This window comes from Periophthalmus magnuspinnatus, chromosome 24 (genome assembly GCF_009829125.3).
Source record: "Periophthalmus magnuspinnatus isolate fPerMag1 chromosome 24, fPerMag1.2.pri, whole genome shotgun sequence".
In the NCBI taxonomy this organism is placed as follows: Eukaryota; Metazoa; Chordata; class Actinopteri; order Gobiiformes; family Gobiidae; genus Periophthalmus; species Periophthalmus magnuspinnatus.
This window is the reverse complement of record NC_047149.1, coordinates 20328058-20387591: the sequence shown is the minus strand read 5'-3', so window position 1 is coordinate 20387591 and position 59534 is coordinate 20328058. Positions and strand designations below refer to the sequence as shown.

At 39.2% G+C, this 59534-nt stretch overlaps 2 protein-coding genes across 2 annotated transcripts; both read left to right on the top strand.

The window, feature by feature from the left end:
• Window positions 1-9740: 9740 nt before the first annotated feature.
• Window positions 9741-17107, top strand: LOC117392683 (26S proteasome regulatory subunit 4). The gene is made up of 11 exons (XM_033990810.2): window positions 9741-9791; window positions 10278-10331; window positions 10625-10721; window positions 10856-10980; window positions 11394-11579; window positions 11988-12116; window positions 12653-12749; window positions 13431-13620; window positions 14719-14870; window positions 15210-15364; window positions 16810-17107. Exons 1-11 carry the CDS (start codon window positions 9789-9791, stop codon window positions 16942-16944), a joined length of 1323 nt encoding a protein of 440 aa, XP_033846701.1. The 5' UTR covers window positions 9741-9788; the 3' UTR covers window positions 16945-17107.
• A 5829-nt stretch (window positions 17108-22936) lies between these two features.
• On the top strand, window positions 22937-43364 carry LOC117392385 (calmodulin-1). The gene is made up of 6 exons (XM_033990437.2): window positions 22937-23107; window positions 29188-29218; window positions 31798-31941; window positions 39013-39119; window positions 39407-39542; window positions 42017-43364. Exons 1-6 carry the CDS (start codon window positions 23105-23107, stop codon window positions 42043-42045), a joined length of 450 nt encoding a protein of 149 aa, XP_033846328.1. The 5' UTR covers window positions 22937-23104; the 3' UTR covers window positions 42046-43364.
• Window positions 43365-59534: the final 16170 nt, after the last annotated feature.

Sequence of the window (59534 nt, the reverse complement as noted above, 5' to 3'; positions counted from 1 at the left end):
CATGACGAAAGACTTTATTTTATATTCTTTGGTTTATAATGAACAAAGAGTTTATTAAGAATGATACAGACTTACTAACTACGTAATTCAAACCTAATTAAGTCCCCTACTTTAATCACTTGATGGTAAATGGTCAAACTTTAATATTATAAGGTGGGTTAAGTGTCTTGCTGAAGGACACAACAACAGCATTCATCTGTAGGAGCTGGAGTCAGAGTGATCAGATCCACAATGATGTTTATGCCCACCAACCTTCAGATAAGTGGACAAACGCTCCACCAACTGAGATATTGTTGCCTAGCTACTGTCGTAAACCCCTTCATTTTAGTTACTAAAAATCAATCGTGATAAACTGCTCATTATGAATTAAGGCATGCTTTAATTAAGATATAATTGTAATTTCACCTCCCCCCCAGTCTCCCTTACAGCCTTGCAAAATCATAGGATGTCAACCCAGCAACAGTACAGTTTCTTAAGTTCATTTCGTACCAGTTTTATAGTTTTTGGTGATCTATATATGCAAATAAAACTCAATGTGACACAGAGTTTAATGTGTACAAACCATAGACTGTATCTGTAAAAGAGCATCGCTAACCTGCTAACCGCTGCATTCCAAACAGGAAGTGATCATGTGCGCGCTTCTGGCTCCAATTCACTTTCTATTGGAAAAACTGTCGCCTCCCTCTCAGTAACTACTGCTGTCGGGCTTGTAACTTTGGCTCAAAATGTTCGTATTAATCAGCGCTACATGATCCTGGCGGTTTTATTTCACTATTTTGTCTGTAAATCAAGATATGAACATAACAGACCAATGAGGCACCTTCTTTCCCTGACGTTTCTCCCAAAACACGTTTCTCTGGATAGGCTCTTTGGTTGCTATGATACTTGGAATTCGGCTCCAAATTCGCTCCTATAATTGCTAGCCTTGTTGCGTTTCGATCTGAACACTGTGGGTGACGTCGCACTCACTTAGTCCACGTCTTTATCCAGGCTATGGTACAAACTTCTTTAACCGCACAAGGTAGCGTATATGTTGCAGAGACAATGGATTTCCCCACCTGCTACAGTATTTTACTTTGAAATGATGCATAACCTTTAAATTAGGCCGCCCTCCATCTGAGAGTACGCAGATCCCTGTCACAGCATATACTTTCCACATTAAGACACAAGGAGAGGAGTGTCCTTCATGCATCTTTCATAAATATACTCTGTGCTGAACGTTCCGAGCACATCTGGACCGCCGTGCACGTTGTTCCGGAATGGCGAGGGCCTCAGTTTCCATGGTGATCGATAAAGTCCCCATTTTGATCCTCTCTCGGAGATTTAAAGACCGGAGCTTCTTCACACATGGATGAGGCTGCACTTCACACTTCTGCTCTCCCTCTGCAGAACGAGGATCATATGCTGCAGTTTCAGTGTCCTGTTCGTGCTCATTTGTAGCGATGCCTGAAAGACTTTTTTTTTCTTCTCTTCTGTCAATACGAGGTCTTTAGAAAGGTGTTAAATGTTGAAATATTGACAGTAAGATGCGAGGTTGAGTTGGATGTAGCAAGTGATCCAAGCTAAAAGGTCTGGAAATTGCATTCACACAGTTAATCAAAATTGGTACAAACCTGGGAACTAATGGTACATTTCATTCAAATGGTAACTAGTGCATTTTCCAACTCTGACTTGGGAGCTAGGAGATGATCAGAGCACCCCCATTTCACATGCAAGTTAAAATGAGACGTCAAAACTGTAACGTAATACCGCAAAAAGTCTATTTTGAGGTTTGCCAGCACATAAACAATATAAACATTTGATGCAGGCGATTAAAAACCCATTATTTAACATGTTTGAGCCATTCATATAGTGTTTACATTTCTTTAGCCTACGGTTTATCAAACACAAGTTGGAGTAATTGCAAAAATACATTTTCAGTACATGAACAGTCAATATATTGTAGCGTTCTGGTGTAAGGAAACACGGCAACTTTCTTCTGGTTGTTTATTTTCTGAACACAAGAGCTACTGTAGGCAATAACTCACGCCAAAACAAGAGCAACACAACAGTCGTCTCAACTCTCTAGAACCCGTCTCCAAAACAGACCAGTAAATGATGAATTAAACCTTGATATCAGCTTGTCGGCATTGCAACCAAGTGTCACATATAACAGCAGCAACAACACAAACAGTTACAAGAACAACAAACACACGCAAAATATCAGCTCATTACAAGATCAACACTGGTTATTTACTTCAAGTTCGTTATGAGAAGGTCACATGTCAAACTTATTGGAAATGACTAATTGAACGGTGCCATCAAAGATATTTTTCACATTACTGCTACTGTCAGACCATATGATCCTCTAATCTGCAAGATATTTATTCACCGAAGTGTAAATGCATGCGGTTTCATTTGCATAGCTGATTACATTGCTTCCTTGCATTTTAGCAGCTTGCAAATGTTTCAACACATTCCATAGAAAAGGCCTACAATTGTTCAAAAATCTAAAATAAAAATCTAAATTTGCATAGAGGTACTTTGGTTTGTCAATGGAACATGCAATTATTAGAACATCTACACTGCCACTCAAAAGTTTGGACATACCTACATTCTACTTTTCTACATTTTAAATACATACATACAGAAAACATCAAATATATGAATGAAATATGATGTATGGAATTATGTTGCAGAGGTAAATCACTAACTTGTTATTTTATATTCAAATCCCATTGCTTTATCGAAAAGTATTTTGTAGAGTTATTTAAGGTTTTTTTTTACTACATAAAATTAAAAAAAAATATATATATATAATTCAAAAGGCATTGAATGAGAGGGTGTGTCCAAACTTTTGACATCGTCTCATTAAATTTTTTTTTAAACTTACTTTCTACATTTTATAAACATACAGTGGACATCAAATATATGAAGTAAGATATTTCGAGTGGAAGTGGAAAGTGCTTTTTTTTTTTGTCTTGTCCATTCTATGATAAATTTAGAAATCATTTATTTGATGAAATGTTCACCCGATGCCCTGATATGTTCTGGTGTAATGACAAAAAGATAAAATGGTTGTTTCATTCTAATGTTTATGAGTTGGCATAATTTCTCTGTAAAACCCTGAAAAAGCGGCAAATGAGTTTGTTTAAATTAGTCCATTGGTATTTGTAACACACCTCTGGCATCTGGCCTATTAAATTTTGTTGTATTTTGTTAATGGTGTCTTATAAGCCCATTAAAGGACTCAGCATATTTGTATGCAAGACACAATAATAAAATAAATCCATTAATTCATTCTGTGTATATATATATATATATGTAGCAAAGAGAAAAGCTAAGCAAAAGGTAGATACTGTTTTTCTTTCCTCCATAATTGCGTAAATATTACTTCATATATTTGATGTCTTCTGTAGGTATATAAAATGTAGAACGTAGTAAACAAAGAAAATAAAACACTGAATGAGATGGTGTGTCCAAAATATTGACTGGTAGTGTACATATAATCAGACATTGCCAGATGAGAGATTCAGTCTATGGACACTCGAAATCCACTCCAACCTTTTATTTTTTTCCCCCCAATCATTCAAAACTGCCTATTGATGCTAAAGAAAAGACAGCTGAATTTCCCCTAACAACCTTTCCCATTCACAATTTATGGAGATAGGATAAAGAAGCTCCACTGAGATCAGGTTCAGTGAACATCCTCTTCCATCGCTACGAGTCTTTTCTCTGCATGACCTACCCCAGCCAAGAAAAGACAATGGCAGAACAAGCAGTCCTGCGCCGCACAAAGGCTGAGTGTGTTAGATATGTGTCACTATAGTATATACAGGTTATATACCCTCTGACACATGCAGGGTACAACAACATCTTATCCACAATGGACACATTTTAGTCATGTATACAAAAGTGGAAAGAGAAAACATGTAAAAAAAGGTAACGCCGTTTTAAATGTGGATTCATTTGGCACATTTTTTTAAAATTTTATTTATGAAAAAAAAGAAACAGTACAGTACAAAACATAACAGGCGGATAGAAATATGTAGAGGAGACAAAGAAACAGACAGTAAAATGATAATCCTGGTACAAAGAATAGGACAAGAAACAGAAATAAAATCAGATCAGAGCTTGGGGTGGGATGGGGGTTTACAATGAGCTAATGTTTTATTATTATTGAGCAGGTAAAATGAATGAATGAGTGAATATAGTTATGAAGACAAAACTAATTTTGACATTCAGTTTCAGGGTTGAGTCTCCATTCTCTTTTATTTATTTTTTTCCCTTTTCCTTTTTTTTCTTTCCCCTTCCTTCTTCTCTTCTTTTCCTTCCCCTTTCCTCTTTGCTCCCCCTCTCTTTATTTTCCCTTTTCCTTTTCTCTTTTCTCCTCATCTGGCCCATCTTTAAATACATCTTAAGCAGGACCTGGGTCAGGGATACGTGGCAGGAGAGTTAACTGCTAAGAATGTAGAGATGGTTTCCACGATGATCATCTGGACATCGTTTTTGTGATCATAAAAGCTATTTTCAGTTTGATTTTACCGACTTGAAATGAAATTGAACCATCAAATGGAAAATGAAAATGGATCTGGATGGGAACAAAGTGTCTTGATCGCAAAAACAGTATCCAGATGACCAATGTGGACACTCCTGGACAAATGAGGGATTACACCGTCTCACTGCTGAAAATATTCCACAGTAAGCGCACTTCCTTCTTCCAAAATGCACTTTAACTGTTACGCGCCAACATCAAAACCCACCTGAATCGAGCGAATAAACTTTTGATGCAAATTAAGGTTTCTAAACATGATATTTATGCGTTTTCACCTCCTGTTACTTATGAGAATCTTCAAAATGCGCATTAAAAATAAGATGGAAACGCAACAAGTGTAGCGTTAGACTTACCCAGCTCCATGAAGGCAAGGAGAGGACACCACCAGGTCATGTTATAGGTCAGATCTGTGGATAAGGCAAGCACACTAACAGTAAGAACATTTGTCATTCAATTTTTAGCGAAACAAAGCATCAACAGTCCCTAAAATGTAATAAATGCAAGAACATTCCAGGTAAAGTAATAGATTTTCCAGGGAGACAAGAGCGTTGCAGACTCCAGAAAGTTATTTAATACAGTTTTTAGCCAAATTGCAACTTAATTATGTAGAAAATGTCCCCCTCCCCAGTTATTTGAGCATCGGGATTCAAAGCACTGCTCACGGTGAAGCTCCTGAGACTTCCATATGACCGATTTGTGTTTGTATGTCAAAGTACACAAAGTTTTCTTTAATGTATGACTACAGGATCAACAAATTCATGAAACTGAATACTGTATGAGTACTGAATGCAAAATACAGTTACCAGTTTTGAGAATGTGTTATAAAAGGACTGGGTGCGATTGGAGGTATTTATTATTGTGAAATGATTTTTGGCAAACCAGAAACTGTGGTATTTTTTTCAGTCAGCACTGTGGCAAATGAATGTTAAGGATGAAAAATATGTTTGCGGCTTTGCTTCATCAAGTCCATTACCTTGTACAATGACAAAGAACTGAATAAAAGTCTATATATATATATATGAAGACTGGGCATTCGGTTTATGGTATTTGCAAGGACCCTATGGCATGGCTTTGAGTGAATGCATCACGGTTCATTGATACAGAGCTCTTACATATGTGCATATTTAATTATCCTTAGCAATTCTGCCATGTGAAGGACTGCGTTATTCAGAGACCACATATTTGCAGTAGAGATGTGTTTTGAAGTGAAAAAAGGCCAATAAATATTCAACACCAATTACATTTTTGAACGGTTCTCAAACTGTTGGTAACTCAGATAAATGTGCAACTGTCCAATAACTTTAACAGAAAAACTGGCCCAAGCTGACACAGGCTAAAAAGCTGCATTACCCAACTTTTCTCTTGTAAATACACATATTTAGTTTATCCCCCTATAAAGTGTATTGTAAAAGCAGTAAGAAAATCTGACTGTTGCATGCTGTCTGCGTCTAATTGTAAAATCGTTTATTGAGAGTAAACTTTTAGGAAAGAGCCGTGCGAGTTTCTAATTGATGCTTTGCGGGTAATGCTGTGCCTGTGTCCAACATCATCAGTGATTTACCAAGGATAGTCTGCGAAACTTTATAAATCCCTAAGATATTAAAACATTTCACTGAATCTTGTGTTTTAAATGTGCTATTTGGGTTTAAAACAACTGCATTATAGATATTAGTTACCTTGTAGTTGGTTAGCCTCCGTGATGCCTTTGTCTTTGGGGCTGTTGAGCTTTAAAGAAAGATTTAAATGCCTCTTTCACCAGGTTTAAACTAAAACTAAACTCAGACAACTTATGTACAACTGTCAAGATCCCAGTCTCCCTCGTGTTTTTGTACTGTTTTCCCCTTCTGTGTCAGAGCTGGAGCTGGGCGGAGACTCGGGCTCCTCCCATGCACACCTGCAACTAATGGATAATCAAGCTGCACCTGGGGAGGACAAAAGGAGCCAGGACTTGACACTTAGCACCAGATTGTCCACGTATCCACAGTGGTATAGCTCTGTTTGGCTCAGTTTCTTGTGTTTGCATTTTCCTACTTATTTCTAAGTTGGATGTTTTTGCTCCTCATCAGATCCTGCTCACTGGATCCGCTCAGCTCCTCTGTCTCCGACCCAGCTCTCCTCGACCGGTACGAACCTCACACCATCCAACCCAGCTCACCTCGTCTCTGAACCTGCTGCCCATGATCTACTCCTGGACTACTGCAAACAACCCCGCTCTCAACTATCTGATCAATCTACCTTCATTTGCATATTTAAAAACTGTAAAATGAACATTGTTAAACTGTTCCCTGAATTCTGTCTCTTTGTTCTCCCTATCAATCGTCAAGACAACAACTATGGAAATCCCAAACTATATTTTTGTCTTGAGATCAAACATTTAATGAAATTGTAAACCAACATGCACCTAAATGGAAAGATTTGAATGAAAAGCTGTAACAATCCTTGGTTCAACTTAGAAATTGGCAATTTTAAAACTGTAACAAGACTTTAATGAAATCCAAAATTCCCTCATAAATTTAACACCGTCTTTGAATGCAAATAAAACTAAGTATGTTTTTTTTTTTCCATTAACATTTAAGTAATGTGCACGCTGCTAATTTTTATACTCTAAATGGTACATTGATTGAGAGAGTTAACACCTAATTCTGATTTTATTACAGAAAGAAATGTTATATTCCAATAAATTACAGAAAAGGAATACAAGCACCTTTCTTTCCTTACTGCACTATGGGGATGTGGTACATTCAGACTTCAGCCTCTGCTTTGAAACGTCGGATCCATTATTTCACTCTAGCCTTCGTTTTATTACAGCTACATGCTGTACAAAAGTGGGTTGGCCATCACTGTCTATTAGAAGAGAACAGCACTGTATGAAATGTATCTATAAAAGGTCTGCAGTACTTCAAAAATTGCCAGAACACCTCACCTGCTTGTTACTCATTGATACCAGAGCATTTGACTGCAGAAAGCTAAGAACTAGCCGTACTAAAACTGAGACAGGAAAGAGGCTTTTATCTGTTTTGCTTCACACAAAAGGAATACACTTCAAGAAAAAGCTAAATTGGATATGCTGGTGACACAACTGCAATTTAATAATCTGGTAACAAACTTTGATACACACACCTCCACCTGTTTTTAATGTTTTATATGGACTTGTATGCTTATTTGTTTTGTTTGTTTTTCTTCTTGTATTGTATTTTAAACAGGGCGCCCATGAAAAAGACAGCCCAAGTGCTCTCATTGTGTTCCCCTCTATAAATAAAGATAAAGAAACCTTTGCCAGTATCCCTGATTAAAAACAACACTTCCCTTCTCTTTTTTTTTGTCTTACCACAAACATCAGCGTCTGCAATCAAAATATCGCACCAACAAAACCTTTTCATCATCTCCAAGTGAATTATACGAACTCTAAAAATAACTGTACCGAGCAGCGGCCTCCACTCTTTGCTATGGAGACAACTCTGGAGATGAGTCTGAGTTGCTTTGCCTGTGTTACTGCCTGCACAAATTAAAGGTGTACTATGTAACTTTTCTGGCAGGAGATGGGTCTGTCACCACGGAGATGTTATTGGTTTTGCCTGGAATATTCTACAGTGACATGCGGTGTTTTTCATTGCTCAGAAAATTGCTCAGATCTGACCTGTAACTGGGTAGTGTTTTCTGCAGTTATATAACCCTAATGCTCCGCTGTGGAACTTTCCAGGCAAAGCGCTAATATTTCCATGGAAACAATAAGCTGGCAGGCCATGAAGAGCTATGGAAATTTGTGTAAATGCAGAAAGCACAGTGAGTCTTTGTCATTCTGTCCGGGTTTGCCTCAGTGATATCGGCGCATTATAGTATCTCACTCTACATTCTAATGGAACAACCATGTAAGCTCCAACAAAAGGTAAACACATTCCACTTTATTCAACATGGCGAAGGTTATGATATTATGGTAAAAAGAGGGGAAAATGCAGAGTATTGAAGAATTTTTATAAAACAGCCAAAGAATTTTAAATCAGTAATAATAGAGTTGTTTTGCCAGTGCTGAACAGACAAGTGATATGCAGTGATGTTAGGAAACCTGTTATTGTAGTTAGGAATACACTGTTTAGTTTAGTTTTTTTCATAAATTCGAAATAAAAATGGGGAAAAAAAATAAATGTGTCAATGCAAAGTAGACAGATGGATATGATAAAAGCCTGTCTTGAGCTTTTTTACATGATATATTGAACTAAGACAGTAAAATTACATTCTTGCACGTTTGACAAATAAGCTATTTTAACTATAATCTGGTGGGATCTATGCCTCTCTTCCATCTTTTTATAATTACTTTTTAAATACTTCGATCATTCACCATGTATAGCATTTACATTTCTATCATACAATTGCAAATAAATAAGTAAGAGATGGATCATTTTAATTAAATATGTCTGAACTGCTAGAACTTGCAAACCCCCTTTTATAAACTGACTACTATCTTCCATGTCAGAATATATCTTGATATATATCTTTAAGTCTTTAATGCATTTCAGTTGTCAATAGGCTTATTTGTGAGCCACAGCAGCCCTCTGCTAATTACCTTAATGTCATAATTAGAATGGATGCAAATTATTGAAGTGATGTACATAATTATTTATCTGTCACATGAACGGCCGACTAATTAATTTGGTTTGATGAGCTCTGCGTGACATCCAGAATCAACACATACAGGAGAATGAAGGGAGGCCATTAATGCTGAAGGTAAGCCTATGGATAATTAGGGCATTCAAGGTTGCAAAAGGATTACTATACTATATACTATATACTATATACTATATACTATATACTATATACTATATACTATATACTATGTTGCTCAGGATATTTAAAATAAACATATGATTTTTTGTTCTTCCAAATTATTCATTTATTTGATTTCTGTGAATTAAGGTGATGATTTAATTGAGTAAAAATATTGAGCTATGGTTTGGCTTTAATTGCTGCTGTAATAATAACCTGATTTCTAGGCCTATTTATTTCAGTTAGTAAATCAATAGGTGGGTTTCAGAATGATGGAAAATGGTGTCCTCAAAGTCCTCAAAATGTCTCTTATAACAGGAAACTGAAACTCTCGAATACGCCATATTTATTTATTTATTTTTAGATTTCATTACTAAATCCATATAATATGACCACACTCCTGTCACCCATAGAGGGCGTTTTAACGACGCTGTCAGTTTGTCGTGCGGAGAATGCGTAACGCTCTGACGTCATAATCAAGCGACAAGCAACAATGGTAAGTGAGCAAGCAGTTTTCTTTGCGGGGGTTTTACTTTGAAATCAAGCTGTATAAACTATCCACATAGACATAAATTACTCTTTTAAATGGTATTAAAACGTTAATTCTAAGTGTTCAACTGAAAGGCGGTCTGATCAGATGGTTTAATTAGTAAAAATGCAGAATTATTCATCTGCTTGTGGCTAAGTGTTGAGCTACTATGCCGCTTCATTGCAACTATTATTTATCTATATGTATATCCTTATTCTGTTTAACGCTTTCTACCTGTACAATGTTTACAATGTTGTTTTGTTCTGAGAAATGCATAAAAATTAGCTTGGTTTTTGAAGCTGTCACGTTAAAGATGTTTAGAGCTAACTGCAAAGTCACGTCTGCTCTAGCCTCCACGTAAACAACGCTGCTGTTTTGTAAATCTGTACAAATTGAAAGATTAATGGCTGCACATTTCTGGGAAGTTTTATAGTCAACTGTTCTTTTATACAGGGACAAAGTCAGAGCGGAGGACACGGGCCAGGAGGAGGAAAGAAGGATGACAAGGTGAGGATGACACAGCGACAAGAAGATGCTAAATCAAATGTGTTTTGACATGGCATAATTACATGACATGATTAGGCTATTATGTTTTGATCAATTAGTATCTGCGTTATATTGTTTGCGAGCGAATAAGACTTCAATTCCACGGTTTGTTTTGTTAAATGTATCTACAGAATGTTGCAATTCAGTCTTTACAAACCATAGTACTTATCAAATACACAACAAATGTAACAGTGTAGTAGTTTTTCATTACAGACTGTAAATAATACGTATTTCCTGAACTTGTCTACTTGTAGGATAAGAAAAAGAAGTATGAACCCCCCATTCCCACAAGAGTTGGAAAGAAAAAGAAGAAGACCAAGGGACCAGATGCTGCCAGCAAACTACCACTTGGTAAGAAACCCAGCACAGAATACACTCAAGGTTTTATGGTGGTAGTACACGGCAGCCAATACACACATTTGTAGGCAGTTCTGGTCAATATTTAGAGATTGCATTTGTGTAAGTTGTTAATTTTTCCTCTCCAGTCACCCCTCATACTCAGTGCCGCCTGAAGCTGCTGAAACAGGAGCGGATCAAAGACTATCTGCTGATGGAGGAAGAGTTTATTAGGAACCAGGAGCAGATGAAGCCTCTAGAGGAAAAGCAGGAGGTCAGACCTTTATTCATATTGTTAAAGGTTCACTTTTGTCACACTTTTGGTTGTCTCCATTAAGATTTATTACTTTGCTTGGAATACTCCACAGTATAGCTTTTAACTCATCTGTCTAGTATTTATTTCATAATGACTGTTTCTATTATTCAAAAACGCCTGTAAACATTCATACATTTGACTCCCCCTCTCCACAAATCTGATCTTTAATTTTGCCTGCTGGCATTACCTACTTGTCTCAATGGAGATAGATAGGAGTTTTAAGCGACATTGTGGAATATTTCAGGCAAGCAATAACATCTCTGTGGAGGCAATCAGGTGGTGGACTTTCCACTAGAAAAGCTGCATACATCGTGCAGCTTTTTAAATTCACTCAGCAGACATTTAACGTTCAATCCTTGTTGCCATGGCAGGAGGAGAGGTCTAAAGTGGACGACCTGAGAGGCACCCCGATGTCTGTGGGCACTCTGGAGGAGATCATCGATGATAACCACGCCATTGTCTCCACCTCTGTCGGGTCAGAGCACTACGTCAGTATACTGTCGTTTGTGGACAAAGACCTTCTGGAGCCTGGCTGCTCTGTGCTGCTTAACCACAAGGTACGACAACGCCAACTTACAGACACTAAAAGTTATTAGCTGTGTTAAATCAAATTAAAATGTTATGAATCATATAATTGTACAGACAAAGCTACTGGTGTTTTGCCATGATACAATATTCAATGATTATCCTCCATAGTCCCCTGGAATATCAAATTGGCACATCAAAATTAGACTTTGTTGCTACAGTGGTTAGGAATGACTGCTTAAATATGAAATATAGTGAGGAAGTGTCATTTATGCTCCACAAATTCAAATAGATGAAATTATTCAAATAAAGTTAATTTGTGCCACCATAGTCTCAACTTACAATGTGAATGACAGTACTGACTCATTATTTGATGTATTTTGGGGTAATTATCATGGTCTGCTTGGTTAGTAACTGAACACTATTTTATGTTTCTATAGGTACATGCTGTCATTGGAGTCCTCATGGATGACACAGATCCTTTAGTGACAGTAATGAAAGTAGAAAAGGCTCCACAGGAAACATACGCAGACATCGGAGGACTTGACAACCAGATCCAGGAGATCAAGGTATGACACATTTAGCCTCAAATGATTACTTTTTCTGGGAAAAAGAAATATCTTCAAAAATCAAATATGAACATATATTCTAGAGAATGAGTGCCCCATGTTTTTCAAAACATACTTGACTTTTAAAAAAATCGTATTCCTCTTGGCGATACAACCTTTACATTTTTTTTTCAGGCAGTTGAGTGGCACAGTGATTTTGTTCATGGGACTACAACAGGGGTCGGTCATATTGACAAAAGCGAGCATCTCTATTTTTGTGGATTAACCCGAGTGACATTATTCAGAAAATACTGTTCTAAAACTTGCCCTTAAATTTCATTGAGGTTCAACTTTTGCACAAATATGTATGGAAAATTATTGACCACAACATTTGAAAATGCACTTATCAATTTATCTTTGAAAGGTTTACTTTGCAAGTTTGTTTTTATCGGCATTGTTTATATTTTGCATTTTCCCAAAATAATTGCCATAGTGATCTTTTTCCACTTCTGGCCAGTGAATTCTCGTTTCTTACAGTGTGTCTTTGTGTTCAACAGGAGTCAGTGGAGCTTCCTCTCACACATCCAGAATACTATGAAGAAATGGGCATCAAACCTCCCAAAGGAGTTATTCTGTACGGACCCCCGGGCACGGGTGAGTTTTACTCAGATTATAGAAGTAGATCTGTTTGTTAGTTAGAAGTATACGCACATTAAAACTGCTATTAAACAAAAGAAAGATGATACTGTTATTAACATCCGGGTGCATTTTATGGTGAAAAATGTGATGTTTGTGGTCACTGTTGAAAAACTCAGTTGTGGGTTTGATGAGTTGCCTCAGGGCTCCATTTGGTGGTATAAATGGATGCATTAGGCACTGCAATAAAACTCTTAAATGTCAGGCTAAATTATTTAGTACTGAAGTTTTCTTAAAGGCGGTGTACCCAATAGATTTTACCATCTTAAAAAAAATGTGAAAAACAGAGGTAGTTAACTTTTGACTGTTTTTTTGTGGTTCAGACTTAGTTCTCACTTTCTTTACACATTCCGAGCACTCTAATTATTCATCATCACAAGTTTATAAATGCTTTTCACAACTTTTAGGGTTCAATGTGAAGTTTGGGCTTTATGCTTTAAGCTTATCTAGAACAGGGCCATATAAGGCATAACACACTGCATTATTAGTAGTAGTATTATCACTAGTAGCATTACTTATGATACTGCTACTACTACTGATAATACTAATAATAATAATAATCAGATTGTGCATTGTTACTGGAAACCTGAAGCTTGGACAATGCACAATGATTTGAATCTGTACACTTTTGTGCTTTAGGTAAAACACTTCTGGCCAAGGCTGTAGCCAATCAGACGTCGGCCACCTTCCTGCGCGTAGTGGGCTCGGAGCTCATTCAGAAGTACCTGGGAGATGGACCCAAACTCGTACGCGAGCTGTTCCGGGTGGCAGAGGAGCACGCACCCTCCATCGTGTTCATTGACGAGATCGATGCTATCGGCACCAAGAGGTAGGCCTGTCTCACTGATTACTATATTGACGCATTGTACAATAAATAACAGATGGAACAATATCTGGGGGTTAATGTTTATCATGGGTACCTTTTTCTTTGTACTACCATGGAACCTTTAGTTATTTTTCTGTACTACAATAAGATTTGAGCTGTAGAGAAAATAAGATAAACCTTTATTTGTCCCACACATGCAATCAAAATCAAGATAACAATAAACATGAGGGTTGAAGAAATAGCTTCTATGATTCATTTTAGATGCAAACTAACTACTAAACTGTTTCACTCTGCTATTTATTTACTACAGCTCATGTTTTTAATGATACTGCACATTTAGAATAGTTTTTGGGAGATAATCCTGCTTTACTTATATTTCGTTTCAATATTCTTGTTGTTGTCGTCTTCTTGTTGCCTGATATTATTGCCCTTCTAAATGTGTCCTTGTGACAGACCCACTAAAAGGTTTGTGCAGGGTTTATTCAGAGCTCCGACCTGAGAGACCAATGTAGCACCTCAGACCTAAGCAGACAGGAGACTGGAGGAGAATGTGAGAAAGGAGGCGTTGAGTCTTTAGAGCTAAATATAGCAGCAGGTTACATTGGTTTGTTGAAATCAGTACAGTTTGCTCCAGGTGTAACTTTATCAAAGTGCCTATGGTCAAAGACACTGGACTTTTGTTAATACATGCAAGTTAAGAGAAAGAAGTGTAACATTTTCCTGTTCTTATGTTTTCATTTCAGAGATTTATTAGATTTGTGTGACAGATGCATTCTCTCATTTGTTCAGGAGGGGCCTTGATGGAAAAAGTTTCAGAAGTAGTCATCTGGACAAAGTTCTTTTCATTTTTTTAAATCAATAATCATTTAAATTGCCATCTGGTAGTTATTTTCAATCTGCGAAGGATTGTGTCAATGATTAACCTTGCGCGTTATAACAAAAATATTTCTAGACAGCTTTTGGTCTACGCCGCATGTAATTTAACTTGTATTATATGGTAGAATAGTAAGATGTCATTTCTCCTCTTGATGCCACTCACAGCTCGCCACTGCACTTGATTGTGTAGTATTATATTTGACATAAATATATGCATGTCTGCAGGTATGACTCAAACTCGGGCGGAGAGAGGGAGATCCAGAGGACCATGTTGGAGCTGCTGAATCAGCTGGATGGTTTCGACTCTCGGGGCGATGTGAAGGTCATCATGGCCACCAACAGGATCGAGACACTGGACCCGGCCCTCATCAGACCTGGTGGGTGTCAGACTGGGGAAATTCACTCTGAGAAGTTAAATAACAGTAATTTTTAGACCGTTTTAGGAGATGAGTGTCTGGATTTGCTTGCTGTGTCAATATTAATTTTGTTTTTGGCTCAGTAGAGATAATTATGCAGTCTGTCAATATTGTGCATGTTGGGATTCCAAAATTGCTAAAATAAGTTTTTACTTCAAAAACTGGTGGTAGCAGCCATCAGTAGGTAGGTATTTGATAACAATGTGGTTGTAGGAATAATAATAGCTGTTGAAGCTGTTAATTATAGACAAAGGCTATGTGGCTTCATCGTCTCTCCTCTCTCTCCTCTACTTTCCTCAGGGAGAATTGACCGTAAGATTGAGTTCCCATTGCCAGACGAAAAAACCAAAAGGCGAATTTTCCAGATTCACACGAGCCGCATGACGGTGGCTGACGATGTGACACTCGACGACCTCATATTGGCCAAGGATGACCTCTCGGGAGCCGACATTAAAGTGAGCCTCTTTTGATACTTTACAGCTGATGTCATAAACTTTCCCTGCGCGTGTGATACAAACTGCAGGCATGCTCTGTCTGAGGCTTTGTTAGACTTTTATCTGAGCTTTATTTTTACATCTGACCATAAAGAACTGACTTAGCTGGAACAGGTGAGCTGATTTTGTATTGTTAAAAAAGTCCCTCTTAAATAACACTACAGTCATAAGCTAGCTAGCATTAGCCATCAGTTAGTCATTCACGTTTTTGTTGAAAGTCAAACACCTAAACAGGACCACAAAAAACACATTTTCAGGAGCCTACAATCAATACATTTTGTATTTTTTCTTGAGTTTTTAGACTATCTTAAAACATTTTTGGTAGTGTTTGCAAATGTGTGCATTGTGTTCTCATAGTAACTGCTGAACATTCTGCCATACACATACATGTAGAACACCCCCCAGCGTGATGTAATTGCAAAGTATCAACTGCTGTCCAATAGTGATTATCAAACTTTTCACACCAAATACCACCTATTATTGGCTTTAACAGGCCTAGATTAGAGCTAAAGGTTGAAAATAAGACCATGGATAACGTACTTAAGGTAGTCTAAATAGTGCTTAAACCAAAAGAATGACAAAAATGAAATATATTTATCACTAAATAAAACGTACTCAAACTGCTCTGTGTACCACTAGTGTTGAATGTACCAGTTTGAGAAACGCTTTTGTAGAGGTTAATACTCTGCAGTCTGCCTCTCCGGCTCCAGCCCTGTATCGATCTAAGAGTCCTGCTGTCTGGCACAGAGTCAGATCTTAATGTGGATCAGCACCAACAAAACAAACCTGAGAAAGCAATCAAGATGAAGTTAAGAACAGAACAGACGCAGGACCACAAATCCCAACTGATCACATGTACTGTATGAGGACGCAGGTCTTTGTTCACGCATTAATAGCAAAAGGACATGTAATCTTCACAGTAATATTGTAGCCATAGTGTAAGTGTACTTATTTCATTTTAATCTGAAAAAGGTGAAGAGAAAATCTATTCAGAAATCAAAGTTCAAACGTACTGTGGGACTTCACTAGAAAAGGAAATGTGGAGTGGCAGAAACTAGGATCTTTAGGCTGATCTGGGCCTTCTTACCAGTAATGTATCTACATGAACTTGCTCAATAACTGACCTCTGCTGCCCTCATGTGGTAGATGTGTAGCAGCACAGCTTAGTATTACCTAATTATAAGTTGTATCTGGCAACACAGACTTAACAGGAGGGAGCTTTTGCAATAATTAAAGGGAATTATAATGAGCAATTTTAAGCAGAATTGCAGCTACCATGATTTTTTTTAAGCTAGTCTGTTGGTTACACTGGCTGCAAATTTAGTTCATAACAAATGCTAAATCATAACTACAAAACTTGGTACTTTTGATCCAGATTCCTAATACCCTTATGTTTATTTCTCCAGGCCATCTGCACAGAAGCCGGTCTCATGGCTTTACGTGAACGCCGCATGAAAGTCACCAACGAAGACTTCAAAAAATCGAAAGAGAACGTTTTGTACAAGAAACAGGAAGGCACACCAGAGGGGCTCTACCTCTAGATGCCCCCTGTCCCACGCCCACCCCCCTTACTGTTGGTTGAAAGGAGCGGACAGCACCTAACTCAGCTGTCTTCAGAAAATTTTGATATATTTTGTGCATGTCATGTCCAGCCCATTGTTACCTTGAGTGTTTAAAATAGGTAATAAATTCTCAATATAATCACTTTCTTAGTTTTGTTGGCTTATTAATAATGTAATAGGCACCTATATAGAGTAGAGTAGAAAAAGAATTAAAATAAGAATGCTTTACTTGTACTTTTACTTGAATATCAAAATCATGATTGCTACATTTATCACAAAAGAGCTTTGTCTTGGATACATGAGCTGCCACACACAAAAAACACATACCTACAAGACAAACATGAAATATTACAAATGGGAGATGTATTAGAAAGTTAAGAAAAAGTGCTAGTGATATTTAAATTTTGAAAATCAAGTTTACTAAAAATAATTTGAAAATATGGAAATAAAACAAAACAGAATCTTTCAAACCAGGGCATTCAGTGATGTGACACGTTCCAGCACAATCTGGATGGATTGTTATAATATCGTCTCTTGTCATCAAGATAATCCCCCAAAAACAGGATATTTCTCAGCTCTCTTCCGCATGGCATAGATTCAGACGACAGAGATATATTTTAGTTTAAAATCCCAGCTCCATACACTTAATATGTGGCAGCTCAGCCATCCATGTTACCACAGAGAATCACCAGAACTCAGATCATTTACCGTGTTGTGGTAAACATGGTCTTACAGCCATATGCTTCATTATTTATTAAAGGTCATTACCAGAGCGTTACATAAAGAACCACAGTGACACAATAATACTGCATTAGTCTGGACTCAAAGTCAAATTGAATGTATTATTAATACTCTCTCCAACCCCTCGCCATCACACAACATCACACGCCATCATACAACATCACACAACATCACACAACATCACACAACATCACACAACATCACACACCATCACAGACCATCACACACCATCACACACCATCACACAACATCACACAACATCACACAACATCACACACCATCACACAACATCACAGACCATCATACACCATCACAGACCATCACACACCATCACACAACATCACACAACATCACACAACATCATACACCATCACACACATATACAAACTGGACAAAGCGTCTTATCCAAGAACACAAGGAGAAACAAAAATACACTGGTCAACATTTTGAATACACACTTATCAAGAGTGTACTGTACTGTACCAAAGGTTTGTGTTCCTTCACTGGAAAAAAGAAGTTGGCAATGAACGCTTTAAAGGTACTCTGTGTAACTTTCCTTTTTCTGCTTGACATTGTTCCACAGAATTACGTTACATCTGGACAGGTGACCCCACTCAGTCAAGATGTGTGTGTTTTTTTGTCACTGGATTCAAGACAGATCCTTTTTAATGCCACACTCCAGGCACAGTAATAACATCCCCATGGAGATGAGCAGACAATTGACCGTAACCCTGCACAAGAAAAGTCACACAGTAGTACAATAAAGCCTATATTCTTCTACATTAAAACCCACATACTTCCTTTTCCTAACCTTCCCCCTGGTACTTTGAAATGCCACTGCTCTGATTCTGTTTCTAAAGACACTGCTACTAAGTAATACCAAGTGATACAAGTGAATTCAGTGCACGCTTTTGTGATTATACTATTGGATGAGTGCTCCAGCTCTGTATGATTTGATTTCCCTGTCTTCTATTAAAATCAGGCTTTAAGTTATTACAGCAGGGGCCAGTTAAATAAATCGGACCTTCGCCTTCACTGCGGTTCTGACATGTGGAGAGCGAGCGCGTGTGATTTAATTCCTCTTGATGTGAAGCCACGTGGAACTCAAGAATCAGCACAAAGTGGCCACAATGCACTTTACCACTGGCCCCGACCGATCCACTGCGGCATCCCCCATCTTTGGAGAAGAAAATACTTATTAAATCAGTCATGCATTTAACTCACAGTGTGTATATAGAGCAGTGTGTACATGGGCAAATGAAAAGGGGGGGAAAAACATGGAAATCAAGCGTATCGTGTTGGCCCCGAGAGCTACAAGAGGAGGGTGGGGGCGTAATAAGGCGCTTGTCCTGTGAAAAAGAGGCTCCCATAGGCCAAGCTGTATGTCATTTTTAAATACTGCTTTGGTGGAACAGTGAATTTAACATAAAAGTAACTAAAAACACTAATTGGTCTATACATAAAAATGAATGAAATTAGTCAGTCCCATGCTGCCCTGCAAAATATCACATGTGCCCGTCTTACCACTCACTCATTTGGATGTACAAGGCCAGTAAATATCAGACTGTTGTATTTGAAGACAAACTATAACTGATTTTAAAATAAAAGTTGAATTTTCACAGACAAAACCTGCAGGTGTAACCAATCAGAAAGAAATCAGATTACCAGTACTCGCATCAGATATAACCAGTGGTGTAATGTGACGGAATACAAGTAGTAAAGTACTGTACTTAAGTATTTATTTTAGGTATCTGTACTTTACTCAAGTCAATTTTAAAGTGGATAGTGAATCTGTACTTTCTGGTAAAAGTATTTATGACTGTTTGAGACCTGCTAAAACGGCTGAGGAGTGTATTTTTAACACATTTGTTGTTTGAATATACAAATAAAAACAGCTAAAAAAACAAAAAAACTATAGAAATTTGTGCTGAATTTCTATTGTGCAGAATAGAAACAACTGAATCTATTAAAAATCATAACATTTGAAGGCTTAAGACCTCAAAATCTGCATGAAATACTTTTACTTTTTGCTCTTTAAGTACATTTTTAAACGGGTACTTTAATATTTTTTACTTAAATTGATTTTTTCATGTGATACTTTTACTTAAGTACTTTTTTTGCTCCGGTTCCTGTACTTTTACTTACTGTACTTCTTCCACCACTTGAAATAACTACCGCTTACATGTACACACTAAATCTGATCTGATCTAAATTACTACTGACATTTTGAAGGTATAATATTATAAAAATGACATGTAAGTATCAAAATGATGTGCTGTCTGTCTGATCACGGTCCCTCTGATTGCTCACATCAGATTTACCAGTTTGCATGTCATTTAAATAATCCTTTGTGTTTGCTGTGCATGTAAACATAGTCACGGAGCTCCTGTGGCTGTAAAAGCAAAAATACTACACTACAAATGTGTGGTTTCAGCTCTAAAATGTGGTATCACTTTTAAACAGCTATGTGCTTTGTGGAGGACTGGGGTCAATAACGGGCCAATTAGAAGTAGGTCACCACACAGACATTTCAGCTCACAAAAATAGGCCTATATAAATATTGCATTATACAAATAAATAATTCAATCAATACATGACAATATAGGCCATAAGTTGGGACGGAGAAGGTATAAGCTACTTTTGTGCCATTTTTAAGTTTCATGTGGACAGACACAGCTCTTTCTTTCTTTTATTTCTTTAGTTCTTCTTTATTTGTCAGGGATCATGTACAAATTAATACATTTTACAAAAGAAAATATGATTTGTATCAGATTTAGCTACTGCCACTTTCCCTCTGCAGTCCCTGGGCAGGTGAATACACATTAAAAACACTATTATATGTTTGTTTTTTATACGTCTACAAACCTATAACATATGTCTTTTTATGTCTTATACGTCTGGTCACTATGTTTATCTGTCTGGAATTAAATAAATAAAACATATTTCATTATAAACAATATAAGAGTTATACATTATGACAGAGATTTCTCACAAACTATTCCAAGACATCTGAATTTAAAATCTTCAGTAGCAAATAATCATAATTACATGGCTCTGATGTAAGAGTCATATGTCCTTAAGTAAATCAATGTACGTCATGAATACACTTTGCAACTATATTAGTCCGTAGCATAACCATAGCGTTTCAGCTTCATATTTGTGCTATCTTGTATCTCCATCAGTCGTCATGTGATTGAGCTGCCACAGGGGTCTCTTTCTGCAAACACACGCAAATACGAAGGGATTTGTCAGCACATGTTTGGGGAATTTTATACCAGGAATTTTGTTTGTGTTGCTTGGAATCTGCAGAGTACTGTTATTAATTCTTTAGTTATTAATCTAACTTAGGTTTTCATAGGTCTGCCGCAAAAATGTGGGCAAAATTTGATATAGTAAACAATGTCAGTGTGCAATAGTTCAAATAAGAATATATATACTGCAGGTTTTTCACAATTTACCACTTTAATTTTGACACAAGTAGAGCTTACTACCTTTTCTATCCCTTACTATTATCAAATACCAATAGGCCTACATCACCATTTTTATAGAACTGTTACTACTGCTTGAGTCTACTACTATTACTACTACTACACTCCTCCTGCAAAGACTATAATTACAGACCTAATACTTAGCCTATAATTTGCAGGGCATGTCACGCTCCATTGTACTACGCCCTACCTACTTTTACTTTCACCACAAGTACCTATGCTTATATACTGTACCTAAAACTTGACACAATGCATCTTAGATATTTGTTACTGTTTAATAAAATGTGTTTTATGTCAGTGCCTGTTTGGGTTATCATTTCTTTACAGTGTTGCACGTTTTGGCCAGAAGAGGGCGCTTTAGTCAGTGACACTCCACACTTCCACAGACTGGACACTGTGCCACACCGTAAAAGCAACTCCCTGCGTTGTTTTGACCGTGTTTTGCCTGGTTTAACGTACAAAAATGGACGAAATACGCTTTAAAAATATGCGTAAATGTACATTAAACACTATGAATCAGTATAAACGCACGGGATTTCTTTGAATATTCACATTACGCAGTACTAGTGGTTTTAGAGATGCGCACTTCCTGTAACGGGACATTTCAAACGTTCTCTCCACATCCAGAAAAGATACAAAGCTGCAAATTTACACATAATATCTTGGGGAAATAACGCAATCAAAACTCCACATTGTGATAGATTTGGTTTATATCTTAGCCTGTATTTATATTTATAATATTTCAATCAAGTGCCACTGCCTGGTGCAATGCAGGTCCGCTGTAGCCAATCAGAAAAGCGAACACATGGAGTATAATATTGCAGGTCCGCCGTAGCCAATGAGCTGCGCCTTCTCAAAGCACCACGGCAAATTCTCCAGTGCCAACCGGGCTGCGCTTCTCACCACAGCGATCCCTCCGCCGACGTCAAATAGTGCCATGTAATTGCAGTTTTTCAGCACTTAAAAAAAACTGTTTTAAAGACTACAGCCACGCAGTGCATTTGTGGATTGCATTTGCATTTACGCATTGAGTTGTACCGTTAGAATACATGGTTAATTCCCCAGTTGTCTAATCATAATAATAAAAAATACAGTATTAACAAACTTATCAATGGAATTACATGTTAACAAGGCATGATAAAATAGTATTAAAGGTAACAAGGCATCATAGTGTATAGTAAAGTGCATCCCAGCTTTAAAAAACACAAATAGGACAACAGAACAATCCCATAGGCTAATTGTTAAAACTTATACATGAGTTTTAATGTTAGTTACATATGATAAATGCTCTTCAGATCCATTCAAAACTTACCTGCATTCCCCAAACTAAAGCACATACAGTCCTAGTTCAACAATTCCCAAACCCATCATTACCAAAGTTTAATTTAGCAGCCTATACACTTTAAAAAAAAACAACTGTTATGCATCACTTTAAACATACAGTTTTAGTGCGTAATTGATGGTGTTGATCAATAGACATCATATGCAAAGGCTATGCGCATGATGGCTATTGATTACGCACAGGTTTAAGCTATATATCATGGTTCTAACATTAAAACTGACTCACAAATATTGCATTAAACCATTATAGAGTGCACACATCTGCTGCATCCCTGACCATGCATGAATGTATGAGAGTAGGGATGCTCGGTGCACTGCAGGCGCTTTAGGTACAGTGATTGGCATGTGTTGCTCCAGGCCTATGCTGCTGCTGCTGTTGCTGCTGCTGCTGAATTGAAATAAGGAAGTGAGTGATCAGTACTAGTGCGGCGGAGGGATACATTCAGGCAACCCCCATTCTGAGCGGGGCCAATATACACACCGTTAACCCGCCAGTGCAGCTCCATCTAAGGACCGACCACATCCCGAGTCTGCCTGCCCAGACCCACAAGCACACACAACCATCCGACATGGTATGTATGCCATTCATTCTACTTTTGTACCTAAATGTCTCTGTTACCGTTTTCAAGGGGTTTAAACACAGACGAGGCACAAATTACGCACCGGTTACGCACAAATTACGCACAAATTACGCATTCTCTTTTTGTGTGTTAATGCTATTATCGAAAACTTACACGCTTAATAACACGCTTTATGCTTGTCTTTTGTCGTTTTGTGTTGGTAATGGCTATCAAAATGACCCTGTATTTCGCTGTAATTGCGCAGTTCATGTCATCCAGCAGTATATTAGCCATATCGGGTGAAGTAGCTTGGTTTCACGGCTGCGACTATCGAATGAAATCTTGGACTACATTGGGTGGTATCGCCATAACTACCATGCTATTCTGAGTTATTACAGCATAATTCTCCTACCATCCTGCCATAAGTGCGTCTGGTTTTATCCTGAAGGCGTGTAAGGAAGCCTCCCTCGCGGTTATTACCACGCCATATACCCACATAAATACCTTTAAGCCATTGTACCAAAGGAAACTGGACGTTATGATCGTCTACTGGGGCAAAGTGCACAATGTATTAAGACTATGATTATGTTTTTACGAATGAAAAGCCATAGGAGCTGGTTGGTTCGCCTTTTTTTTCCTCGTCTGCACCATGGCGTCGGAGCAGAGCTGTGCCATGATGGGGAATGGCACTTGTATCTTGTACCAATCATATCTCATTCTTTACAACGCATCGCCATCGAAAAAATGAATGGGCGTTCATTTTGTAGCTTTGTTAATCAGGGTTTTGCAACGTTCTGTGACCTCTTGTTGCTGTGAACGCGATAGGACACGCAGTTCCGCCTTTATTGCAGCCTCCATGGGTTGTCTGTTTTTGCTCTGCAGGCTGATTTGGTTGTCTCTGTGCAAATTTCTGATGTGATGCAAATATTTGTGCGTTTGTAGGCCCTCTCTGCCTGGCCCTGGCTACTACATCCAGCTACTTTCTATTCTAAATCAATCAATACGAGCTGTGTATGTTGTGTGTTTGATTATTGTCGTGTTTGTTGTCTCATTTGGTGTACTGTATGTCTTTTACACTGGATTTTATTGGATTCGAGGCGCTGGTAAAACCTCTTTGACATCTGCAACCGGCTCTCCAAACGGGGCCCTCCTCGTGTGACGTCACTGGCCAGAGGAGAAGTTGCCGGGTGGAAGTGATCTGCTTGTGGAAAATAGGCCTTCCAGCTAAATCCATTGACCATCAGGCTTGATAGATCATTAATGTCCCAAGGGAGTCAAGAAGCCAGGGACCTCTCTGCCCCCCCCCCTCCCTCCCTTCCCTACCCCCTCCTGTGCTGTGATCACATAGCCCATATATGGTATCGGCCGCCTTGCAGTGTCATGTTGCAACGCAGTAATTGGAGTGTAAAGTTGTATTGTTATGGGTTGGCTTGTGTATCAGCATCCCTAGAAATGTTTAATCCACGGACCCCTTGTCTTGTATCAATAAGGGCACTGAGGTGAAGCGAGCCTCCCCCATTGAGTTGGACATATCAAATAAGTAGTGAGGCCGTGCACTGGCCCTATCCTGTTCCTGTTACGGTCTTGTTTGCAGATGCTTGTTTAGTAACTTGAAGGACATCCGATCTGCACCTATGAATTATTGATTACTTTGGGGGCAACACCTAGCCTTGTGCTGTGTTCCATTCACTGCATTTACATGGAGAGCTAAGTTAAGATATGCTAATAGCTTGATTACAACATCTTGATAAAATTAATTGTTCTCAAATAAGCCGTTGAACCAGACAGTCCAAGTAAGATGATTCTTCTTTAACTTTGGCCGTACTATGCTTATTTAACTGCTCTTTTTAGAACACAGAAAAGGCCCTTAAATTATATGAACGCAGTGTAACTCTACCAGAAGGCCTATATGAAAGCACATACACCCTGCCCTGTTGTGTTTCTTTGTACTATTTTGAAACCGGGGGTCATTGAACTGGTGGCAGTCACCTGATGTTTACATCTTGGTCTGATTATTTCCTCCAAACAGTGAGTTCACTTTGTGGTAGTGTCTGGAGGGTTCTTGGAGCTGCTGATCTGATCTTAGCTTGTATAAACTGTATACACACCGCCGTGGCCAATCACATTACCCAAGTGTTGTATAAAGAGGTATTAGAATTACAGCTACCTCTTATGGACACCAAACAAGCTGTTAATCGGACTATGGCAGAAAGTCAAATTTCACTACCTGAGTGTCCCAGTGCAGGAGTGGAGGAGTACCCAGCTCCCTACCAGCAGGCCATCTGGTGGACTATCCGGTCCCTCCTCCCACCGACCGGGCACACGGCCTCCAGGCTTTGTCCATCCTCAAAGTGCAGAGAGCTCTGTAGAGCCTCTATAGAAAACCTCCTCTCTTTGTGTTGGTGCTTGTGTCGCTCAATGGGAGTGTGTGTGTCACACCCATCTGTCACTCTGACAGCTGCTCCTGCACCTTTTACTCTGTGAATGTAAAGACACACTCCAATTAAGTGATAAACTCACCGCCTCAAATCACTGTCCTGCCACCTCAGTGATAAAGGGAGCCTGATGTGGATGGTGTTGGTTGTTAAAATGGTTGAAAATTGCTGCTGTTAGACATCGTCCAGTTTTTATTTATTACTAAAACCCTTATTTTTGTTATTAGAAAACTTCTTCCTTGCTGGAAAAGAGAAAATATGAGTCCTTGTGTAACCTTTGACACAGTGCACTGTCAGAGAGCAGGTGAAGCTCTTGAATTCAGCTTCCACCGCTCAGCCCTGCTCTGACCTGCTGCCCAAAGAGTCCCGGTACCAGCTCTGCCTCTCTCAGACCCTCTGTGCTTCTCTGGGCTGGGCCTGGTGGTGGAGCTCTGCCATACGCCACAGTGAGCGCTGACTCACGGGAGTTTCCTCTGTGTCACATTCAGACTGGAAACGACAGGACACACAGAGAGAAAGGTCTGGACAGAGTTCTGGTGTAGGATGGGGTAGGGCCCACGCCACCATGCACCATGAGGCACTATAGTTTAAACTGTGATCCAGGGGAGGACCCATAGCTCTGATTCACCTCCTCAACCCACACCCAATACCCTTAGACAGACAGTGGGGAGGCTTAGGAGACAGCGTGGCGCAGCAGGAGCAACACAGCACCACACTAAAGTGACTCAGGTAGGAGAGGGCGCCCGGTCACAGCCACCGCTGAGAGACATGGCGCTTCAGACACAGGAGCTGCTCTGGGTGGCATGTTATGTCTCCTGACATTTCCCTCTTAGATCAAAATGGAGAGAGGAAGAGGATGGGCGGGGGCAGAACAGAGCAGGTTATTGAATCATGTCGGCTAATCGCATGAGCTTCTCAAGTCCACGGGCCCAGCTCCATCGATCTGTGCCGGCTCCGAGGAGAGGCCTTTTGTTTTTCAAAACCAAGTGAAAGGTCAGCTCTGTGCTTTGTCAAACTGACAAATCTAAATCTTATCCAGTCTTACTGGATCTGCTTATCACGTGACTAATAATCACCTACATCTACACAAACCTCCTTAGCTTTCAATGTTAGTGTAAATATTTTTAAATGACTCTTTCAGGAAATTAGCTAATAGTTCAAATAAATTGTTTCCTTAAGCATTACAACAACATTTAAATTTATGGCTTGTTTGTCCACAGTGGAGATATTTTGTCTTGTATCCAGGGCTCTATTGCTTAGACAATGGCATAAACACAGCAGTGGGCAGAAGGAGCTTCCTCAGTGGCACAAGTGACTAACTCAGAGGAAACATGTGGATGGAAAGTGCTGTGGAGGAAGGGTGTCATTATGGACCAGGTCTGTGTCCAAACGCCCTCCACTGACCCCTGTCGCTCCCACCAGAAAACATCTATGGATGCAATATGAACATGTTACACTAACATCTGTATGTTACAATTGTCCTATGAGCCTCGTGTCTGTCATAGCTTAACCAGTTTTAGGTTTTGAAGTGAAATTAATATATTTTTAGTTATTTATCAAACTAGTTGCAGCCATATTACATGTAATAATGTCAATGCAATATTTTCCTCACACTAGGGCTGCAGTTAATTGGCTAATCATGACTAGCTATATGTCAGCTATAAAACCTAATTGTAGTCGTATTTCGTAATCGTTCTCTGGATAATACAAACTTTAAAACACATGAACTTTTTTTTTATAACAAAGAAAGTGGCATTATTAAAATATCAAAATAGAATAAACTATTTCTCATATTCATCAGTTCATCATCTAGAAACTTTCAGTCACCATGCATTCAACTTTTTTGGTGGATAAAGTATTTAAAAAGTCTGAAAGTACAATAGAAATAATTGAGTTGTCGACTATACAAACAAATTTATCACTGACTAATAGGGTTGTCAAAAATATTGAGAATCAGATACTAATCCGTGCTAAATCAATATTGAAACTAGATACCCATTTGAGCAGGTGTGGATAGTTTTATACAATTTTAGAATGTTTTTGAGCTTTAGCAGAACAAATATAAGACCTCATGTTAACATAAACAAAGTATTATCATTTTGTATGCGCTATTAATCTTCATTGTGGCATCATAAGTCTTGAGTGAATTTCCTCACAACTATGACAACACTAATGACTAGATGATAATATATGTTAGTCGCAGCCCTACTTCATACCTTGCATGTATAAACTTAAGTGAAAATGTCTACTGTACTTCCATGTTTGCTCTGGGGGAAGGGGAAGGTAATTTAAAGCAGGAATGAGTCACTACCAGCCATTATAGAGTAACCACGCCAACATAACAGGCTCCCCTCCTGTTGTAGGCAGCAGTCGACCACAGAAAACTCTCCACTCTTACGATGTCCTTGAACAACCCCGCCACCAATGTTTTATCTGAGGACAGCAGTTTGTACATTTTTATTAAAGCTACACATCACCTAGCAGTCCGAGCACTGTGAGGCTTTCTGTTACCATTGTTTTGGAAGAATCTATTGGAACGTTTAGTTGAAATCTTATCTTTTGTTGCAGCAACATACCAGCCAGTCTCATCTTATTAGTGTCTATTAGAAATGTTTTACAGATGGTTTTATTTTCTATTCTTTTAATACTATTCAAATGGAGCAAACTAAGAATTTGGAGCTTGTGTTGAATGTGCTTCTTCTTGGCAGTTCTCACAGTTTTATCTTACGTTTGGAGCAATAATACTCTAATTTACCTGTGCATTCAATAATTAATGAGCCTTTTCCTTGGGTCTAGTTAGCCTTTCCCAGTAATTTGCAGCCTTAGATGGTGTAGCTCTTCCCAAAATGTTTGTTAAACATCTCAAGACATAGTTTGTGTTACCTTAACCCTTTTAAAAATGATGGTACAGAATTGTCATTTGAGTCATTTGCCAAATTTGCATCAATCACGCTACGCTATTTGCCTATTTTCATAATTTTACTTGCCAGAAATGGTTAAAAATGTTATCTGGCAGTTTTATCCTTTGTTACTTTCACATTGTTTATTCCTAGATAAAGATGTAAATATTTTACGTGCAGTGATCACCAAACAATTGTAATATTCCGCTAAAGTCAGTTGACCTTATGTTTCTCTGCACTGATCTGTTGATTCAGGTAATAAGTCTTGTGTTTTCTGAACCTTTGTCACATTACAGGAAAATATGTATGTTTAAAGAGTAAAATAAATGAATAGCATGTTAGATTTAGTTTCTCTGTGTATGTCCAGGAATAGACAGGTTCTGACTCAAATTAGGGGAACCACAAAGCCTCTTGTTGAAAATCCTAGTTCTTTTTTTCTTTTCTTACGTTACCGAGCAACATTTTAGCTGATTCACACATTCCAAAGCTTGATGCCGCCTAAACTTTGGGCTTTGTCCCGGCTAAGTTTGGCACACTTACCCCGGTGGATTGTACAAGAGAGCTGTGGTAACGGCCAGGCGCGCGGGCCAAGTTACTGCTGAACAATGTTTCCAGTGTTGGGCCGTTGGCGGGTGGAGAGGGCGAAGAACGCGATGACGATGAACTTTGTATAAATGCCTAGCTGCTGCTGCTGATGGTTGAGTAAGTTGTTTATTTGTAACTTTCTCTCTCTCCTCCTTTGTTTTTCTGACCACAGGCTGACCAACTAACAGAGGAGCAGATTGCAGGTAGGAACAGAACAAATTCTTCCACTTGACCACACAGCTCCTTTCCACCTCTTTCACTCTCTCTCGCTTTCCATCCCTTGCCTTCTCTGATTCTCCTCTCTCTCTCTTCTCTCTCTCGTTTCCTCTCTTTCTCTGTCTCTCATTTATTTATATCCCTCTTTCCTTTTTTTCTGTCTCCATTCTCTCAGACTGTCTCTCCTTGTCCCTCTACATCTCTCTCTGGTCTCTTTCTCTCTCTCATTTTTGTTCTTTCTGTATTTTTCTCTCATTTCTTTATATTTATCTTTTCCCTTCTCTTTCACTACTGTCTCATTTATTTCTCTCTCTTTCCCTCCCATCTACCTCTGCCTTTTTATTTTCTTCTTTCACTTCTTTAACTTATTCCCTCCTCTCTCTCTCTGTCTTTCTGCTTGATTCTTTTTTCTCTCTCCCTTCTCTTTCTCTCCTCTCTTGTCTTTATTATTCTCCATCTCTTTCTCTCCCTCCCTGTGTTTACTGTCTCCTTTTCTCTCACTCTCTCCTGTATCTCCTCTCTCTCACGATTCTCTCCTTCTCCCATCTCTTTCTCTTGACTCTCTGCATCTCTCTGTTTACTCCTTGTCTCTCACTCTTTCTCTCCTTTCTCTTTTCTTTCCCACTCTCTTTGACTCCCTCAGTATCTCTCTCTCCCTGCTTCTCTACCTCTCCCCTTCTTCTCCTCCATCTCTCTGTTTACTCCTTGTCTCTCATTCTTTCTCCTCTCTCTTTTTCTTTCTCACTCTCTTTCACTCCCTCCAACCTCTCTCTCTCTCTCCCTGCTTCTCTACCTCTCCCCTTCTCTCCATTTCTTTCTCTCAATCCCCCATCTTTCTGTTTACTCCTTGTCTCTCACTCTTTCTCCTCTCTCTTTTTCTTTCCCACTCTCGTTCACTCCCAGCTTCTTCTACCTCTCCCTTTCTCTCAGTCCCTCCATCTCTGTTTACTCCTTGTCTCTCATGCTTTCTCTCTGTTTTTCTTTCTCACTCTCTTTCACTCCCTCCAATATCTCCCTGTCCCTTCTTCTCTCCCCTTCTCTCCATCCCTCTCTCTTCTCTCTTGTTTACCATCCACTCCTAGATCCATCCCAAACTCGGTTACTATGTGATTCAATAATCCCTCCTCCTCTTCCTCTTCCTCCTCCTCCTCGGCGTTCGTTAGCTGGGGGGCCGTTCTTGTCCATGTTTTCTTGATGGAGAGCAGGGTAGAAATGAGAGCGTGATTGATTAGGCATCCGCCCTCCCCTGATAGATCATTAGTGTTTGAAAATGAACAGGAAACAGAGAGACAGTGATTCGCGCCGCATCCTGAGTCATGACGAATTGAAAGCAGACAAGCCATCCTGTTCAAATGGATTATGAATCGCTGCAGACAGACAAATACCTACATTCAAAATATATATAAATAGTTGATGTTCTACAGTTTTTCCCTGCAAAAAAATGTGAATATTAAATGTGTTACTGTGACATCATCTGTTACTGCCACTGTCCAAGTGCAGGTTACACATTACAGATCAGTTTCATTCATTCATTGATCTAAAATCACCCAAAACTGCTCATATTGTCATTGATTAACTTTGGCCTAAAACCATCATCTTTCAATAAAACAGCATGTAATTTAGAGCTGGCACTAAATTTGTTAAGTGGCACTTAATAAAATCTGTTGTGTTTTTTGGTCATGACATTTTGATTCAAAGCCACTTTTTTAGTTTTTAATAAAATAAGATGGATAAAAAATAATGATGAATTAATATAATCACAAAAAGATTATATTTTTGTGTGCTATATCACTTTAAAATATGCAGTATCACTAAAAGTTGTACCAAAATAGTCTTTTTTTAGAGAATAAATCTTACTTAAGTAGCGGCACATCTCTGTATTTCTGACCCAAAGGTTTATTCTATATAATATAAATATCTGAAATCTGAATATTGTAACAATAACACTGAGCTGTGGTGTTATGGCTCTGCATATTTACAACTCCATTTAGACAAGTGTGAAGCTATTTAAGACGATTAGCAGCTATCGATTAACCTTTTTGTGTAGTGGCCCGTTTTTACACATCCACATCAGCTTTTTTTAGTTTTACTCTTGACTAGATCCAAATAGTTTTAGTCAAACTACATTGTTTTTTATTATAACTATGATGAATTGTATTGCATTACTTCATGGAGCATATATTGACGTTGAGTTTGTATAATGTCTGGTTTGGGGCTCTAGGACTGAATATATTAGTACTTTTAGTCATAGTCTTATATGTAATTTTAGTCATCATGATTTGTATTTTGCTTTTAATTGTATAGTATGATGCATGGAAGAAAATAATAACAAAATCTATTTATTCAGTGAAATTACTGTCTCTGCTGTCTGCTTGAAAGTGATATAAAACTATGATATTATCTACTTTCAGCGTATGAAAATGTATGTCATTTTAGTTCTTATGATATATATTTTGTTTTTATTTGGTATTAGTCAGCCAAAATACGACCTTGACATTCATTAGGAAGAAAACAACTGTTATATAACGTAATTAACAGTCTTCCTCTGCTGTCTGCTCCTCTGCAGAGTTCAAGGAGGCTTTCTCCTTATTCGACAAAGATGGCGACGGCACCATCACCACCAAAGAGCTGGGCACCGTCATGAGGTCGCTGGGACAGAACCCCACAGAGGCCGAGCTGCAGGACATGATCAACGAGGTGGACGCCGACGGTCAGTACAAGTAGAATGTGTATCTGAGAAATGCGAATTATAACTGCACGATATCAAGACACATGCACAATCTATTACTGTTTTACATATTTATACGAGAATATTTTTTCCCACGTATAATCTAATGTTTTCTTTCTAACCCATAGTCTAAAAACAAGTGGACAAGTTTAAAGGTTTATTACTGTTAAGACATTTTTTGACGTAACAGTAGTGCAATGGGGTAAGAGACAATAATGTTAATGTTATATCTTAAATTCAAGGAACAATGTAATTAAACAAATGTTGACGTTTTAAATCCTGATCCATACATTGTAGTCAATACAACGATGCTATGAACGCTTTGCAGAAAAAAAGTTGCAGATTTTACAGATGGCAAAACAAAAGTGAAACTTCCTGTCCTCACATTGCAACACGAGCTTTGCGTGATTGTGCCATTTTGAAGAGAACGTACTCACGTGCTGTGGTACTTGAAACTAAAAATACACTGTTACTGATACAAACGTGTTATTGCAGTGGTCTCCAAACATTTTCATACCAAGTACCACCTAAAAAAACTATTTCATTTTCTGAGTACTAGAAAACCAAACATAAACCAGGTATATATCAGATCTAAAATAGGATCTAAATCTTTAACAAAGTAGTTCTCATCCTAAACAGCTAAAAAAAAGAACAAAATGGATTTACCTCTAAATTAAATTAATACTAAAACTGTAGAGGACCAAACATACAGCGGTGTAAATTTTAATTCAATCAATATCAAATAATTTTAAAATGTTAATGGTTTTTTTTTTTAAATCAAGTATTATAAGTATTTGTTTGTATAAATGCTTGTAAAAATGCCACTGCTAGTCATTTTTCAAAACAAAATTGCGAAAATGAATCAAAACAAACCAAACGCTGTACAGTTTCTCTAGTCCTGCCGTAGTCCCACACTTTGAGGACCACTGCATTAGGGATTAGGTGAGGCATTACTGTCAGCAGATCCAGCACAGCTCACCTCCCTGCCTTTTACTACCAACTGTCGAGCCACCAACTGTCCGAGCCAACTGGCTTTATGTTCTGATGACGTGTCTGGCTGTGTCGCGGTGTGTCAGCACTTTAGTCAGCGCGCCTCCATCATAGTTGACAAAGTGAGGCCTGTGCACGAGCAGATGGGGCTGCAGAGTAAGTGACTGAAGGCAGGTGCAGTGATAAACAAGCGCTGGGTTTGGCAACACAGACTGAAGATCGATAGGCTTTGATAGACTTATTTGTGCATTTTGATAGTACATTTTAGAGGAGTTGTTGTTGTGCTGTGAATCAAATTTATAATGGATTTACATTTTTGTTCTATTCAAAAATACAATTAATTACCTTCTCTCGTCTAATCTACAATAAGTGCCCCAGAACTCTACTAATAAATTATATTCGGACTATACTACTTCTCTACAAGTACATTTTGACAGAAGTAATTGTTTGAAATAATTGTGATTTCTCCCAAATAATCATTATTATGATTTTTGCCAGTCATGCAGCTCTACATTTTAGGTTTAATTACACACATATTTTTGGTTATTTTTGCTGCTGATTAGCCTCAAGTCACAATATACATTTTTAGAATTGCAATTATTGTGACAAGATAATATCATGGTTATTAACAATTATTTATACTAGCGATGGACCGATCCAGCTTTTTCTGTTCCGATACCGATGCCGATACTTTGGCTTTAAGTATCCGCTGATAGCCAATATTGATTTCTTTTAAACACAAACAGCGTCTGCTAAAAAAAAAAAAAAAAAATCTGAATATGTTTTGTAACTGTTATTTATCATTTAAAGGAAATAAAACAGCTTTGCAAATATACACGTTTAATGTTATGAGACGTTTAGGTCCGACATTGGCCAGTAAATCATCACGTTACACCGATTTATTGACCAGAATGGAATATCCGCTGAACCAATCTCGGAAGCCAATACCCGATCCATCAAAATGTTCAATATCACCACTAATTCCTAATTGATACTATAACCAAACTTTTTTACAGATAACTCTTTAATTAACTTCCATTTCCTTCATATTGGCCATGTTTGTGTTGTGTCTGAGGTTCTTAATTACGTGTATTTGAGTTGTAAGTTCTCAGTCAGGTTAGAATTGAGGTTTAACTTTATTGACCCAGAGGGAAATTTGTTTTGGGCTCACAAAAGAGTCACAATCCTGGATGAGTTATAATTCTGGTTGGATCCTAGTTGGGTCCTGATTTACTACTTGGAAATTAGTGTTTTTACCCTACAAACATTTAGATTTCTAATTATCTTATTGATCATCTTATCCATACGTTTACGGCACCCATCTTGAGCTGCTTGAGAGAGTCAGACTTCTTACAGTTGATTAGAGGAGAGTGGTTGAAGTTTGTTGCGTCCTAGGAGCTGGCCGTCCTTGCTGCATCGGAAGGTGTTTGCTGTCAGGACTCAAGCATTGCTCCGTCAGCTTATAGGATTTCGTAAATGAGACCCGCATTGATCAGGAGGAGCAATCAATCGCTCCTCCACTTGGCTGTCCCTTTATTAAAACGTCTTCTTTACCGCCATCACCTTCCTCGCCCCTCTACCTTCTTCTTCCGTTGATCATGTGAATCAAATCAAAATCGCAATTTGAATCACTGCAAACAACAACATGTGTTTATATAGAAAACACTGTGTTCTTCTGTCTCTCACGCCAATGCTTATGGATATTTAAAACGTAGTGTTAATAGACTTTTAATTTGAAAGCATACATCACAAGTCTAATAGCAATACAGACAATTACGTTTAGATTTTTTTTTTTTTGTTAAACCCTAAATTGTACAACATTAACACGCACACACACACCACACTTGCCACACATCACCAACATCCCCTTGTTCTGCCTCTGCCTCCCTCGGCTGATGCAATCTAGGTCAGACGGCAACGCAGCTAGCAATGGAAAATAAAAGTGGTTACATAAGGCCCTCTCTCCACAGCTTTGCACATCCAGTACCCACATCATCGGCAGCCATGGCATCTCAGCTGGCCCATTGAAAATCAGCTTTATTTACCAAACAACAAGGCCGTGGTGATGCATTACAATGAATGGATGAGAGATCGGAGAGGCAGGGGGAAGAGGCCGCAGGCTATTCGATCCACAGTTTGCGTACACCGCGCATTGACGCACCAAATATAATCTTTCTGTTTACTACGACGCAATACAGTACAATATCGGATTGCTGTGTAGATATAATGTTTTAAATCATGATGGTAAAACGCGACAAAAACTTAAGTATAGCCATGAAATTCAAACTTGAGGACACAATGACGTCTGTTTTGGAGATGTTATTACTTTCCCTGTTGACAGTATGGTATTAAACGTATCTATCTCCATGGAGACAAGCCGGTAACGCGTCCAGGCCAAGTTACAGGTCAGATTTGTGGAGAGGCAATCCCGCTCACAGTACCAATGCATGTTTTTCAATGTATTTTGGAGCAATAAAAAGACCCATAATTAAATATATACATACATTTATGCCATACGGTGAAATATACCAGGTAAATTATCTCCATGGAGACTGGAGTAGGTGCCGGACCTTCATCCAGAAAAGTTACATGGTGCAACTTTAGCCGTCAGATCCATCAATGAGATTTAACACCGTGAAAAAGTTTATTTTTATGAATATATGTAACCACGTATTGTATTTTTTAAGCCTATGCTCCGTGTTAGATAACCTTCGACAGTAGTATGACTAAACTACAGCCGTCTTTATCCTTTAAACATCCCAAAGATTTCCTCTGTCTTTGCGATGACCACACACACGCTTCATCCGAGCCTTGGGTAGTTTGCGTCAGTGCCTCGTTTGTGTGTGTAATCGCACCATCTCCCACTCGGTTCAATCCTGCTATTCTCTCCTCTTCACATCTCCTTTCTTCATCTGCCGCCCACTCCTTTAGCCCTCTCTCTCCCTCTTTCTCTCCCTCTTGCTCTCCATACCTTCCTACCCCTCTCTCTCACTCTATCCCTTCCCCCTCTCTCTCCCTGCCTCTTTCTCTTTCACTCTCTCTACCCCCTTTCTCTTTATCTCTCTCTGTTCTCTCCCTCCATCCCTCTCCATGGCTCCATTTGCCTCCCACCATTTTCTCATCTTTCTCCTTGCCTCCATTCTTTTCCTGAGATGCAAAAAAAAAAAAAAAAAGTTGTGAAAATTACTCTGAGGTAGGCTTGGTTGAACAAAAACATGTTAGTTGTGTTGTTCTTTTGTGATCAAAGTGAAACAGTTTATAGTTTTTTGCCTGGTTGTACTGGAGTAAAACAAATCACAGCAACTTGTTAAAATAATTTCTAACCAGTTTGCATTTTTACTAGTGATAAATTACCAATAAAAATCTTGCTTAAGGTGGGGGAAAAAAACAACGTAAAGCTCTACAACCCAAATTGATTGACTTCCTGTTCCTGTTTTTCTGGCAACCTCAGGCCTTGGCGACAGTTGTGCTTCTAACTTCTCTTTTATTTATAGTAATCATATAATTACCCATGCACGATACAGGCAAAAACTGAAGTGTCTGGAAATATTACACAAGTACTACAAAAAAATATCATTGGTTATAAGAAAATTCCCCAAAATGTACAGTTGTCAGTCAGCACAAAAAATTGTTAATGTATGCTTAAAATAGGATTCAAAAAATAATGTATCTATTTTTCAGACTGTTTGGTAACCCTGACCCAGTGTCCCTGAATGTCCCTTGTTTCTCCCATAATGCCCTCCCACCTCTTAGACACCCCTCATGGCAGCGCTTGCTTCTCGGGCGCTACCAGCCGCCTCTCAGCGTTAGATAACAGGTTCTCACATTGTTACCCCAGGCCACGAGATCACCATCTGCCCCCTCGTGTAAGCGCACACTGTACGCTCTCCATTCAGCGCAGCTCATCTCTGCCACTGTTAATCTGACCACAATCCCCTCCTCGCTCCATGGCTAATCCGCTGGGGTACTTTTCCCTCGCTGTCCGTGACCTCTCCACACAATCCCATTTCGGATGTATGTCATATATTTATCCCGTTTTGGAATACGAGCACACCCACGTGTCCCTCGGTGATTTCACGACAGAAAATAAGATTCCCGTTCCTCGTGTTTCTCGTGTGTCGACCTGTGGACCTGTCGAGAGGGTCTGATCCTCTGCTAATCCTGTCTTGAAAACAACTACATAGATATTGATCCAGCTGTATGCATAGAAGCCACAGCAGCTGCCTTTGTTTAGACGGGGTAAAAATACGATCTCTTTGTAGTCTGTAAACACAATCGCTTTACTCTGTTGATGAAGTGACAAAAATGACAAATTGAACGAGTATGCCGGTCTTCAAAGATGCGATTGAACATCATTTGTGCATTTCACAGACTTTCTAATGAAAAATGCTCAGTTCAATCAAAGTAAATGGTTCGTTTACATAAACTAACAGTGCATCACACATATGTTTTGCTCGCTGATGTGCTATATCTTTGACGTACCGCTTTGTTAACCCGAGGAATTGAAGAAAAATGCGGCTAAGTACCACTGCTTTAAATGCTAAATAAGCCAGGAGAAAATGCCATGTTAATGAAGCAATTTCAGACACAAATATAGATCATAAACATAGAAGGTAAAAAATAATAACGATATTGATTGTTGAGCTAAAAACATTTTTGCCGGGGGTTCGACATCTACTAGGCTTTACTGAAATATTCCACAGTATTTGGCATTTGACTTTATACAGTTGAAAAACATTACTGAAAGTGGGCTTGCCTCTCCACAGATCTGATCTCTAACTTGACCTGGTGGCATTACCTACTTGTGTCAATAGAGATAGATAGGTTTAATGCCGAGCTGTGGAAAATTCCAACTAAACAATGGTATATCTGTGGAGACAAGCAGTTGAGAGACCAGTAAAGTTCCATACTCCACCTTTAAAAACATAATATTAATATCCAACTATACTCTCCGGTTTTCTATTTTAAATTATCCGACTCTGGAGGGTGCGCCGTCTACCGGTCTTTACTGAAATAGCCCACAGTAATTTATCCAATTGAAAAAACATTACTGAAAGCGGGCGTGCCTCTCCACAGATCTGGCGTCACTTCCTTGTGTCCATAGAGATAGATATGTTTAATGCCAAGCAGCTGACAGACGCCCCACTAGTAAAGTTACATAGTGCGCTTTCAAAAACCTGTCATGATATTAATATACAACTAAACTCTCTGGTTTTCTATGTTAAATGGTCCGACGCTGACACCAGGAAATACACGGCTGTGATTTATTGGTTTGCCTGAAGGCCGCAGTGTGCACAGTGTGTAGTTACATTATAGATGAGTGACCATGGACTCCCAGCTGCCCACACCAGCCCATGTTGTTGCCAGGACTTCCCTTGGACACATCCACACCTCCTCCTCTCCGCTGTAGTGTTTATCGCAGCAAGAAGGTGCAGACGGCTCCTCTCTGCCATAACTCACCGCTCGTGTTGCAACATCACTGACACTAATGTCCCCAGAGGAAAGATATGGCCCATACGATAACGTAAATCCTGCTGTTGTTCCCACACAGAACACAGGAAATCAACATGTCACTGAGATACGAGGCTTTTCTATAAAGCTGAATATTATAGGCCTACAGTCTGTTAACCATTTGCAAGATACATAACAGTGGAAGAAAAAATATAAAATGGTGATTGTTAAAGCTGTTGCCGTAGAGAGAGCTTTAACATATAGATATAATTATGCACTGTGCCTGTGTAAAGAAAGCTGTCAAAAGTGTCAAATCTGTTTAGAATAAAGATTAATATTTATCATACGACATCTTGGTTTTAAAAATGATTATATTACATATCATTAATTCTACACTATTTTCATTTATTTGCACAATTCATTCAAGAAAACAGGTTTTTGACTGAACTACTTTTAGATTGCATGTGTTCTGGGTATCGTGCAGATCTGATTTTTGGTTGGTTGCTCTAATCGACTAAACGCTGACTCATTTTGTGTCTACCTATTGATGTTGGCTTTTAAGTAATTGAAATTTCTGCTGATTAAATGTTCCTCATCGATTGCCCATTTCAGGTAATGGCACCATTGACTTCCCGGAGTTCCTGACCATGATGGCCAGAAAAATGAAGGACACAGACAGCGAGGAGGAGATCCGCGAGGCTTTCCGGGTATTTGATAAGGTAAATGCACTTTTAAAAGCTTAATGAGAATATTATAGATCTACATGCTTGGCCACAACAGTTTATGGGAAGTGTTTTTTTTAAATAGTGGGATTAAAATAAGTCGGCCTACCTGGAGTTGACGATCCCTGGTGTGGGGACTTAAACCTAAGTTAAAATGGTTGTAGTTTCACACCAGGCCCATGTCCGCTCATTAATTTGCCTGTCGGGGATTCATGCTCCGGTTTGTGAGCCTGGGGATTCTTTATGGTTTTCACACCTAAATCCCTACGTTGCATTGTTTCCAGGACGGAAACGGCTACATCAGTGCTGCAGAGCTCCGCCACGTCATGACAAACCTGGGAGAGAAGCTAACAGACGAGGAGGTGGACGAGATGATCAGAGAAGCAGACATTGACGGAGACGGACAGGTCAACTATGAAGGTAAATCACTCATGGGGTTTTCATTAGTTATCTACTCACCTTCTTACTTTTCCTACTGTATAAAACATGTGGAGACAGGGTATAAAAAAAACTAGAGGAATCATAACCATGGCAACCTAAAGGTCACCTACGAAGGCATGAGGTTTGCATTAGTTATGTTTTCGAGTATGAGATGTGGGGAACAGTATTGTGCAATGACGTAGCCATGGGTTTTCGAATTATGAAACGTTAGAACCGTTGCCATAGCAATTACAATAATACAAAACACTAAATATTTTAACTTCTGAATGGACAACACTCCCCAAAATGGCACCATATAACTGCTGAAACCCATGAATAAGAAAAATAGAGAAATCATCACCGTGGTAACCTATAGTAACAGACATCTAGTTCCTGCGGCCATGTTCTGACTGTAAAATTTTTTCCCAATAACTCATGCAAACTATTAGGGAGAGCACTTTTTATTGCAATGAAATTTCTTACCCTGTTTTGACATGAATTTTCACCTAGATTTTTGCTCTCTTAAGATGGCCACCGCAATAACCATGACAACATCCATGATTATACACAAATATACATGGTTTCTCTATTTTTAATCCATACCCCACTGCATTTGTGCATTTATTAAAGCAACAAGCTGATATACATGATCAAAAATTTGCCTTTCCTTGTTATTTTCTCATAAGGTGAAGGCAAACAACCTGTGCATGGATTTCCGAGGTTGAAAATGCGTTTGCCATAGCAATTAACACCTCAAAAATAATTATATCTTTTGAACTGTGAAAAGTACTCAAAATGGCGCCTTTAAACAGGGAATAGGAAGCCATGAATTAGCCAATAACAGTGGAAATAAGAAACAACTAAGCATCCCATTGACCAATCACTGAGCACAAATAAAGCCTCCATTAGGTCTGATTGACAGGACTAGATATATGAAGTAAAGAGCAGGAAAGTGTTGGTCCACGTATACGCGACTGCTTTACCACTGAGCCACTTGTTTTCGGTTTGAATCTAGTTCCAGTGCATTTCTAAAGCACATAGCAAACCAATCCGACAAACAGCAAAAGCAATATCTGTTAATTTCCTTTACTATGAGTAGAGACAGCTGGTAGATAAGCCTTTTTTCAAATCAAATAGCATGGAATTAACGTATTTAAATCTGCTAGTTGCTCTGGTTAAATACATAAACCACTGAAAACAGAAACAAGCACAGATACATACAAACTTTTGATTCAATGTGGTCGCTATTTTGACTTTTATAAAACGAATTGTGACCTGGATATGATGCATCGCTAAACCCCGCCCCTTAAAAATGACTGGTCCAATGAGAAGGCACCAAAGGGAATTGTACGTCTACGGAGCAATACCAGATGGACTTCTCTAATTAGAAAAGTAAAAATTAGACTTTCCAGGCTAGTAATTCTTTTATAATATAGAGTTTTTGCCCAACTGGCTAGACAGATAAAATTGCCATGGTCCAATTATATTTTAAGAATACAATCTACAACACTTTATCTCGCGTCAGTGTATTTATTTCTCCAAGGTAATGACTCGCCAGCCACGTATAATCTCAGTTATTAAATGCATTGCTATAGATACGCACACAGCTCTTCCAGTATCTCTGTTAGTTTGCCAGGAGCTCTCTGGACGGTCCCTCCCCCTCACACAAGAGACTGCGCTCATTTTCTACAGGCTCGTTGGTACATTATGAACACTCCATAAGTCTTGGGTGAAACGTGTCCTACTTCTGTCTCTTTGTACTGCAGCCAGAATATGGACCGTGTAGAGCGAAGCCTTCAATGTGATAGATTAATGCTTGTTGCCCATGTGAGGTAAAGCAAACGCAGACATAACAGACGTATTAAGTACAGTTGCGAAGTCAGGAAATAAATGGGATTAATGCTAAATATGATCATGAATATCTGAACAGATTTTTTTTTCAATTAATTTCAATCATTCTACAATCCAAAATGAGATGTATTCATGCTTTTACATAACTGACTTGATAGGACACCCAGGATTCTTTGTGCTTGTGTCCCTTGTCAGTAGAGGAGAAAGTTTGTAGTTCTATTCCCCAGAAAGGAGCAATGACAGAACCCTGATTAATGAACCCCCATGACAAATTGAGGCCACTCCAGAGTTTCAGTCTTGTATGAATAGATTGTGTTGGCACATCTCACAAAAATAGATTTTCATCAGAGATACATGAGGTCCATTTTCTGGTTAAGGTCCTGAAAACCAATGGCTAAAACGTAGCAGAATATTTCGTCTTGGGTGAAAGGCAGTGTCGTGTAAACAGCCTTTAATCAATTGGGTTTAATGAGAGGAACATGGAACCGTGTTGAAAAAGAGACACTAATTAGCATGTGTCCTGAACCTGCTCGGCTTGATTAAAAAATTAATAAAGCGTTTAACAATTTATCAGGTGAGTGCTCTGGAGGCTGATGTCCTCTTGTCTTGTGTTCTCTCCACAGAGTTTGTACAGATGATGACTGCAAAGTGAAGCTTGCCCGCCCTGTCCTGTCCCTTCTTAGAAGAAAAAAAAAGAGAAAAAATCTACAAAAAAAACAAATGTTTTACTTACCTCTTGGGAAAATGTTCATTTATTCATACTGTTTCTGTATAGAAAATAATTGAATGTTGAAATAAAATATCCTTCTGTCCACACAGGAAAATATAAAAATATACAAAAAATATCTGCATGAAAATGATGGTTAGTGATCCTGTCCCCTCCCCCCGGAGCTCAGTTTAGTATCAGTACTTATCAATGAAATAATACAACAACCCTGTAACTACGACCTTCCGACTAAAGCTAAGCATTTGGCCAACTCCTTCCAGTTCCATTTGCTCGTGGTAAATGTCGGGGCTGGCCATTGTTCTTGTTTTCTGTTGTTCATGCATGCAGCTTGAGACCGGAGCACTAACCCTGCCCACTCCTCCGGGCGACCAGAGCGTGCTGATTCCACTATAAGCTGTCCTCTTGTTGGTTTGGTACAGTTTTTTGTATTTGGACAGAACCCTGTACTGTTAAGATGAGAGATTAACTCAAGCGTAAAGTGGAATGGGACTTAATCATATGCTAGATAAAAAGAAAAAAATCTATGTATAAAAATACATTTCTACGGAAGCCGTGAGTGGCCATGGAGTCTGCATTTTTCTTATTGTTATCTTGTTACGGTTTAGCAACAATCATGGTTCTGTTATGAGACTTCATAGGGGGGATGACCTGTGTGTTATCTGCACACTCTAGTTGACCTCTGTTAGAGCTGTGAGAATGGGAAAAACCAAGACCAAATGTTCTAGTTGCTAGTTTGTGGATTGTCAGGCTAGATAATCTGTTTTGGAGTGTTTTAAACTGCTTTACGATGGAAGGGAAACATCTGAGCTCGATTGTTGACTATCTGGAAATCTGTCAATCTAGAAACCCGGAGGAAATGCTCTGAATCCATGGCTGTTTACTGCTTCCGTGATTTTCAAACGTTTGGCATGTTCTTTTGTTTTTGTTATGGTTTTGGACGGCCATCTTAGTAGTTGTGCGTCCTGCCCTCTAATGGAGGGAGGACTAAAGAGTCTTACGGTGAGCTTTATTTACTTTTCTTTTTCGCTGAGATGGAGTGTCTGTCCTCTTTTCTTGCAAGAGAGAATCACTGGCCTTCACGTTTCTTTTTCTTCTGTTTGTTGGCTCAGACGAGGGCAGAGCGGGGCGAGCTGTCCGCAGCGCACCATCGCCTCTGTCCATCTGAGTCCAGTTTACATTCATTCCAAGTTGTACATGCTAGTCTTTTTTTTTTTTTTTTTTCAAATAAAAGACCATGAACTTTACTATGTCTTATGTCATTTTTTAGATTGAAATGTTTTATGGTGAAATGAATCTATAAAGACAGCATAACAAGTCTGTATGTTGTTTACCAACTAGACAAATGTGTCTAATAAATGATTTGAAGCATCTGTCTCTCCCTGTCCACTGTCATTGGGTGCAACTGTTCCATTACACTGCGGCTCACTGGGGAGCGGTGTTTGCTCTCAGTGAACACACACATCCATGACGCCTCTCTCCCTCCAGACCGCCCGTCGCTAGGCAACAGGACCATGCTGTAACAGGGATGTTGGGGGTTTTTGAAAAGGCAGTGGGAGTCTGACTAAACCCTCCTGCTCACAGAGAAGGCTCCATGTTGGCTTGTCCTAGTAAGGCAAACCAGGCCACGACGGCTGCAGTTTAACAGCTCGCAGCACATGATGGGCTTCCGAAAAGACCCCAAAAGTCAAGGAAGAGCTGCATTGTTCTACTATATTTGGCCTGTAACCTGTCCATGTAAGGAAATGAGCAAAGATAGTCTCTCCACCCACACACACAGCCAGGATGAAGCATGAATCTTACCAAGCACTCTCATGTAAATCTCTTATGTCTACACCTTATCCATGTGCCAAGTAATGAATAATTAGGATAGTTGCCATAGCAATTAACAGTTGAAGAAAAAATAGCCTAGTCTATCCCTTGAATCATGTTTTCGATGCTTTTAAAGTCCTTCTATAACAGGAAAATGTGATATGACTGAAGCTTAACCATGAAATAACACGCAAGTGTTAGCAAGTGTGTCCGTCTCGTTGGTTTATGCATGGTAATGGATTTTATATTTATTTTTATGGATCAACTTGAAGCACTCACTGTACTTGGCCCCGCCCTGCAGTAGCTCTGAGCCAATGGGAGATGTCATGATATTTGACTGACAGCTGGAACATAAAGCTCTTTTCAAGGTTAACTTCTATGGGTTATTCACATGTGCTATAACAACAGAAAACACTCCATGTAGCCCCACACACTCTAAAATGAATAAATTACGCACACTACACCAGTCAACAACGCACATCTAAGGCGGGGCTTGAGTCTGCAGATTCCCCGGAAAAGGCAAAGGCCCGGGTGAGGAGGGAGGGAGCCGGGACACCTGAGCACCCGAGGGCGTTAAATTAAGCACATCAATATTTCACGCGTAAATGAAGCATCGCACCGCGGAGGCAGAAACGCGAGAAGGATTGACCGGGCAGCGGTATCGGGTGTCAGCCAGCGCTCCCCCGGTAAGAAGAGCTCCTCCTCTGCAGCCTGGCCCGCCCGGAGACGACTGCACCAGCGCTAATGTGAGTGTTGGGTCAAAGTGGATGTCCTGAGGAGGTGTATACGTGGTGCGTAATTTGAGGGAGGCAGCAGAGAGCGCGTGGGTGGGGGCACGTGCGGAGTGGAGCAGATTACTGTCTAGCTGCATTAGTGAGAGATAAATGACCAAGAGAGGAGACAGTGGCTTCTAGCACTTTCTACAGGACTACAGCACTATTATAGGGCTGCAGCCTAGTGGGAGTCTTGGTTCAGTCTTTTAGTTTAGGAATAGATTAGACCTGGTGTAGTTCTGCTTAGTCATCCTGAATGAGTCTTGGTCACTGCTAACTCGGCTAATAACAATGTGTCCCAAACCCATCCATCCATTTTCTTCAGCTTATCCGGAGCCGGGTCGCAGGAGCAGGGACTCCCAGACTTCCCTCACCCGAGTGGCATTCCCAGGCCAGCAGAGAAACATAGTCCCTCCAGCGTGTCCTGGATCTTCCCCAGGGCCCCCTCATGGTGGGACATGCCCGGAACAACTCCCTAGGGAGGTGTCCAGGAGGCATCCTGAGCAGTTGCCCTAGCCACCTCAGCTGGCTCCTCTCAACGTGGAGGAGCAGCAGTTCTACTCTGAGCTCCTCCCGTGTGACTGAGCTCAGCCACCCTGCGGAGGAAACTCATTTCGACCGCTTGTATCCGCGACCTTGTCCTTTCAGTCATTGGTGTCCCAAACCAATCAGCCCGAACTGCAGAGATTCAACCAAATTGTCATAGACTAGGCTACGCTTTTGCACATTTCTTAATAGGCTATAGATTAAACACAAATGGGGAACAGGTGCCAGCATTTCTGTATGGTTATGGTAAAAAAAAATATTCAAAATTGTAATTTACAAGCTGTGAACCTGGTTATTTCTATATGTTGACCTATTATCATTATTCTGCTAAGTTACCACAAAAGTCTCCCAGCTCTATTAACGTCTACTATACTACTATATTAAAGGATTTTAAGTCATATTTCCTCACAGCACACACCTTTACAAGTGTGATGCCACCTAACATCTATCTAAGCGGTAGTGTTAGCAGCGCTGACTCTCCTCATAGCGTCAACAGTTCAGTTCTTTTAGCACATTGTCACCAGCTGCAATAAAGAAGATCACATAGGTCCTTTTATAGCCCACCAAGCTCCAAATTACACACATCCACAGATCCGCGCTGATGCCAACATTTCTCAAAATTTCATCTTCCTGGCCCTCCTCTGGGTCCTTGCCTAGACTTTAGACATTATTATTTTGTTCCTTTAAGCGGTCTGTTATTTTCCTCATTCCCTCTGTTTTTTTCCATGTCTTAAAAACAAGACTATTGCTAATTAACTTAATGACTGTATACACCAGACACATTACACATTCCGGATCTAACAAGGACTAAACAAGGACTTAAAACTTAATTAACCAGATCTATTGGAAAGAGTAACGTAAAAGATTAACCAAAACCAAAATAAGACCAAAACAAGTCTAGGATTGCACCAGGACTTTACTAAACCAGGTCTAAAATCAGACCACACCAGGATTTAACAAGATCTATAAAACAAAGCAGGTCTGAAGCAGAACTAGTGCAATTTTAAACTACAGGACTAATCCAGGTCTTGAATCCAGGTCTTTGACTAAACAGTTCTGAAATCAGATCCATGTTTACTTCACATGTGGGTGAAGTGTCTTGCCTAAGGACACAACAACAACAAAAAAAAAAAAAAAAAAACGAGTGGGTGTTAATCCGCTTGAGGCACCACTGCTATAACAACTGACTCACTGTCGCCCCTTGGAATGCACCAGGACTAAAGCAGGTAAGAGGTAGAACTCATTCAATTCAGAGTGTGATTAACTACTAAACCCAGACTAATCGGGGTCTGGAGCAACACAAACCAATTCTGCAGCATGACTTGGCTTATAGGACTAAACCAAGTCTTGAACAGAACTAAACCAGGTCTAAACTTGGACTATATCAGCTGTAAATCATATATAAAGTAGTCTGTATATAGTATTTGTATAGTTAGTATTCTAAATGAAATTGGTGTCAATATGATGGTTCTCAGTCTTGTGTCCCGCCTTGATTGGTTTGTATGGATTTTACCACAGTGTTTTTGCAGCCTCACCTCTCATTGCGGGAGGCCGCTGGAGAGTCATTTTCACTGTGTTGCACTAATCACAGTTGGATGTTTGTCGGTTGGGGAGACAGAGGTGCAGCAAAACGCCGCAGAGGCTAAGGCACCTCTCACTCTGCAATGCAGCGTAACCCCCCCACCCCACCCCACCCTCATCCCCTCCTCCTCCACACACACACACACACACACCACCATACCCCCCTATCCACCACTGTCCCATCACCAAACCCCTGCCCTAAATCAGCTGGTGCCTTTTCAATTACCAAGGCGCTCCCTAACTCTTGCTTGAGTCTGTAATAGCTGCAGACTGCACTAGTGATTTCTGGCCTTGCCTCTCTCTCTCTTTCCCCCTCATTTACCTTGCAGACTTCCATTTGTCTTGCAGCGCATTTTCATTTTTATGGACTCCGATCACTCTTTCTTTCCCTGGATATTCTAATAGGGCGGGTCCAAGTGTTGTCGCAGGATTTGAAAGGATCTGTAGTTACAATTGAATTAAAGTTGACAGTAGAATACATATACAAGTGGCTTGGTATAGTTCATGGTAGATATGAATGAAACATGAAATACGTAATCGAATCTGCCGTTATAAGTTTGTTTTTTTTGACCAAATGACAATGCTGTGGATAAATAATTAATTACAAAGTTCTTCAGATGGGACGGGAGACTGATGATAAAGAATTTAAATGTTTTACCATATTCCGTATAAAATGTACAATATCAACTTATAAAACAAAAAAAAGTTAACAGTGCGCTATGTAACTTTCCTGATGGACGATCTGCAACATGTTTATCACCATGGAGATGCTATTGCTTTGCGTATGTTCCAAAGTACGGCATTAAATTAATTTATTTCAACAGGAGAAGTCTGGTTCCATGTCTGCACAGTCAATCAAGTCTGCTCAAAGTAAGAACGCACGTCTACTCTCTTAAAATTTTCATGAGCAGTAAAAACACCTGTAACTGAATGCACGATGAGGTTTAATGCCGTACTGTGGAACATTCCAGGCAAAGCAGTAACATCTCCACGGAGAAAGTGTCAAATCCTCCTCCTTAAATGATAAATAGATACAAGTTCTATTACTAATGCGCAGTTGAACACAGACAGAAGGCTTGTTAGATACTTTTAATTGCATCGTGAGTATATCCCCACTGAGCCGCGCAGGCAAACCCGATGACCTCTCCAGGGTCCTGGGTCCCCTCTCCTCTGAGCTGGGCTATGTTTACCTTCGGCCAGAACAGCTCATCCATCTTTGATTGTTGTGAAATATTACGGCGGTGTCACAACAGCAGCGCAGCCTCCCCGAACCTCATGCAATATTCAGAGGTGATGATACAAGATTCCTGCTAATGAAAAAACTGTAGCCAATACAAACAGGCCTTTAATAAACATCTAGGAGAACACAGCGAGAGAACACCGGCGTCTGGATCTGCAGCAACTAATTTGTCACGAGACAGTTTTAATATAGCGCTTTGAATTGAATTGTTTATTCAGTAGGCAAAGTTTGGTGCTTAGACCTCAGGAGGTGGAGACAGTGATGTGGTAGAGAGAGTATACAGCAGTTTGGGATACATATGGTGGTGTATAGGTGGAGATAGAGAGGTTTTGGTGCATTAAACGTGGATTATGCAACTTTTCTGGTGGGGGGAGGTACGCTACCTGAATGAATATGTTATTGGTGTGCCTATGTTGTATAATCTGGGGTATAGCATTAAACGTATCCATTTTCTATATTCGATTCATGTGTTTTATTGCAAAGAAAATTACTTGAAATAATGCATTCTTATTGTGAGTGGGCTCGCCTCCCCACAGATTTGACCTGACAGCTGGCCTGGTGGTGTTATGTTTGTTGTTAAATGCCGTACCGCTTCACTGCTGCCACTTTTCACTCTGTCCCTAACCCTAAACTAAACATAGGCCAAACTATAATCCAAATTTGGTGAAAAAAACAAACATTTAACACACATGGGAACATATTTGCGTGATGGGAACATTCGGCTGCGGTACAGAGTTGGAAAGAGGAATAACCACTTTCAAACGTTCTATAGTCCTGTTCGGAAGTGAATCTAGACAGAGTAGACCAATTATTTACAGTGGCCACCCTGGTAGTGAAATTTGAAAGGACATAAGTGCCCTCTTGAACATGTCAGAGTAATATTGTCGGACAAAACGCAGCACTTTCAGACAAAAAGCAGGCAACCTACTGAGCCCGGTCTCAAGTTGAAGCTAGCCCATTGTTTACATGTTTTACACAGTTTCAAATCCCCTTCTGTTCAAATACCAACTGTCCATGTGCACAGCTCGTGTGAATGTATGTGGGGCCTGTGGCTTACATACACTAACCCTTCTATTATAATCATGTCTGTTGCTTTGTGCTGTCCATTGTCTGTACTGGCATGCTTTCAACCTGACTTCTTCATCACGATTTTGCACACGGAGCACGTTTAAATGCATGCATGTACAAAATACTTAACATTCTTGCTGCTGCTGTTCAAAAGTCCTTATATGGAAGATGCAGAGGATTGCATCAGAAGCGCTTCCATTGGGAATAGACAAACCGGACAGGTGGGTGGAATCAATGTGGGAAAAAAAGGGAAGATAAGGAAGAAAACACGTGAGATAGTGAGGTGAAAGATTTTGAAAAGGGAGGGGCGAGATGGGAGACTCCTCTTGCAGGGATTTCCTTGCTATGATGTTGTCCCTTTTTTTCGTTCTTTTTTTTCCATCGCTATGTAATCTTTCCCGGGCTCATTACAAATTTCGACTTGCGTGTTGCTATTCACCACTGCGACACACACACACACACACACACACACTCTGGGATATGATTTAGGAAGGACCGTGCAAAAATAAATAAATAAAGATAAATAAGACACACAACGCTGCAAGCTGTCACCAAGCTGACACCAAATGGAAGGATGAGGAGATGGGGGAAGGAGAAAAGAGCAAGTTGAATGGGGGGAGGGATGGATGGAGGAGAGGAGGCATTGCAGAGGCGCACTGATGCAAATGCAACATAATGCAGTGGTGCTGTTGAGAAGCACATGGGGCAAGGACATCTGAAGGGAGAGAGGGAGTCCCGGTGGGTGGGAAGAGGTGGAGGGGGGTTGCTAAATATTTGGACTGCACCCCTGACCTTGGTGACTGTAAAAAAATATGTTCAGGCTAATGTGCAATGAAAATGAAACACGCTAGAATATATATGGTTCTTTCTGGTACCAAATAAGGATGCGGGAATCAATACTTTTAACTTGGTATTCCAGTTTGGACTGTGAATGTGGAGATTCTGGCATTTTCTAGGGAATATCCTGGTCTATGCATAAAACATCAGTTTTTAATTACCAATGCAAGAATATGCAATGTAATATCTATGTACTACCTCTCACCATATTTGCTTGCCTTTTACCTCCAAGTGTGCACCATATTTAACCAAAAAAATGTCTGTATTTTGATTATTTGGCTGAAAAAATAAAAGTTGCTCATGAAATATTGAACAGAACTCTAGAGACAATTCAACTGGAACTCTCAAAATGTTCAAACCATCAACAGCTATGACAATATTTGGCTTTCTAAACACCAATAGATTGAAACTCAGACTATATCAGGTATAAATTAAGACTAAACATGGTCTAAAATGAGAGTAAATCATGATTAACCCAACGGGGGACAAAAACATTATAGATTTGCCTCCAAATTAAACAAATATTCAAACTGCAGAGCAAAAAAAAAAACCCAAAAAAAACATTCAATCGGCTTCTTCAGTTCTGGTCAGATCCTGGTGCACACTGCCTTATATCTATTTGAAGGGAGGAGCTAACTACACTTAAACTAACACACCTTTACTAACAAAGTCTGCTGTGTTCTCAGTGTGGTGCTCCATGTTACCAAACAGAGGAAAGAAGAACAACACGTTCAGAAAGTCCTCTCTGCTTGTTTTTATCCAAAATGGGCCTTCAATAGATCTAAGAGAGCCAAAAAAACAGGGCAACAGAGAATCAGAACCTAGGAGAAAAGGTGTCACCATTGCCTACACAGCTGGTGTGTCTGAAAAGCTTCAGAGGATTTTCAAATAGCGTGAAATCCCAGCCTATTTCAAACCTACAAACACTTTAAGACAGAAACTGGTTCACCACAGGACAAAACCCTGAGCCACAAGCAAAGTAATGTGGTCCACACTCCATTCAGTGTAGTGAAGACTGCAGTGAGTGTTATAGTGGAGAAACAAAGCAGCCATTCCATAAGACAAAGTACAAACATCGTCACAAGAGCAGCTCGGGACCCCAATCTACTGTTCATCTTGAAGCAGATCTTAGCCATGAAAATAAGAGGTTTGAGAGGGGAGTTAAAGAGGTAAATTTTATTAGGAAAGACAATCCTTCTTTGAACAGGAATGGAGGGTTTAGACATCATTTATCTCCTATTTATAATCCCATCATCAGACCTAAATCAAAACGAGGAAAACAAGGTAGTATGCTAAAGGTGAGCTTGAAAAATTATGCAAAATATGACTCAGACACAGTTCACATTTAGTGTAGAAACTGTATACAAATAGGTGGGCTAGTTTCAGTGTAGTTAGCTCCTCCCTTCAGATGGATATAAGGCAGTGTCCACCAGAAATCTGACCAGAACTCCTCACTCTAAAACTTTTATCCAGTGGACAAAATCTAATTTTTCTTTTGCTATAGATCATACCTGAACGACTGAGGGATTACACGAACATCAACCTGCAGAAGTTCCCATGTACCACCAGAGGCAAACACCAGAGATACATGTACCAACATGAGAAGTTTGAGAAACCCTGCTATAACCTTATTCAGGTTCTGTACATTTAGTTTAACATCCCCTTATTTGATATTCTTAACTAAATTATGCGAGTTTTCCACTTAAAATCACACACAATTCATTTTCATTTCACCCAAAGCTAATTCTGCCAGAGAAAAACTTCAGTTCTCTTCTCCAAATCACATTCTCACTCAATTAAAAAAAAAAAAAAAAATCCTCTGGTACAGTACACAGGCGTGAACACTGGGCTGCTGTTTGCTGCGGGAAACACAGTTATCCCTCCCGTGTAGCTCGGTCTTGCGCAAATGTTACGTAATATGATTTCTTGCCGACTGGCTTGACATCAGATCCAGCTTCACTGCATGGGCTACGGCTCCAGAATGTACATACACGTGCCTGCCTGGGCGCTCAATAATTCATGGCCAATATAAACTGTGCCAGAGCAGAGCACAATTGGCTCAGATGGACCCCGACACTGAAGAAGTCTTTATGAATAGGAGGCTTTAGGTAATGTAGCCAAAGCCGTCGTGCTGATGCAACTTTCAGAGGTAATCGTGTTTCAGCTAATTTGGGCCTACAGTCAGACAGTGACACCGGCCCTCATTGTGCTGGTAAATGGTCACAGAAGAGCAGGGCATACATTTTTGATACATGATTGGTACTGTGTGTCCACTTGTTTATAAGACGTCAGTTAATTATAAGGGTTCAGTTGCACATCTGACCATATCAATGTACTGGATTAGTGCTTTCAATGATGTCATACTCTCAGATGGGGAACCAGAGCCAGATTTCCATATTGATTACATTACATTTTGCCATGAAATATCCAAAAGGTAAATGGAACAAATGTTGAACCTGATCATTTTTATCAGTGACTAGACTCACTGTACAGTAGTCCCTCGTTTATTGCAGGGGTTATGTTCTAAAAATAACTCGCAATAGGCGAAATCCGCGAAGTAGTCAGCTTTATTTTTACAATTTGTATGTATGTTTGCAGATGTAAAACCCCTCACCACACACTTTATACACTTTTCTCACACAGGCATTAACATTTTCTCACATTTCTCTCTTGTTTAAACTCTCTCAAAGTTCAAACCTTCGTAGGCGCCTTTGTCGGTGCAGAACGTTTCATCGACATTGTGGGTTTTGTCAGGGAGAAAACTTGCAAACATACAGCACTTTAGAGTCACACTGTGATCCAACATTTATGTAAATTTGTCTGAACGCGTTTTGTACTGTACAGGAGACACGGCACAGAGGAGACTGATGGACAATGGTCTACAGTCCCTCAGCCAATCAGGACGCAGAACACAATGCACGTTCATAAACTGTAAAAAATAATGTAAAATTGCACTAAAAAAATCTGCAAAAAAGCGAAACTGCGAAAGGTGAACCACATTATAGTCAAGGACAACTGTATTAAAACAAAAATCGGCATTTGAACAATATTAATTTTAGCTGGCCCCATCTGTATTTAATAATATTGACCAATAGAATCATTTGAAACGCAGCTGTACCACAGTGAGAATGTCCAGGCTCGTCTGATCTCTGAAGCTAAGCAGATTTGGGACTGGTTAGTGGTGGTGGAAGGTAAAGTACAAATAACTGTGCTAGTAAGTAGAATTTTTAGGTAGCTATACTTTGCTTAAGTAAATTTTACAGATACTTTTAACTTTTACTTGACTATATTTGAGAGCAGGTATCTGTACTTTCTACTCCACTACATTTTTTCACTGAAATGAAAAGTAAAAAGTACTTTTCATATGATTTGTGGGGTTATTTTTACCATGTTTATGGTACCATCTTGACTAAAGTTTTCAAGCTCATGCTTCGGCTTTGAGCAAACAAAAATAAATACACAAAATTCTTGAGGAAAAATTCAGAAATTGATTCGTATTGCTACTGCTGACCAAAATATGTATAATTTTTCAATCAGTATCACTACATTTAATACTTTAACAAATTAACAACATTTGTGTGAAGTATTTTTACTTTTTACTCTTTAAGTACATTTTAAACAGGTAGTTAAATACTGTTACTTAAGTAGATTTTTTCTTGTTATATTTTTACTTATGTAACTTTTTCCTCTGTATCTTTACTTTTACTTAAGTAACAAGGGGACGCTGTGACTCAGTGTTGTTGTTTCCCTCGGCAAGACACTTCATGTTCCACGATTGTATGAATGAATCTGTTGAGTTTACAGCAGATTTTGAGCCTGAGTCATGATCTTGAGACATCTGTGCATGTTTTAGGTTTTTAAAAACAGTAATATCTATAGGAAACAATGAAACCATCCCTATACAAAGAGCTATTTTATTGTTCAAAATAAAATAAAAAACAAATATATTTTATGTTCATTTCAATTCAGTCACTGCTATACCCACTGCTAAAATTAAAACAACTCCAACTGCAGAAACTGACAAAATGACGTCTTACTTCTCCTTCAACGCCTCCTTTTTGTGATTTAATAATTCAATAAAGCTAAGCCTAAAATAATCTGCCCTGTCTCTCCGCTGACAGGAACAATTCAATTAGCCTAGCGATGCTGCGCCGTGACAGCGGTTTGTGCTTAGATCACTTGTTTGGTTGTGTCCTCACCCCTGTGTCTGCTCTGTCTCCTCTGTCTCCTCTGTCTCCTCTGTCTCCTCTGTCTCCTCTCTCCTCCTTCTGTCAGTCCAATCCTCAGTATAAAGACAGGGACAGTTCCAGCGCCCTGTTGAAATGAGCTGCGGGTCATGTTTTATGCATGTGGGGCAAAAAGCGGAGGCCTGCACTGCAAAGAAAGGTTATAGGTTTGAATTAGTGAAATGACTGGATTTCATGTAGTTTTTACCAGTTAGGATTTACAAAAAGTACTATACACTTTCTGGTTGGAGGTACTGCACCTGTTTAAAACTTTGCATGAAATGTTCCACCATATTGCTTTAAACTTATCTATAGTCTTTATTTAATTGAGTGAATTTATTGCAACAAAAAATAACAAAATAAAATATATGAATTTTTACTGTGAGCAAGGTCGCCTCTCTGGAGATCTGAGTTTTCTATTCTGTGGAACAATTTAGGCAAAGCTCCATGGAGAAAAGTAGAAAAGTTACACAGTGGACCTTTAAACAGATGCATTTTGTCCCTGTTTTTAATCAGAAGTAAATATTAGAATAGCTTAAATCCAAAATTACCTTTTTATATATAAAAAAAAAAAAAAGATCACATTGTTTCTCATGAATTTAGCTCATTTCTGCATGTTTTTATTTACTTAGCTTTTGTCGGCAGGTTAAGTAATTTAACTTGACTAACACAGTAAGCTATATACATCTGAACAATCTGAAAAATTAAAAACGTCAAAATCAAGCCTATATAACACATGTACATCCTTGTTTTCTGCAGCGACGCTTCAGCGCACAGTGGGAGATAGACGTGTGAAAGGTGGTGACAGGAGACCGCGTGGGGACTGCGAGGCGTTGAATCCAGGACGGCCCGGTCAGCCAACAGTCACTGAGGGTTTATCCACAGCTGTGAGTCTGACACGGGGCCAAATGTGAGCAGAGCAGAGAGCCAGCCAGAGCGAGCCAATGAGGTAACACTGTCCGGACAACACATCAGCAAAAACACGCTGCAATTTAAATGCACTTGTCAGTGACGAGTTTGAACGTTGAGGTCAGCGTACTGTAGAAAAGGTTGTCCACTTTCAGAGCGTGTATTTGTGTCTATTTTTTGTTATTTTTGATTTAATGATTCAAATGTGTGCATGAAGAAGTAAAGTAGCAGTTTTTCCAATGGCGAATGGTCACATTTTTATATAACGCTTTTCTACCTTCTCAGCTCTCAAAGCGCTTTACATCAAGGAACCACTCACCCATTTCCCCACACATTCATACAGCAGTGTACACAGATACTGGCGTAATAACTGTCTCACCCAAGGACACAATGACAGTATTCATTTGTGGCAGCTGGTATTGCAGAGTATAACTGTCGCCCAAGTTAACGAGGAAAATATATAAAGAAACATGTCAACATCCTGGTCTCAACAGTAAATAAGTAACAAGTAAGTTTTTATAGCACTTTTCACAGATAAAAAACAAAGCACTTTTCATGGTTACGTTGAATTATACAAAGCACTTAGAGAAAGAGCTCATTGTTGACTTGTTGGCGCCCGTAAGCGTTTAACATTTTACACATCAACCTACTTTATATTATATCTTAATGGCAACAGTTTTTTCTTGTTGTATATTGAAATGAATGGAGTTTAATTCATGCTTAACTGTAGTGGAAGTGCAGGTTTGTAGCTGTCAGAGGTAAAAGTGGGCGGGGCTGGATAAGCATGTTCAGTAGTGGAATGGGGGAGATGCATCCACAAGTCTGAGCCAGTATCTTGCTCAGAAGTACCAAGCTGACACTACTTTATTATGAAACTGAATATTGATAGGAGTAACCAACGTGCAGGGACCAATGGGGTAAAGACAATGTCACTGTTTTATTATGTAGGTAACACTTTTTACTGAGGGTTTTCCAGGCATTCTTTAATGAGCACATTGACTGTAAACTCAAACTGGCTCTAAACATACCACACTGCACTCCCATGTGACTAAAAATAGCCTTTACATTCACTCTCCACGCTCACATTTTCATATAAGGCTAAAGTAGCACAGATTCTGCAGCTCTACTCTAGTAATGCCACACTCTTCCGATGTTAACATTCAGAAAACAGGAAATAAACACTGCACCTGCGGCTACAAAACATGAAATTTAGAACAGCACTTTGGAAAACAAGGCTGAAGTAAAGTGAGGAAATGCCCTCATTAAAACAGCCCCTACACTTAATCTGTCTTGTATATAGTAGAATGTATTTTTTGAGTTATACTAGTTGTAAGCTGATTGGCTGGTAGTGAAGGTGTGGCAATCCGGCAGAAGGGAGAGGAGGAGCCTTTCCATATTGAATTCACACTTTATTACATCTATATTTAGCTAAGATTAAAGCGAAGTGAAAGAACATGCACACTGCACAAATTGTACTCTTAGCTGAAAGGTCCTATATTATGCAAAATTGACTCTTGTGAGCTTTAAACGTTGTTAGAATGTTGTTGCCTCATCAAAAACATACCCAGAGTTGTGTTTTGTTTCATTCACACATGTTTCAGTAACATCGCCAATGCTCAAAATGCTCTGTTCCACCTTGTGATGTCACGGAGCAGTAGTTTTCGCGTTAACAGCTACTTTTTACTTTTATTTCAGTAGAGTTTGGAAATTCCCAGGCTGCAATCATCTAAATGATTCCAATGAAGGTGTACAGAGTTTGGTTTCCTATAAATCTTGTCATATAAACTGGTTGGAATGCTGCATAACTACTTTTACCTACACGCCTTAAAGTGATGCGAGAAAATGCACCAATGTCCTTCTATTCACACATGTATAAGTACATTTTTGGAAAGATCACATGGACGCTACCATTGTTCTTAAGCACAAACGCAAGCCACCCATAAACAAGAGTCCTATGAAAATTCATCTCACGCTCATGTAACAGAATGCATTTTTCAGCATCTAGGAAGGACAAGCTTCAAAGAAAATGACTTCAAAGAACACGCCTTCCAAGGAATGATTACTGATGTTAGGGAAGGACTATCCGACATCAATATTTTACATAATCGTGCATCTCAACACACCCACTTTTTGCCCTTGTATGAAATATGCCCATATGAAGTATTTTTGGTGCTTCTGGTGCTTTGCTTTCGTACTTAATGATCACTTTTCAACCTTACATATACGTAGGGAGTATTTGGTATGTCACAATCCAACATGACTGTCAACTGTCGACTTTTTTTTTCAGCCAATCACAGCTTTTGCCTTACGTGAACCACCTTTCTAGTCATTTATGTAGTGACTAAATGCACTTCCCCATCATTATTGTGTAATAGGATGTTACTCAATGTATTTTATTCAAGCATTTGGCACAAAAATAAACACATACATATTTAAACTGAAATATATTTTGACAATTGAATGTAATCTTTCTAATATTTATGGCATTTTTATCCATGGTTTTGTGCAGTTGTGCAGTTTTGATTTAGATGCTGATGTTGCTTATTGCCATTTAATAGTAGTACATTTTGGCAACTTTACCTGTACCAGCAGCAGAAACATCAGCCTCCTCAGCCTCTCCATCTCCTTTTCACTATAATACCAAACCTTAGGGGTGATATTTTTGTCTAATAAATCCAATAAATTAATCCAAGCAACACATTTAATCTCACTGAGCTGTTAAAACTGTATACCCAGATAAATAATCCATACATCAATTGTTAGAGTGTTTGTCCTCTGATCCGAAGGTTGTTGGTTCAAATCTCAGTCCCTCAGGAGAATTTGGTTGCTGCGTCCTTGGGCAAGACACTTAATCCGCCTCGCCCTCAGTGTCTTTGAGCTCTGGTGTATGAATGTGTGTTTAAAAGGGTGAGTGGCGGCGCATTGAGTCACTTGAAGTTAGAAAAGTACCATATAAAAATGTAATATTAAAACAAAACAAAAACGGTTCATTTGAATTATTGATACTAAAAAAATCAAACAAAAAGGACCAAATTAGATCCGTTTTTTGCTCTAGTAAAAAGACAACATGCTAATATTAAATGTACAACTATTAGATTCTTAAAACATAATCTTTTTTTATCATTATCATAGTAATATCAAAATCTGTACTGCATATCAAGCTCATATTTGCTCTAAATCAGCTTCCAAGTTTTAGTATACTGTATTTTCTTACTCCATAGATCTGTCCTGATTGTGTACTAGTACTTAGATTAACCTCAGAGGTCTTAGTACTCTTACCCCCAGCAGAAATACTAATTAAACTCCAAAAGACATCGAAACAAATCTATTTTCTGCTCCTGGGGCAGATGTGTGTATTATAGCCTTATAAATATGAAAGTGAATGCTAATGCTTGTATGGATCAGAACGCCCACCCACACAGAGCACAGTGGGCAGGTGGGAGGCTGCAGCTGTCCTCTGATTGGCCGGTGGAGGATACCCATAGACTGGATACAAGGCTAAAACGGTTTCCCTGGCCCAAGTATGACTCCATCTCTTCACTTTGTAATATGTGGCTCTGATTCAGAACACACCTGATATAAATAACTGAGCCATCACCTTTCTTTGATGAGCTTCTGCTGGGAAAATTATACAGGAAGTGTGAGTCACGGGGAGTTTAGAAGAATCTTATACAATCTGTTCAGGGAGAAATCGGTTTTTAGTTGAAGAAAGTCTAGGCAAACAGACACACATCAGTTCAAGACTAATATTGCTTAAATTCTGTTTTATTTTATCTAATTATGTATTTATTTATTTATTATTATTATTATTTATTTTTTTTTGGCACCTGTTATGAACAATGGTACATAAAAAAAAACCCCTCTTGTTTAGGATTATAAATTAATTGTTTAAAATGCGCTATGTAACTTTCTGATGGAGGGTCCACCACCTGGCGAGTGTTCCCCAATGTGGCATTAAATTTATCATATCCCCCTGGAGATGAGCAGGTGGCACCATCAGGCCAAGTTACAGGTCAGATTACAAATTGGAGAGACGACCCGCTCCCAGTGCAAATGCCTGTTTTTCGAGGTAATTCTGAGCAACAAAAACATGAAATTGAATTTATAGATAGAAGATTATTTTATTGTAATCTCTGAAACATTCCAAGCAAAGCGGTTAAATCTCCACGGAGACAAGCCACGGCGTACGCTCCACCAGAAAAGTTACATAGTGGACCTTATACAGACATTATAAAATCAAAACCTGAAGATACATGTAATTTTCTGGATCCTTTTTCATGTCTCAATCAACATAAACGCTGATACATATCTCAAACATAATTATACTTAAAGTGGGACTAAACACCTAAGCTCTGACCAAAATCACTTCCCAAATAGAGGCGCTAAACTGGGCCATATCTGGAGGACTAAAGAAGATAGTGAGAG

What these genes read in the sequence shown, in the direction of transcription:
- LOC117392683 (XM_033990810.2), top strand. An exon ending in TGCCAGCAAACTACCACTTG is followed by an intron (nt 10,722 to 10,855) that starts GTAAGAAACCCA and finishes TTTCCTCTCCAG; the next exon opens with TCACCCCTCATACTCAGTGC. An exon ending in TCTCGGGAGCCGACATTAAA is followed by an intron (nt 15,365 to 16,809) that starts GTGAGCCTCTTT and finishes TTATTTCTCCAG; the next exon opens with GCCATCTGCACAGAAGCCGG.
- LOC117392385 (XM_033990437.2), top strand. An exon ending in AACAGAGGAGCAGATTGCAG is followed by an intron (nt 29,219 to 31,797) that starts GTAGGAACAGAA and finishes GCTCCTCTGCAG; the next exon opens with AGTTCAAGGAGGCTTTCTCC. An exon ending in CTTTCCGGGTATTTGATAAG is followed by an intron (nt 39,120 to 39,406) that starts GTAAATGCACTT and finishes CATTGTTTCCAG; the next exon opens with GACGGAAACGGCTACATCAG.